Genomic DNA, 72,089 nt, shown 5'->3' with positions numbered 1-72,089 from the left:
CTCTACCCCTTCTTCCTCTCTCTCTCCCTCTTTTAGCTTACTTCTCCAAGAATATGACAGTTCACAACAGCTCTATGGGCTATCCTTCCAAATGCTCTGACCCCCTTCACAATGGCCCTCTCGCTGCTTATGTAGCAATCAAATTAGGGCTACCAAGCTCCTCCTAGAGTTCATTAGGGCAAAAGCCATGAACTTGCCTTGTTTTCAAGCTTTTTCCAATTTACCTTCATTCTCAGATTGGAATTTCTCCAAATATCTTGATTTTTGGAGTTTCCTTACTTTTCTTGAGCAAATTTAGGGATTAATATCTAGATATTTATGAGCAGATTCGTTGGCTTGACCTTCTAAACTTCCCTTAGGTTCACTAACGCTCCCCTTGGTCTAACAACATGAGTTAGCAGGGTGACTAACGCTCCTCTATGCTTGGTAACAAGATTTATAAAGCAGGTTGACAGTGTCTAGAGAGCATTAGTGTGGAGTCAAGGCCTGAAATGGTGGTCTTTGCTTCAGTCATCTTGTCTTTCACCTCTGAGTTGATGAGGAGGTCATTTTGTCCTATAACATTGTCCCTGAGGGATTGTGCAATTTCTGGGGTTAGCATATGACTATCTCCCAGAATTGCACAATTTCTCGGATGAGCTGTAGTACCAGGCTAGATTGTGTAGTTTTCTTAAGGAAGCCTGTTTGACTATTCTGCACAATTTTGGAGCTCAGCAGGCTTCCCAACAGTTTTTCCCAATTTCTAGGCTGAGAAGAGCTGGCTTCCTATCAGGTATTGTGCAATTTATAGGCTAAGCAGGTCACTGCCTCCTATAATTATGCAATTACTGGGTTGAGGCCCAGTGCTAGGTTAGGTTGCGCAGTTTTCTAAAGGAGGACTACCTGACTGTTCTGCACAATTCTGGAGCCCAACAAGTTTCCTAGCTGATTTGCGCAATTTTCAAAGGGAAGGCTAGTTCCCCTCCAGAACTACGCCTTTTTCTGGGGGAGTGTCTTAGCCAACAAATAGCCTAAGTCCAGAATACTGGCTTGCGGAAGGGAGACAAACACGCTGACATGCACAGGCCAGCAGGCCACTGAAACTCAGCTGAAGCCTAAGTACTTAACAGTGCAAGACATGGTGCTAAGGATGGTTGGTAAGGAGGCTCTAAAATGAAGCTAAGGTAAAATTTTGGAGGGTGGTTATAGTTGCTACAACACTTGGTGACACACTGGTAGAACTCCAACAATCTAAATGGACCTTATTCATGAAAAGCAAGTCTAACACCTCTGGAAGTATTGTTCAGTTCTTTGTTCATCTTAGTTTGCACATTTGCTTGATTATAAGATGTAGCACCTACCAAGATCTTGGTCGGTCAGCACACATTCCAAGCCAAGCCAACACAATTGTTTCGATTGGGGATGAGGGGTATATTGGTGCACAAGTCATATGGTCATCAGAGTTTTAGTTTCATCTCTGGTGTTGCTCTGCTGCTAGCAGGCTTGGACAGTACCCCAATGGAGTCACGCAGAAACACAAGCATCGCTCTGCTACTAGCGAGCCTGGTCAGTACATGTTATATAGAATTTATACCTACGGGTAAGTATATCTTCCCTGAGTGGGTAGTTAAACTTAGAACAACTGAAGTAAAGATGTTTAACCTTTTTCTACAATAAACAGATAAGATAAAATAACCTACTTGTGATCTTTTGCTTCCTTTGATCTCCTTTGAGTTGCTCCTGTTGCTCCCGCTCAAATTGAATTCGCTCAATTGGTACTTGCCGACATAAACAGAAGACGACTACAATCAAAGCATATGATCTATTTATTGTAAACAATGGAATCGACAACATTTGAACATACATTCATCCTAGATATAGACAAAAGTATTGGAAAAGGAACAAACAACTTTATTGATTGATAGAAGGAGAAGTTACACCCAAAGTCGTTTGATCTCGTGTCACTCATCCAGCTTAGTCCATGCCCTCATCACACCAATAGAAACATCAATCCAGCAGCATAACATTACTTTGACAATGATTTCAAGTTTATGTATCCAAGTTTCTGTGATCCATAATGAATTAGACAAAGTCTTTTGGTAGAAATCACATGAGAGAATTTTTTGGCCAACGCGTTTCGAACCAACAAGTGTGGTTCATCATCAGGACCAGATGAAGAGGCAGACCATGGCAAAGGCTTAAATAGAGAGAGATGTAGAGACATAATTTCAAGTAACGACTATATTTGAACAATAATGTTTAAATTATAATATTAATTTATTAATATGTTAAAAGCAAATATTATTAAGTAACGACTATATTAAACGGCTAGTTTTTGAAAAAAATATTTAAATAATGATATTATTTCATTAATTTATTAAAAATATTAATAGGTAACGGCTATATTAAATGGCTAGTTTTTGAAAAATAATATTTAAATTAATTTATTAAAACCAAATATTACTAGTTCTTGAAAAATAATATTTAAATAATGATATTAGTTTATTAAAATATTAATATGTAACAGCCATATTAAACGACTAGTTTTTGAAAAAAATATTTAAATAATGATATTATTTCATTAATTTATTAAAAATATTAATAGGTAACGGCTATATTAAATGACTAGTTTTTGAAAAATAATATCTAAATTAATTTATTAAAACCAAATATTACTAGTTCTTGAAAAATAATATTTAAATAATGATATTAGTTTATTAATTTATTAAAATATTAATATGTAACGGCTATATTAAACAGCTAGTTTTTGAAAAATAATATTTAAATTAATTTATTAAAACCATATTTTTTTGTTAGGTAAGCACCCATGGGGGATTTGAACTAGTGATCTATCGCAAGGAGTGCCTTAACAGTGCACCCATTCACTGTCAATCCAAAGCCTCATGGGCTATTAAAACCAAATATTAATAGTTTTTGAAAGATAATATTTAAACTGTTATATTAGTTTATTAATTTATTAAAAACAAATATTAATAAGTAACCACTATATTAAACATCTAGTTTTTAAAATAAATAAATAAATAATCAAAGTCAAACTTTAAAGGGGGGGGAGTCAAAAATTATAAAAACGAGTGAAGACCCTAATCAAGACAACATCATTTGATAAATAAAATAACTAATTGAAATAAGATAAAATAAATTAAAAATAATTAATGGAAAATTAAAAAAAATATACACAAGTCAAAATAAATAAATAAAAACATATATATATATATATATATATATATATATATATATATATATATATATATATATATATATATATATATATATATATATATATATATATATATATATATATATATATATAGATATAGATATAGATATCCAAAGAAAAAATAATCAATAAATAAAATGGGGTCAACAATAAAATATGGGGCTCAGGCCCATTAAACAAATAACAAAAATGCTAAAAGGAGTTAAGAACGAATAGGATGATAAAATACATAAAACACACGAAGGATCAAGAAAATAAACTCTAATGAAGAATAAATCAACAACAAATACTATAAAAAGGATGCCAATACCTATCTTAAAAAAAAAAATTAGGACGACAAGACAGGGACCCAACTTCTACTAATATTCTGACCATCATCTCTATTCAAATTATTGGGTTTTTTTTCAATTTCTAGGGCCTCCCTCAATTTACGATGATGGAAATGACTAACCTTAGCAACGACTTAGGCCTCCTCAATGAAGATGTGATGCTTAGATTTATCTCCATGTTTCGCCAAAGCAAAGGAGCGGGTCCTGTCATGCTTGATGTTAGCAACATGCTCACGAATCCTTTGATTAATCGAGCAACCAGTCTCACCAATGTAGGGAGTCCCACAAGAGCATGGGATAACGTAAACACCCTTCATATTCTTGGGGTCCGCTGGGTCTTTTATAGATCTAAGGAGCTCCAGATGGTATTTAAAGGCCGAAAGGTTAAAGCCACCTAATGCTTCCTTAGGATCCTTGCAATCTTGTCAGTGGTCCCTTGGATAAAAGGAAGATGAACACCATAAAATTGATCCTTGGTATCTTTCTTAGCATTAGGACCTTTTTTAGCTATGAGGAAAGCCTTAGTACATTGGTGTCTACTATACCCATTATTAAAGAAAACACTTAGGAGATGTGCTTTCTCTTCCTTGAGATGGTTCTCATCAGAAACTCTTAAAGCTCTAGTCACTAAGGTGTTGAGAACACCAAGCTTTTGAGCTGGGAAATGATGAGAATTAGCATGAAGATATTGTTCTGTATGAGTTTTCTTATGATATACCTGATGAGAGAAAGAGCCATTATCATTCCTTGAGAGGAGGACGTCAAGGAAGGGAATACTACCATTACATTCAAATTCCATGGTGAACTTTATAGAACTAGATTGATTGTTAAGATGGAGGAAAAACAGTTCCAACTTTTCTTTACCATGGGACCAGATGACACAAGTGTCATCCACAAACCTCTTCCACAACTTAGGCAAAAGACAAGAAGAGGCTAAGGCCTTTGATTCAAAATCCTCCATGAATAGATTAGCTACCACAGGGGAGAGGGGGGAACCCATGGTGACACCGCAAGTTTGCTCATATAATTCCCCATCGGATGAAAAGAAAGTAGAAGTAAGACAAATTATCATTATTTAAATATTTTTTTCAAAAACTAGCTGTTTAATATAGCCGTTACTTAATAATATTTGTTTTTAATATATTAATAAATTAATAGTATAATTTAAACATTATTTTTCAAATATAGTCGTTACATGAAATTATGTCTCTACATTGCTCTCTATTTAAGCCTTTGCCATGGTATGCCTCTTCATCTAGTCTTGATGATGAACCACACTTGTTGGTTTGAAATGCGTCGGCCAAAAAATTCTCTCATGTGACTTCTACCGAAAGACTTTGTTTAAATGATTTCAAGTCTCTAAACCAACAATATTTCTCTATAATCTCCAAGCTTCTTGGCTCTATGATGGGAGGCCAATTTATAGATGAATGCAAGTGGTTTTGTCATTAATATGGCATTGACTGGTTTTCCATAATTGGATGATTAGTTTCCATGTTCAAAGGGATGAGATGATTGAGGATTAGATGATCCAAGGCTATCCTAAGTCGAGCTCATCTTGATAGGATAGGAGCTGGGTTCCTTCTAGAAGGCTCTAGAAAGGAGGAATACATTTAGGATCCAATGAAAATTTCGAGGATTCTCGCCCAGCGCAAGCTTGAGTGGGCTTAGGTGTTTTACAACACAACCTTGAATGGGGCTACTTGCTCTGCAGAGCACTTACCCCTGACCAGGGGTGCGCTGGTGACCCAAGGAAGCACTTCAACAGGGTTTGAAGTTAGGAAACTCTCATGGATGAAAGCACTCAATGAGGTGGCATGTCTAGGGCATGTAGCAATTGAATTAGGGTTTGATAGACCCTATTTACACTGATCTGATCGTCGAGAGTGATGTGCCCAAATAGACCTGTAATAGCTGCCCCCTAAAGCATGAAGTCAAAAATGAAAATGTTGAGTGATATGCTTTATGATGTGAAGAGGAGGATCTAAAGCAAACGGTGACCTGCATCGATTACAATACATAATATCATGATATCTTTGAATTTTTCATGAATTGCCGAGGGAAGGCATACCCATGATCAACATATAAACTTTTCATTACATGTACATAAATCAAATAGTTGTCTACATATATAGACCCATGATAAGATGACGATCTGTGTAAAGCCATTGTATAGATGATTTAGTACTCTCCTGGTATCCCGAATGGATGAAACTAGATCTGGGGTCCTCTATCTCGTCCAATCGTTTGCTCAAGTACGAGTCTAACCATGTGAAAATGTGATCTGAAGTTGAACATGGGAAGGCACCGTCTGATTACCAGCCAATGATGTAAGCTATTAACAAACACAAGAGAAATAACCAATAATGATAATGGTTGTCAAGGTACTACAGTACATTCTACATGGTGTGAATAGATGTTTTGATGTCGAACACCATACAAAGTATTTTGGTCAGAGGCCTGTGATGTCAACCTGTCGCTGGAAGTGAGAAACTTGCCGTTGATGTATGCAAGCCTCAAGGTACTGGAAGGGTGATTCTAAGTTAAATTCCTGGATAATGTGCTGATGTCGACAAGAAGTGACTCATCGTAGGAGGGCTTTGATGTATCCCCCATCAACAAAATGAATGTAATGATTTTGAAGACAAAATGTGATTGAGGACTTAATGTTCAGGAATGGCGGTCATGAAAATGAAGGTTTATGAGTATTGCAAAGGATGAAGTTTACTGAGTGACTTCTCTTGAACATGTCGGTGACACTGAATGAATTGGCAGCATTGACTCAAAACCAAAGTGATGGATGTTGTGATAGACCATAGGTATGATAACCATCAAGTAGATAACCCAACCCAAATAATCACAGAGATGAAGTGAAAGTGTCATGTTCAAGAGCGACTTGCTACCATAAAGTGATTTATCCCTTTTCCCATTTTCCCCAGTCATTGCTAACCGGTACCTCTTTATTTTTTTAACAAGATTAAGGAGGATACAATATGCTTGATGTATAATTCTACCCTTTGGGTGAATCCATCACTATGTGATGTTTTAACGAGTCTAGCGAAGGTGAAACTCGATCTTGTCATGATGGACAAGTTTGTCACTATTTGATGCTTTAACGAGTTTAACGATAATGAGAACTTGGTCATTTTCATGTTTAGAGAGTTTGAAAAGGGACAAAAAGAAAACTCAAAAAGTTCTTTTTCATAAATTTGTCTCTCAAGTCCGAAAAAGTGTAAAATAATACAAGAGAGAACCTATTGAACATGTTCGATCAACGTATTCCTTTTTCGTAAGTAATCTATCTCAATTCGGAAAAGGGTTAAACTTATACTAAGTAGATGTCGTTTCCAATCCGTTTACGAGCTAAAAAGGAAAAGCACATGACAATATTTTCACATTTTGAGAGTCTGAAAAGTGCTGAAAGAGGACTCTATGGGGGTTCCTTTTTCGATGTTTAACAGAGCTCGAAAAAGAGATAAAAGTATGCTTTGTGGTCAAAAGTAAATTTTACAATCATGCACGTCAAATTCACTATGTTAGCTCTAAACCTGCTTAAAGAACCACCAAACGGATTAAACATACCTGTTTCATTGGTAAAAATAGGTAAAAACTATAGTTTATTCATTTAATGAACATGAAATAACCATGAAACAAGAATTTACCAAGTCATTTCACCATTTGACATTTACCATTCAGTTTTGTGCTTTGAACCAATTTTTTACCTCAAACTTCAGCAGCTGATTGCAGGAGATTCTGTGGATCATTATTCGTGTTGTCAGGACCAGGTAGGAGATCTACCTCTTCTCTTTCATTTAAGGTCATTCTTTTTCAATTTCAGGCAAAATTTTTAGGGTTTTGGGGTCCCTAGGTTAAATATATCATGCCTTAGGATCAACGCACCCTTATGCATCAAAAACTGCAAAGCAGAGCAGTCAAACAGAAGGGAAACTACTCTGCATCGCATTATCTAAAGATCAGGGGTGCATTGGGTGTAATTTAGAAATTTGATTCATCATTTCTACCCAAAATCTCTTCATTTTTTTGCATGAAATGGATCCTAACTAAGCCTATGGTGTGATTTTAGACTTTGATTGGATCAGAATGGCTATTACATGGTGTGAAAGAGAACATGAAGAACAGTATATGGTTTCCCTAAATGATCCTGGTATTGTTGAGGCCCTTAGAGATTGTGGGTTACTCAAATATTTCAGGTTATCCGAGATGAGGCAACAATTAGAACTATTGCAGTTCTTGGTTCATTCATGGGATCCAGGAGAACATGTTTTTCACACAGGGGACAAAGTGCTCCCTATATTGATTGATGATGTTTAATTTCTCATAGGATTGTCGAGACATGGTGCCCCCATTTATCTTTCAGGTTCTGCCCATGAGGGTGAATCAGTGAGGGACTAAATTCGATAATTCTGCTGTCCAGGTACACAGCCTATCAAATATGGAAAGACAAACATAGTGGATTTTCATGATATGCCCTTGCGAACACTCCTCTTTACTATCGCAAAGTTGGCAGGTAGTGTGACACTTCACGTCATGAATAGATCATACATGCAGTATGCGCTCGAGTGTCTCGAGCCAACTATGCTCAACTGGTGTGAGGTAGTGCTCTCTTTGATGAAAGGGCAGCTGACTAAAGTAAAAAGTGGTAAGACGAAATTTTTTGCTATGGATCGAACTTGATTGCTTTTACTTTGGACAGAATTCCATTGATGCAACCTCAGTATGTGACACTGAGTTTAGCTGGTCCTAGAGATACACAGATGCAGAGATGGGTAGAGTTGCTGGCTAGACATGTTGGTCAATCATCAATCTCATTTTATACCGCATTCTTCAGTTGGCTCCGTCGAAAACATATTGTCATAGAGGAGCATCCATATGCAAGGATGGATTTCCGCAGAGATCCAGATTTGAGATTACTAGTGGGTGCTCAATGGGGTGCTATAGGTAAATTGTTTTGACCATTTGTTTTTGATTTTTTGAGTTTTTACATGTTTCTGTGTTTTTTGATGTTTCCAAGACTAAACTAAAAATGTTCTCATGTATACAGATGTTGGCACTGTTCGACCGATGGGTCAATAGGAGGCAGGTGAACCAGTGGGGAGAAATGTCGGAAGAGCAGTTCTCCAAGATTTAGATCTGATTGAGACACTAGTGAAGTTGCAACATCATATAGAGGGGTTAACCCTTGGTATACTGGATGTTCAGATCGAGGAGTTACTGATGAGACTACAACGCCATACTATTCATGTACCTAGCCGTTGGATGAGGCTATTGCACATGATAGCTCAGGCAGTGACCTGCTATCATGAGGATCATTAGATCTACTTAAGAAGATTTACTGTATGCATTTTGAGGTTTTGAGGTCAGATGACCAACATGTCTTAGACAAATTTTTGTAAAAACTTTGAACATCTATCTATTTTACTTTCAGTTTTTTTGTATGGTTATGTGTAATCCTATTCAACTGTTGATGTGAATTGAAAATTTACTCTTTACATATGTCGTAAATTTCTATTTAACACGTAATTCCCTAAGAATTAGTCAATGGGTTAAAATTTATGGAAATGTGTTGATATTGAATGTAATCAAAATGTCTTTCCAAGAGACGAACTCTAAGGAATATACGATGAATAGTTGGATTTCAGACGGTATAAACATTCGTAAGTTGTAGTACGACAAGTTGTGAGTCTAGCCTAATGATGATTCGGTGAATGCCAAGTGAAATGACATCATAGAGGAGTTCGATCAATGCGCTATAATCAATGATATTATTCATAGAACGAATGATACAAATCCCTTGAAAACTCACTAACTTGCCACTTGGAGAGAATATGGCCCACGTTGCAAAGGATAGGTTTTGTGTACTACGACTAGCACCATTGGCATAACAAAAAAATGGTTCCAAAGATTCTGACATCTGCAACAAATGCAAAGCAGATTACTAACCACATAAAAACTCTAAAAGTCACACTGTGACACACACACGCAATTAAAGAATATATACAATGTTTTTACCACACACAATCAAGCATAGTAACGTTTAAGATACAACCTGTTTCGGGGCTGCAACAATGCAGTTCCATCATAATCAACCAAATCATAAGCGCCTTTTGCCAAAACACGCTTGACAATGTAGGGGCCCATCCATAGTGGTTCAAATTTTCATGTTCCTAATTTATCGGCTTCCTGATCATAAAGTAAGACCAGGTCTCCTTCTGAGAATATGCGAGGCTTGACATTGCAGTCATATTGCACCTTAATTCATTTCTTATGTGCTTCATTGGCCAATGCGGCTTCATAATGTGTTTCATCTAGATGGATGAGTTCTAAGAAACGTGCTTCCTCATCAGAAGTGTCAAGTAACAAGTCAATTGCAAGTTTTAGTGATGAAATCTCACATTGTATTGGCAAGATTGCCTCAAGACCATACACCAATTGGAAAGGTGTGAATCTAGTTGTGTTTCTTACCGAGGTTCGGTAAGCCCACAAAGCTAACTACAGGATCAAATGACAGTTTCATTTGTGAACTCCTATCATTCGTTGAAGCATTCGCTTAAGGACTTTGTTGATGCCTTCAACTTGTCCATTAGCCTGTGGATAATAAGGAGTACAACTATCATGTGAGAGTCCTAACTTGGTAGTTAATTCAATCATCATTTGATTGCGAAAATGCGAACCATGATCTCTAACTATAGCTTGTGGTACACCAAACCATGCAACCACATGGTTGAAGAAAAAAAGTGCAACTGTCTCACCATTGTTGTTTTAATGTAGGCATCGCCTCGGCCCATTTCGTAAAATAGTCAACGACGACAATAATATACCCATGCCCCCTGACCGAGTGAGGGTTACATGTCATAAAATCAATGCCACACTTTGCATATGGTCCAACAATGATGACAGGATGCAGTGGTGCAAGTGGTAATCTAGTTTTATGGTCAAAAATCTGGCATGCATGAAAACTTATGACAACAATAATGCAATCATTAAATATGGTATGCCAGAAGTAACCATCACGGGGAATTTTCTGTGCAGTATCATAACCAGATAAATGTCCACCACAAGCACCAGAATGACAATCATTTAGAACTTTCTTGGCTTCCTCATGTGTGAGGCACCTAGGAAAAATCGTATCGATACCACGAAGGTAAAGGGTGTCGCTAATGATCATATAATCTTTGGCTTGATATCAAATATGTCGCTATTGCAAGAGGGAGGTATCAGACCAGAAAGTTTGGGATTGAAGATAGATCAGTATATCTCCATACCAAGGGTCAGATGACGAGATCAGAAACATAGACTCATTTGGAATTGATAGTTCCGTTGTTGAGTCGATGGCAGTAGAGGGAAGGTCACAAAGAATCTCTGCAAAAACTAGAGATTTATTTGACTTGGATTTGATGAATTTCAAATCAAATTCTTGCAAAATGACGATCCATTTTGAATATTTCCCCCCCAACAATTGACGTGACAAGATGTATGTCATAGGGTTGCAATCCAAAATGACAGTGGTCTTTCGGAGCAGGATATAATGGCGAAATCTCTATACAGCTTGAACGGAAGCCAAAGCTATCTTCTCCACGTAAGAATACTTAACTTTCGTATCATTGAGATTACGACTCAAATAATAGATTGGATGTTCAATCCCATCTTCTTCTTGGACTAAAACCATAGAAATGGTTGTATCTATAGTGGCAAGATACAGGAAATAATCACTCTGATAATTAGGGGAATACGTTAATGACGCTCGAATCAGGGTATATTTGAGAGCATCAAAGGAAGCTTGCGAAACCTGGTCCCAATGGAAGGGAATTCCATTTTTCAAAAGACGAGTAAATCCTTTAGCCATTTCAGCATAGTTGGGAATGAATCTCCTTAGAAAGTTAGCCTTCCCTTGGAGTCTCTGTAACTGAAGTAAATTGGAACGTGCTGGAAGATCAAGAATTGCCTTAACCTTCAAGGGTTTGAGTCAAATTCCTTCTTTGGACACTACGAAACCAAGCAAATGACCAGAACCAGCACAAAACACAGATTTATGTGGATTAAGTCGAATTTTGTAGTGTCGGCACCATAAAAAGATGGCTCTCAAATGTTGCAGGTGATCAACCTGTTTCCGTGAATGAGTAGGTAAGTCATCTAGATAGGGTTGAACAATGTGTTTGATGTCATGGAAGGCATAATTCATTGCCCTCTGAAAAGTTTCCCCATCATTCTTCAAACCAAAAGGGAGTTTCCTATATGCGAATGTGCCCCAGGGACAAATAAAGGTAGTTTTAGATTGGTCTTCTCAGCAGATATTGATTTGATTATAGCTGGAAAAGCCATTCATAAATGAAAATATTTAAAATCCGGCACATTCATCAATTATTTGGTCAATAAAGGGAGTGGGATAGTTGTCTTTTGGAAAAGCATGATTAACATCCCTATAATCAACACAAACTCATATTGTTCCTTGTTTCTTCATGACAGGAACAATATTGGAAACCCAATCGGTAAGAGGAACGGGGTATATGAAACCAACATGCAAAATTTTTCAACTTCTTCTTTTATGGCATCAGCCTTCTTCGGATGAACATGATAGAGGTGCTATCGTACCGACTTGACATCAGGATACATTTTAATCTCGTGTTCAACTATACTAGAATCAATACCTAGAATTTCCTCATATGACCAATAAAATATATCGCGGAATTCACGAAAAAGAGCACGGTAAGTTTCAAGTTCCAATGGAGAACAAGATTTTCCAACATAGATGTTTTCCACAATTCTAGGTTTGGTCGAAATATCGATAGAAATGGTTTCTTCGATATTCGATAAGTTTTTTTTGGAGTTGACTATGTCTATAAATACATAATTTGAAAGGAAATCAATGATTGAAGGGCGATTTAGTTCATTTGGAATATCTTCTATGTGATCTAGAAGATGGGATCGATGATGATAATCTGTCCATGGTTCTTCTTCTATCATCATTGATTGGATGATTCCTTCATCAGTATAAAATGTACGTGAAAAAGGATTAGAGGAAGTACCATATTCTAACGAACGATCAACCCATACAATCAGTGATGATGGATTTGGATTTGTTTCACAAGCCAAAAAGATTGATTGCTATGCGAGCTTAATTGGGTTTAGCGGCATGGTTTCATTACGCATATCAACTTTAGAATTATTGGAAATCTTCCATGAGTCAGATGAAGTGGAAGATATCATGTTATAGGTCTCAACTTTTGCAACTTCCACCATTTGTGATGGTGACAATAGTAAAAAGGTGCCCATTAGGGAAGAATCTTTGAAGAGACATACTCCAATGTTTTGAAGAGATAGCAGAGTTCTGTGAACTAACGAAACGCTTCCAGTTTCCTGTGAACTAGAGGCGAAGAAGGTGAGTTTATCAATTACTGTGATTCAGCCTTTATGAGGGAAAGCAATCATATGAAAGTATGCCGAAACCACAACAACCATAGCGTAACCCCACGGTCTTCCTAGTAAAATATTGTAGTTAAGGGGTCCATCAACGACCTCAAATTCAATAGTTACAATTTTGCCCCCTAGTTCTATTTGCAGGTTACTTAAAATTCCACAAGGTGTATAAGTGCGACTATCAAAAGATTTTAATGTCGTAGGTGATCGTGACAAAGGTGGTGAGCCAAGTGTTTTCTAGCAATTCATTGACATGATACAAGTAGATGCACCTTCGTCAACAATGGTTTGGTGAATGAGGTGATTCAAAGCATTTACTTGGATCAAGAATTCTAACTGTGCTGGTAATTGTGGCGTATAACCCACATGGTTAAAAACTACGAGATTGGAATCCGTTGGATCAATTCCACCAATTGCTGACAATAAAGCATGATTTTGGGAGGGACAATTTTGAAGCACCTCAAGTGTCAACATAGCAGAAGGTGACTGAGCCAAATCTTCTACTATGTTATAATTTTGCGCTGCTCAAGCTCGAGGGTTGAATGTAGATTTATGAACAACTCCCTTAGGCAGTTTTATTGTTAACTATGGTGCAATGGGTGGTGGAATGAAGTCAGACGAAGTCGAAGTCAAAGTATTGGGTTGATCTATAGCCTGGTTATTCGATGACAATGGTGGATTACCATAATATTTACTTCATGTAGTCACCAAAACATCAGTCTTAGGCTTAGTGGCAAATAGCATAAGAACTTGTGAAGTGGAAGCATGATCCGTAGCAACCAAATGAGTCTCTAGGTTTGGAAAAGGGTCTGTCAACACAATGGATGTACTAGAAGTCTTAAGAAGTTTTGAGACTTCAAAGCGGTGGGGACAGTCTCACGTAAAGTGCTCCTCATTACAAATTAAACATGGGTAACGAGGTTTCCTAGCGGAGAAGAGGAATCAGATGATTTCTCTTGAGGGTGAGAATTTTGTTTCTTTTTGGTTTCCCCTTTTTCTTGCTTCTAGGTTGCTTTTCATTTTTACCTTTGTCAGATGACATGACATTTATTTCAGAAGCAAGTGTATTATCAGGTGTATTAGAGGTTTGATTTGAAATATCAAGTGTTTGACTAGATGGTCTACTTGCTGTTTCAGTGCTTGAAGAATCTATCACACCATCACCGGCATGAGAGTCCTTACTGGATGGAGGTGGAGGAACAGTAAAAGATGGTCTAGGTGCATTTGGAATCTTATCATAGAGCGTGCCAGACTGGATGTAAATCAAGTCTAAGTATTGGGCATGAGCAATTACTTGCTCTTCAGTAACAACTCCTCCTTTAGCCACATCCTCGGTGATAGATGGAAACAAGGATTTAATAAACCACTCGGCTAAAAGATGATCAGGAACAAAATTTTTTACCATTCAATGATGACGACGCCACTTATGAATATGATTAGAAATGTGAGTAGCAGTGGTCTGTTTAAAGTTGGTCAATAGTTCTATTCTAGTTTTATATTTGATGGGTAACTAGAAATGGGTTAAAAATGTAGTGGCTAAGGCTGTGAAGTTGTCAAATGAAGGTCATGGTAATTCGATATACCACTTTGCTTATGGACTAGTGAGCATTCACTGGAAAAGCGTAGTCTTCCTGAATCCTCATTTAGGGAGTTGGATGAACGCCATAAATGAAAAGTCATAACGTGATTGGATGGGTCTTCTCCAGGTTTTCCATTGAACTTAGGAATATCAGAAGGCAATTTGTGTGGAATCACTGACCACCACGCTGAATAAATAATGGGATCATTGGTAAGCCGATTTAAATATGGTAATTCAAGTGTTGCGACAAAAGGAAACTGTTAGTATAGGTTGGGTTGAGCGTAACCAGGGTAAGATGGAATTTCCTGGGCAATAGGCCTTTGCATACCAGCATAAGGAATCTACCACTGGTAGCCTTGATAGGGGTAGGTTTGTTGAGCATATCCAGTATAAGGTTGTTGTTGGGAACTAGGATAAATTTAAACCAGCATAGGCTTGTTGGCTAGAACCTGGGTAAGCTTGTTGTTGACCAAACCCAACATAGGAGTGTTGACCAAGTCTAGGATAAGTTTGGTACTATTGGAATTGCTGTTGTTGGTATTGTGGCTGCCATGGTTGTTTCCCACCAGTATAAGTTTGACCAGGTTGTGGATAAATTGGACCAGTATAAGTCTGAGTCATCCCAGTTAATGGTAAACTGGTCTGAGGTTGTTGGATTTCAGACACAAATGGTTGTTGTAAAATGGCTTGAGAAGACTAAGTCTGTAGACCTGAAACTTGAGGGTAAGAGGTGGAAGGATCAAATTCCAAAGGTTGAGATACAATCAACTGAGTTTGCGACTATGGTAAAGTCGTAACGATAGGTGTAGTAGGTATGGATGAAATAGGTTGTATTGGTTGTGATGAATACACAAGCCTTGGTTGAACAGGAATTGTAGGCTTCCATTGACAAACAGTCATTCCAAAATAAGTTGGACCTAAAGATGACGGTATACTGCCATATGGTGGCCCCCTAGAGTATGGAGAATAAGAAGATTGGGCATATTGTTCTCCATATGAAGGTAATCCAGTGTTAAGTGGATACATTAGATAGTAACCAAATGGACCAGCTTGATATTGACTTGATGGATCAAACTATTCAGTATCTGTAAGTGAAGAACCAGGTAAAATTAATGTGGATGACATGGGTGAAGACCATGGACTAGAAGAAACACCGGAGTGAGTTCCTGATAATGATTGGTAACCTAGTGGGATGGATGGACCACCATAAAGATGTGACTCAGGTGTTGTGGTAAACATTGAAGAAGTAGCGACAGTAGATTCTGTTGCAGCTGTAACCGATGATACAGTCTAAGATGTTGTTTAAGCCATAGTCAAATGACCTAATAAATGTCCTAATGAATCTATTGGAGTTTGAAAGCAAATAGGATCAAGAGGAGCAGTATAAGTTAACCAAGGAAAAGAAGGATAAAGATAAAGCCCTAGTCCAAAACAAGTTGGAGTTCTAGGTGAAGTTGCTTCTTCAAATTCCTCTTCGATAAAAATCAAACCGGGTGGAAGGATTTCACCGTTAGGTCCGTAATAAATTTTTGGTGTTTGACACTATGGTAAAGGAGAATTCTCAACAATTACGGATGTCTGAGGATAAACCAGTTGATCATCTTCCGATACGGGAACAACTTCTGGTTGTTCAACTTCAGGATCCAAGTGTTCTGGTAAAAGAACAACGGGTTCATGATTAATTTCTTGAAAAACTTCTGGTTGAGGATCAAATTCTTGTTGGAAAGCTTCAGTTACCATTTCACTAAGTTCAATTTCAGTGTCCTCAGGTAATTGTAAAGGTTCCACTTTAGTAACAGATAAACCAGTAATAGTAGGAGTAAGTAGAATCACAGTATGTACTAGTATAGGTGACTCTGGTAAATTAGATGAAGAACCAGAAGTTTGTGATGTACTGGACTTAGTTAAACGAGACCGCTTTCACTGACTAGGTGTAGCTTCAAGAGGTAAAGGAGGTTTACTCGCTGTAATACGCGAATGATGGGGTAAAGGTTGATTTTCTTCCATGATTTCTGATTGATTTTATTATAAAAATAAATAAACAAAAAGAGGTATACCGCCTTGGAGGAGCCAAGGACTTAACATACGTGTAGGTAATCTCCCCAAATGTTGTTTTTGGTGTATCAAAACATACAAGGCGGCTGACTCAGTTACCTATGGATGGATAGCAACTTAATGTAGTCCTCCCAAATATACCCTAAAGTACGTGGGGGCCCAATCCATGTTAGCGCTGTCTAATGCGAAACCGCACAGTGAGAGCATTCCCTTATACTTTTTGTACTATAACACTGCCCGATATACCTGAAAGTATGTGGACAAGCTACAATATACTTACGTACATGGAAAGAGGTATCACACTCAGAATGTATCACAGACCGTTAGTGACAACTGCTATGTTTAACGACGTTGGCACACGTCTCTAGCCTAGACCTCTAATTGTTATGCATTAAGTTACAATGCACCATTAGGTTAATTGGGATAAACTTTAGTTGACCTTGTTTAAAATTTGCCTTTCAGGTTCACCGCGTGATGTTTCTGAAACTCCTAGAAGGCAACTAAGATGGGAAACATTCTTTTCATTTGATTTAAACAATAAAATCCGTAATTAAAAGGGATAGAGCAATCAGAATATCTAAACAAAGAGCATAGAGCACATCCAATGAAACTTTCCCTATACCATTCCTACAAGCACACACAAACTTCTAAATGCATTATGCATGTTTTTCTTTTCATTCCTTTAATGTTTAGATGAACATAAAGAAACTAAATTCACAAATGATCAATCAATTATTTTCACAAGAAACGAAGACTTTACGACAGTTTCTTTTTCAAAGAAATGAAGACTTTATGGCAATTCTTTTTCAGAAAAGTAAAGACTAATCAATGTAAGCTAACTTTGGGATTGATTCGACAGTGATAAAGAAAACATAAAGAAACATTGAAAAAACAAAGCCAAAGTGGGAATGGAAAAGAACTGCTAATTTGGACTTCAGGGACAGAGAAACATTGACCATTTAGCAAACAAGATGTGAAACAATTTGGAAAAAATCAAGCAAAAAGATGGGTTTTTGGCTTGACAAGGACCAGCGTAGCCTTGAGTGGGAGACAGTGTGTTGCAGAGCACTGTCTCTAGGCTAAGGTTGCTCTGCAGCGCACTATGTCAAGAACAACAGTATGTTGATGCTAGAGAGCACTATCAACACACAAATAAGCACACATTTTGACCAAACAAGCTTCAAAATGACTGAATATAAGTAAATGAACTCAAGAAAAGTATATTGGTGCTGCTAAGACAAGGGATAACTACTAGGAACGATGGTCATTCCCCAGTGGAGTCGCCAATTTTTTATACAAAATTTATACCTATGGATAAGTATATCTTCCCTAAGTGGGTAGTTACACTTAGAACAACTGAAGTACTGATGTTTAACCTTTTCCTACAATAAACAGATAAGATAAAAGAACCTACTTGTGATCCTTCACTTCCTTTGATCTCCTTTGAGTTTCTCTCATCGCTCCCGCTCAAACTGAATTCGCTCAATTGGTACCTACCAACATAAACAAAAGATGACAACAATCAAAGCATATGATCTATTTATTGCAAACAAATGGAATCGACAACATTTGAACATACATTCATCCTAGATATAGACAAAAGTATTGGAAAAGGAACAAACAACTTTATTGATTGATAGAAGGAGAAGTTACACCAAATTTGGTTCGATCTCATGTCACTCATCTAGGTTAGTCCAAGGCCTCATCACACTAATGGAAACATCAATCTAGCAGCATTACATTACTTTGACAATGATTTCAAGTCTCTAAACCAACAATACTTCTCTATAATCTCCAAGCTCCTTGGCTCTATGATGGGAGGCCAATTTATAGATGAATGCAAGTGGTTTTGTCATTAATATGGCATTGAATGGTTTTCCATAATTGGATGATTAGTTTCCATGTTCAAAGGGATGAGAGGATAAAGAATTAGATGATCCAAGGCTATCTTAAGTCGAGCTCATCTTGATAGGATAGGAGCTGGGTTTCTTCTAGAAGGCTCTAGAAAGGAGGAATATACTCAGGATCCAATGAACATTTCGAGGATTCTCACCCAGCGTAGGCTTGAGTGGGCTTAGTTGTTCTGCAATGCAACCTAGAATGGGGCTACCTTCTCTATAGAGCACTTACCCCTGACCAGGGGTGCGCTGGTGACCCAAGGAAGCACTTCAGCAGGGTTTGAATTCAGGAAACTCTCATGGATGAAAGCACTCAATGAGGTGGCATGTTTAGGGCATGTAGCAGCTGAATGAGGGTTTGATAGATCCTATTTACATTGATCTGATCAGCGGGAGTGATGTGCCCAAATAGACCTTTAATAATACCTCGACGGAGTTACTTGCATCACCTCTTTGCATAGGAAGCCTTTCTCTTCTTTCGCCTTATTCATTTTCATTTTTTCGAAATTTTCACATTTTCATTTTTTTCATTTTCATTTTCATAACTGTACATAACACTTATTCATTTCAGATGTGAAGGAGTGATCCCAACTTATTGAGAGCAGAAGAGGTTTTACCTTCAGAGAAGAAGTTGGTATATACCTTTGACGTGCTTGCTAAGGTTTTCCACCTCACCTTACTCTCTTGACTGAGCTAACAAGGATTAACCCAAAAACAACTGACTAGATTAGGTGACACTAGTTAGCATGAAAGCATTGTGTTTTCACCAAGGTTCACTTCGAATAGTACGTATTTTCCATTGATCTATCATGGACTGAAGACAACAAGTTCTTCATACAGAGGTAGGATGACAAATAACCAAGTATTGATAATTGCACAAGTCCTCTTGTACTTTACCCAGCTTGTTCCAAGAGTCGCACACGGTCTCATGTGAAACTAACATACCGACGTAAACAACAAAACAAAGCAAAATCATAAGTAAATGTGTAAGCAAAGCGAGTAAGATAACAAGAAGGAAAACAAACAAACATTCAAACTAAGAAGCAAACATGCATGCAATCAAACAAACCAAAAGCAAACACTACTCCTACTCCTAAGCTAATGGTGCATGGGTCTTCTTATGTAAAGTGATACTTCCAATGCAGCCATCGGCGCATTGGTCGACCCATGTTGGTGAAGGCATGGTTCGCGAATAGCACAACAGTGCGAACCAACAAACATGAAAGATATAACAATGAAGACAAACACACTCCAGGCTTAAGTGTGTCCATAGAAAAGAAGTGAGTGAAAGCACATGACATGTACTTTGTGGAATTGCCATGGTGCTATGCTATACTATGTGCAGATGTTAAGCATAAACATTCTCATGACTGTGACATGCAAGAAAATGTGAGAAAGGTAGACCACTTATGTTGCACAAGTATGCTTTCTGTGTAAGATTCCTCCAACACATGAGCGATGTGATCATGTAGTTCTAGTGGAGGAAGAGAAATATAAGTGTTAGATTGATATTTAGTGCATACAGATGAGTGATGAGGAGCCTTGGGTGTTTGAAAAATTTCCTGATCAGAAGTGAAACCAACCTCAGGACAGCGAGGGCCTGATAGAACCATCAGCTCGGGCTAAAGTGCCTTGACAGTTTGTGGGGTTTCAACTTCGTTGACAGATAGATCATCATAGACCAGTGTCTTAGACAGATTAACAATGATTGAATCAACATTGTGTTCGGATGATGAAGTAGAGATATCACGAAAACCAAGATCAGAAAATTCAGGATGTTTGTTTGCATCCTCATGATTTGATGAATCACACAGAGGGGTAGATGATAAGCAAGAATGTTCACCCTTTTCATTTCCAGAAAAATCAGTTGAAGGCTCAAGTGGATTTTCAAGGAATGATTTGTCCTCTTCGTTGTCAGATGATGGAGTGACATCTAGTATGTTCTACGAATGATCAACAATGGGTGCATCCGTAGACAGAGATACACATGAAAAATTAGGGATGGAAGAATCACCAAATATGTTAGGAAAACACAGAGAAGGCTCAGATAGAAGGGAGTCATCCTTCACCGAGGATATATGCTCAAGCTCCCAATCATACTCTTCATGAATGATGGCGCAGGTTGGTTGTGCAACACCAACTCCGTCATTGGCTTGATCCTTGTTCACAATAGGTGTAGAGTCCGGAACGGAAGAACACAAGACAATTGAATCCGGAGGATCATCAAAATACAAAGACGGAGGTTGAGGTACAAAATACATGTGAAAACCCATGGGATTAGCAACCAAGTCTGTGCACGAATGGATCGAAGTGATGTTGGGAGGATGTGACAGCTGAACATTCGTGCGTGCATGTTCTCCCACATCGCTCTGTGGTGGTGGAGCTATTTGATGGGGGGACGATGGACAGTCACTTGTGACAATGACCATGTCCATCTGTGATTGTGCAGCTCCATCACTGAAGTACGCTGAGTGGGCTTGGGCTTGAAATTATTCTTAGGGTTGATAGTTTTGGTAAGACAATATTTAAATCTGTCCATGAGATATTGGAATTTCATCTGAATTTTTGGAGCTTGAAACTGCAATACACTGAAGCGGTCCCAAAATTCAATAAGCAATTCCTGCAGGGTCTTTCATTATTTTAACATTTTTTGGTCAAGAGGTTCTGGATCAAAATTATGGAAAGTATATTCGATGAGATCACAAAATTTCTCAAGTGAGTGTACGTTTCCAGGTGGCAGACTCCAACACCACCATATTGGGGATTCACGAAGTGTGTATGCAAGTAGCAGACTGGCCTCTTTTGCATAGAACTCATTTGCAAGGAATGCATAGAAGTCTTCTAAGTAATCAGGCCAGGCTAATTTGCCTTCACCATCATATTTGAATTTGGAAAAGATATCAACAAACACCCTCATGATGTTGAGAGGTTTGGCATGCGAAAAAATCTCGGAGGGATGAGCTTGATAGTATCCATGATAGATGTACAAAGATTCAAAACAGATTGTGAGGACTCAGCTTGTCATCTAGCCCTCCTTTTAGTGCCAGAAATTGCACCAAAAATGTTGACTGTACTCGACCCGCCAACATGTCAAGGGATCTCCCCAGTAAGAAGTCCCAACTAGACCTTAGACCATTTGGTGTAGGAGTCCCAGCAGTGGGTCATACGTATCACCTTGACCACGGTTGCATGCAAAAGCAAGTAAGATGTCCTTGTTGGTAGCAAGGGTGTGACATGCACAACAAGCCAAAGAAGGTGCATGAATGGTTCTAACACATGGAAATTGAGGTGAGTGCGCCCCTTGGAAACCTGTGGAAGCACGTGGCTTGGGAGGGAACACACGAGTGAAGATGCATCACAAACTAGAAAGCAAGTAAGCTAAAAATCCAAAGTGATGGTTAAACCAACAACACATCTCAGTAAGATTCATACATACTTATACAGAAAGAGTCCATACAAGCATGCGTAAGCAAATAGACACATATATCATTAAAGTAACCAAGATAACTGAAATACAATAACAACATATGCATGAAACGCGCTGGCTATGTTATATTAAAAGTGAAAGTTCCAATCATACAGTACAACCATGACCAATCACTAGTCCTGGTAGTGGAACGTTACAATCACTGCCTCCTACTCCTGCAAAGAGATGTACTAGCTCTGCACTGTGGAGAAGCCAAGGCTCGTTACAATACTCTCCAAGCTTTCTCTAAGATACTCCTATCAGAAGCTTGGCTGACCAAAAGCCTCTACAATGAGTTATGAGGTACTATAAATAAAAAAGGGTGGGGAGACCCTTAACATTCACCTTTGTGACTGTTCACCTACCCTCATGACTCTTCAACTACTCTATGACTGTTACATTCAACTATCGACACTTGGACTTCCACTTTACAAGATGTTACATACAATCTGCACATGTACCCATGTGAGACAAAATGGCTCGAGCAAGCCATGCAAGACATCACTAAGACTCGGACAACTATGGGAAGACCAGCTCTTTGACATCCTCATGATGGTCGATGATGGCGGACTGATGCCAAGTTTGGTCGTCTGTGCGATCAAAGGTGACATCTTGCTAAAAGCGAACTCTTGCCTCCGTTCCATCTGGGTACACTGATATGGCTCCTCTATCCAACTCATCTGATAACATGTGTATCATCATCTTGAGTGCAACTGGACCAACAACATACTGATTCATAGTGTCTGTGTTGATCTCCAAGTGTGTGCTGGTGACCATGTGCATCAAATTGTCGAAATGCATGTTCATCTCCAATCATACTTGCTTCTTGTCTTCGCCTTGGTGAGTGTGTCAAATGGGTGGGACCGCATGCGTGCGCAAAATGACATCCATGCTCTTGAACACCCTTGCATGCAATCAATAGCACTACTCACCCTGTCTGCTCCATGCTAGCTGTTGGATGGGTCCATAACCTGTATGGGTGCAGTTTCTTTAGTTTGTGAATGTTGTGCCTCATGCTGTACCTTTTCCCGCTGCAACTCCTTCTCTCGTCTGTGCAACTCCTATTCTTCCTTGAGTTGCCACTTCAGCACTTGTAGCTCCTTCTCTATTGCTCTCTCTGCCTTCGCACGATCCTCTTGTTGGAAATAATACTGAGAGGGGGGTGAATCAGTATTATCAAATTCTTTTCAATATATCTTCCTTATTTATATTCTTCAAATATTGATCATTACTTTGTATGTCAGTATCATAAAATAATGAGCATGAACAAGAAAAACAGATAGTCACACCAAAGAACACTAGATATAAGGTGGAAACCCAATGTGGGTGAAAACCACCTACTGCAATATGTCTCTATCTTCTTTCAATTAGAAACTCCTTTTACAATGATTTTGTACTGGTGAAGTCCTTTACCAGTACGCAGGCTACAACCTGCAGAGTGCTACAACTCTCTCTCATTTTCCAGTCTCTCCTGGAAGGGAGCTACAACCCCCTACTTCTTTTCTTTCAAGGACCACTTTTCATAAATTTTCAAACTGGATCTAAGAATATCAAATAATCATCAAGACATGAAAATTACCCAAACTCCTTATATAATCAACCAAGAATCACCCAACTTCTCAGAATGCTGTAAACAGAAAGATAGTACCAAAAATATAAACCCAGAACTCCGTAGCAAGAGATAAAAGATAACCAATAAATGTTTCAAGACAAGTCTGCAGTTTTTCCTTATCTAGACTGCGTGACTCCGCACCCCGCCTTCTGTTTTCCTGCGTATCCAAGCAGAGCTCCATCTACTTCGTTGCATATCCCCGCAACTCGCCTTTCACCTGACTGCGAACCTTAGCTGTACCAACGCACCTGCTTCTTCTATCGCGCCGTGTACTTCTATGTATATCCGCAACTTCTCCTTCTATGCGCCACATATCTCTGACCTTGCTCCACACTGCTTCTTCTGGCTCGCTGCGCACCTACGCACTGTACCCTCTGTTATGCCACGTACCTTTACTGCATCTCCGAACTGTGCCTTCGATCGCGCTGCGATCCCATGCACTGTGTCTTTCCGTGGGCCGCGTACCACCGCACTGAACCTTTCACCGGGCTGTGATCCTCCGCACCTGAACCGTGAAATACCTGCGGACCTTTGATTTGAACCGAATTAAAAAACCTCCGAAGAACCACTGACAGTCAGATGCCCAGATTTGATCATGCGCCCGAGAGATCACACTTCATAGATTCACTTTTAACTTCACTTTTATATAGATCAAGCCTTTTAAACCGATAAACCAATATTTCAGATCTTAAGATATTCAATTTGCAAAGATACATTAGCCAAGTGATCTCCTTCCCTATTTATAGTCAAGCCCTTATTCACACCATGGGACAAAACCATCAATAACCAATACAAGGGATCAAACTGGGGCTAAATTAGATCCTATACCACGGCCCAAAACCATAGAATCAAGAACGGCGGGCTAAATACCACGGGCCAAACATAAGAAACCCCACGTGAGTGCACTTCTCTGCCTTGAAGTGAGTGAACTGGGGGTCCGCACCTCATGAACGGGTAACCTGCGGGTATGAACGCACTTCCTGGCCGGCGTACCTACGGGTCCGCACCTTTTGAACCATTCACCTGCGTGCCTCTTAATTTCCAACATTTTGAGAGCCTGAACAGAGCATTGCCACTTGAGTGAGTTGCCATCAAGTACAACACCTGTAACATAGAGCCATACCAGAATCATAATGCCAACACCTCTTGTCGCGCTGTCACCTCATAGCCTCAATCTCCAAAGCTGCTTTCATCACAAGTGGATCTACTTGAACTTGCAACTTTGCTCCGCCTCTATGCTTTGAACAACCTTCCTCCTTCATTTTTCGTACCCTAGTATGCTACCTTCTACTGCTGTTGATGGTGATGTTCGTTGTGATGCTGCTGCCATTTCATCTTGATATCCTTTTCCATGAACAATTTGATGTCTTCATAGACACTTGATCGACTGCATCCTCAGTTGTGCTCTCAATGGTGTCTTTGACTCTGCTCTCTTGGAAAGCATTATACCTGTGCTCCTGAGAGGCAGACAAACACCTGTGATACCTAGAGACATAGAAGCACTCATGGAAAGAAATCTATCAGTTGAAAACAAAAAAAAACTAGAGGATTGACATGCAACATACTTGTGTGACTGTTTGTGAAGATTGCACAATTGTCACAGGGAGGATGGGAGATTGACTGCCAAAACTACGCAAGGCGTAGTCCAGGCTGTCGGGAGGCTGACTGATTGTTGAAACTATGCAATGCATAGTCCAACCTGTCCTATTGAGGACTCAAACTATGCAATGCACAATTTCAGTCAGAAGTGACATGTAAAGCAACAAATTGCATTGTGCAGTTTCTGGGGCTAGCAAGGCACTACCTCCTAAAATTATGCAATGCAAGCCTAGAGGTCAGTGCGAGGCTAGATTTATGCAATTTTTGCAGTAGGTAGAGCCTTCACTTCTAGAAATGAGCAATGCTAGCCGGGCAAGGCAAGGTTCGGGCCAATACAGCCTAGATCCACCAACGGGCGATTAAAATCATGAGAAGTCTGAATGCATGGTGATACTGAGTGTAAACAAGAGTGAATGATCATGCATGTAAACAATAAGTGCAAGATTCAGAAAATGCGAAAGCATGCATGTGTGTGAAGCAGGTCGCCAAAATGACGATCGTCGGTGAAAAAACAATGTTATGCATGTGACAACAGTGAGATGAAAATGAAAACTATAATTGTGCTTCTACAAGCTAACATACATCAAAACGACAACAAGGGCTCATTGAAATCAATCAGAAAACACTTACACAAAGCGAAACACAAAAATCGACAGAAACGAAGTGCAAGACATGAGAAGCAGACTTACCCTAAAACAACTTAGCTAAAAGTGCCAAAGACTCCTGGATATGATATGGGATGTCAGAGCTACAAGATCTATGTGAGGAGTGAGCTCTGCAATGTCCGATTCATAAATTTTGATAGGATCGAGGTGATGATGCGCATGCCACAAATCTAGGAAAGAGTGACACTTGGCGAGAGGCTTCTAAAATGATCTTTGCATGTAACCTATAGCTGCTAAAAATAGGTCCCTGAATCCAAGGATTCCTTTTGCATGCTTCCTTTTTCCATTTCAGGAAAAGAAGCCCATGCATGCAAATCAGTTGTTTCTGTCTCGAAGGGAAACAGTCAACCCTAAAGGCACATGCATCGGTCTGCAATCCTCAGATGAAAATTTAGGTAGTTTTTGGGTTGAGCTGGGCTGGTTGTCCCTGAGGGATTGTGTAATTTCTGGGGTCAGTAGACGACTGTCTACCATAATTCCATAATTTCTGGTCTGAGTTGTAGTATCGGGCTAGATTGCGTAGTTTTCTCAGGGAAGCCTATTTGACTGTTCTGCACAATTTTGGAGCTCATCAGGTTGCCCAACAGTTTTGCGCAATTTCTAGGCTGAGTAGAGCTAGTTTCTTGTTAGGCATTGTGCAATTTCTGGGTTGCGCGGAGCTAGCTACTTGTCAAGCAATGTGCAATTTTTGGGCTCAGTAGGTCACTGCCTCCTAGAATTGTGCAATTTCTTGGCTGAGGCCCAGTGATGGTTAGATTGCGTAGTTGTTTGAAGGAGGACTACCTGACTATTCTGGGCAATTCTGGAGCCCAACAGGCTGCCCAACTGATTTGTGCAATTTTTGAGGGAAGGCTGGTTCCCCTCTAGAATTGCACAATTTTATGGGGGAGTGTCTCAGCCAACAAATAGCCTAAGTCTAGACCTATGGGAGGAAGACAAACAAGCTGACATGCACAAGCCGGCAGGCCATTGAAACTCAGTTGAAGCTTGAGTACTTGATAGTGCAAGACATGGTGCTAAGGATAGTTTGTAGGGAGGATCCAAAACAAAGTTAAGGAAAAAATTTGGAGGGTGGTTGTAGCCGCTACAACACAACCATACGTTTTAATATGCCTCTAAGAGTTCTAGAATGTTCATTGTCATCCACATATTCCAAAGTCTTATTGTAGTAATTTAGCTTGATCGATGTGCTTCTAACTAATCCATGCCAATCAAGACATCATATGAGCCTAAGGGAAATACATTCAGTGGTGCCTACATGTTTATCCCATTCAATTTGATCAAGCATGCTTCCATTAACTTAGTCACCTTTCTCTCTATCCCTGTAACTACCTCAACCAACCATGATTTCTTATGCTTATTTTTCCGAAGGACACATGCATCAACAACTTGGGGCACAACATAACTAAGGTTAGATCTACGGTCACTAAAAATAGAAATAGGTCTTTAAGAAATTATACTTTCTGCTTTAATCACTGATGCCTGGTGGCATGCTTATCAGTTTTCCATAGTCACATAAATTTGAGGCATTGATTGTGCTACATCATTAACAATGGTAGCTTCTTGTGAATGATACATCCTCTTACTACCATTTTTCCTATGGGGATAGTCTTGGAGTAGATTCTCTTCTCCACAACCTCGATGCTTTAAGGGTCCTTTTTTTATTCCTTGTCTTTTCTTCCATGGTTTTTGTTGCCTTATTACCACTTTGCATGGGGTAGTTTTTCTAGAATTTACTTTTGGCTAAGTAAGTAAGTTGTGTACCTTCTTTTATAGTCTTGTGTTGTTGTGATTTGAATCTCTTCTCCTTCAAGCTAGTTTTTTATTTCTTCTTCTATGGATTTTGTAGCTCTAGTCAACATGATTGATTACTCATAACAATACTTTCCCTTTCTTATCGTATCATCAAGAGTATTGAGCTCATCAAACTCTATCCCATCCTAGTAGGACTAAGGCAACCCACTGAGAAAACACTGAATTCATTTTTTCATCTTTAATATATGGCATGTAACATAGTAGTTCTAGAAATCTGTTTGCATAACCTCTATAGTCAATTGTTCCAACTTCAAGTCACAGAACTCCCTGATATTCCCATCATAATATATTTCATACGATTACTTTCTGGTTAAGTATTTATCGAATTATCTCCAATTGATGTTCCTCTCCTTAATTCCTCTTACATTCCTGAGGTCTTACCACCATATGGAAGCCCTTCCACTCATGTTGAATATATCCATGCTAACTTTCATGTTCCTTGAATAGTTGTGTACAAAGAATCATTTGTTTAGTCCCAATAACCATGCTTCTACCTGTTCTCCTTTCTTGATTTCATCATCAAAAGTAGGTGGCCTTGCTTACTTAAACTCTTATTCTAGTATATTTTTTGAATGTTTTTTCTTCTTCTTCTTCTTCTTATGTGAGGAGAATTAGTACTTGAAATTTAATCTGAACTAATTTTCCTTTCACTAGAAGAATTCGTGGATGATTTATCACTAGATGTACTTGAATTTTTGTTTCTAGGCCTTCTTTTAGATTCATTCCCCTATATTTCCAGTAATGGGCCCATGCTTATGGATCTTTGACGACCTTTTCACTTTTCAAAAGGGATTTCTCTCTACATTGCTAAAAGTTGGTATTTGATGCATTTTCTTTTGTAATTCATAGATACTTTGCAACAATACAACATTTAATTCCACTTGTCTTTCATGTTCCCTGATTAATATTTTGTGGTCTTCCCTACAAATTCGAAGGCTTGTTTTTAGGCTTATCATAATTTGTGCTAGATTCAAAGGTGTTTTCACATTCCTCCTTTCTTCAGATCCTTTATATTTGGCATGTGAAGTTTCTTCCTGAGGGAATTGTACTATCTTGTAATTACTACAACTTTACTTGCATTATTGGAACCTAATTATATCTTCTCTTTAGTGCTATATGGAAAGTGATTCAATTATTAGTTATAAGTCATCATTATAACAATATCAATAACATATTTTAATATTTAATATGAATTTTAGCCCCTAACAAGTCAATCTTGTAACTCTGATATGATACCACTTGTATCATACCCAATCCCTTATGTACTATATTGAGGGTATGGGGCAAAAAATTTATCTTTTTTATTCAACTCAAAATTGTGTTTTGAGATCCCCATCAGCTTCTACTCGTTAAGAGATTTTAGGCAATATGCATTTTATTAAAAATGGAGTATGGATCAAAGAGATATGATCATTTGAATATTTTCACCCTTGGCACTAAGAATTAATGACTTAATATATTTAAACTCATAAAATCATATTGATTAATAATAACAATGACAATCAAATGCATTTAATTAACTCTATAATTAATTTGATAAATTACCCAACATGCACAATTTCTAAAGTTCCAATGTTTCATGGGCCATTGGTGAAATCTAAAACTTATCCATGTACACATTTCATTATTGAATCTCCTAATTCTTTGTTGACTCTGATGAGTTCTTTAGCCATTGAATAAATTTGATGGATCACCAAAATAGAACCCAAAATATTACCTCCATAGGCTATGGAGTCAAAATTTTGTTGACCCTTATGAGCTCATCAACTAAATGTGACGGGTTACCAAAGTGAAACCCAAACCTTTTTTTTGATGTGTCATTGGCTAAATTTGATGGGTTACCAAAGTGAAACCCAAAATATTTTACAATGGAGTCAAACTTTTTATTGATCCCCAAGTGAGCTCATAGGCCTGTGGCAAAATCTAACATTTTTACTTAGTATAAAGAGCCTTACAAGTTCTCCTCATGTACTATAGAGTAGATTTTAATCTTTGCAAAAAGTCTAAGAGGTTTTGCATTAGACATTAGAATGATTATAACTTAATTAATTTATGAAGCATGCTCCACATGAAGCTCCAAAAACCTATTGCTTGGAAATTTCCTTCATCTTCATACAAGAGAAATTCATGAATGTAAGTGACTATATGCATGTAAATATTCTCTTATATTTCATACATTAAAGAAAATCTCTCTCCTAGAAACTAATATAGTTCAAGCTTCAATTTCAATCCTAGTAATAAGGAAACTTACGACATTCTTAATACTTAGTAAATAAACATAATTACCAAGAGTTACTACCCACCATAATCTAAAATCCTTACACCAAAATAGGTGTGAATCTATAAATGAGCATACCAGTCACTACTCACCAAAATTTATGTATTTATTATAAATATGTAAGAGTAATAAGGTGTAAAGATGCAAAGTTACCTATTACTGAACATCAAAATTTATGCACTTATTTGCATAAAATTAGGTAGAAGGATTATATAATTAATTTCTCTACTTAAGATATTTAAATATTCCAAACGGATTCCAAACCATAGTTCTTTTAATCTTGGATTAATATACATTAAATCAAACATAACCTTAGATCTCTGCATGAATAAACATATATGCACCACAACCATATGCATACATTTTCACTAAAAAAATTTAACATTACAACTTTCCCTCTCCTATGGTATTGACCAATTTTATCAAGCCTCCATTACATATACTATCCATTGGTATACAGTAATGATTTGGGTCATGCATTAACATATGTTTACCCTAGCTATGCACTTACACTTCTATGTGTTTGAATCAAATTTATAGCATGTGAGGCTTACTACTCATACAAGATCAATGGTTTAAATTATACCAAACTCAGATCTTACCCATGTAATTGTGGAAATAGGGGAAGAAACAAATAACATACATATACACCTTCGAATCACCATACTACATTTTTATTACAATTTAACATATGTAACACATTATAAATTTCAAGTAAGGGAAAACATACACTCTTCACCTATAATTTTACTAACAAAAATTTTGAGAGAAAATTAACAATAATCATTGGAATTAGAGGCAACTGGAAACTGATTTGGGAAGGAATATTTTCCACCCAACTGTAGGCACAACTTCACCAATTCTCTCTATAGTTGGCCACCCCCTACCTAGGCTATGATACCACAAAGGAATAATATCAAGTTAGAGAAAATTAAGATGGGAAAAGGAAACTCACATTCACAAGAAAAAAAACATTAGAGAACTCTTCTACTTACTGAGCCTGGGATCTCAACAAATTTCAAATTTGTTTAAGCTAGTAGCATAATAATATAGAAATCCTTTCACTACTTTATACTCCATCAGTTATTTCCTTTCCCATTTCTCACCATATTGGTCCAAGATGCATCAATTAGCAACCCCCACCGCTTGGCTAAGTTCCAAATCTCTTTAGTGAGTGATGGTTATGAAAATTTCATTTTTGGAGAGCTCAAAACATATCAAGATTTTTCTAGTATGTGATTGACACTTTTCTAGGCATATTTGGGCACCCAAAATTCTATATAAACACTCAAAACCACCACTCAACCTCCGTAAATGTGGTAGGTGGTTACTTCAACTGCCCATTGCTTAATTAAATGAATTATGGGCTAGTGGGAAAAGAAGGTAATTAAATTTCAAATTCAAATTTTGGCATAGATCACTAGTTGGGTTTCTTTTGGTGAAGCACTATTAATTTCATGTAACCCCCTCACCATTTCCCACTCGTGGTATCATAGTATGTGTTAGTACTCACATTCTTAGTTGGTTGCTCGACAATTTTTTTAATTATCAATAATAATTACATATACTTCATTTTAAAATGTTTTAGTGTGGTTCATCACCTAGATTGCATTTAAATTTCGTTATAAGCAATAATGAGATAATTAGTTATAGTAATCCTAGGTCAAAATGGGGTTGTTACAAGTTCCAATCCAAGGAGCAAAGATTGTCCAAGGATTGATAGTAGCATAAGAGGTTAGCATCACTAATGAAGTGGATAATATGGTGATGCCAACATCAAAGGAAACCCTAATCCAATTGGTGTTTTCAACTTTCCAACATAAGATTCCCTTTTTAGCAATGTGTCAATGTTCATGCATGGAGATCAATGACTTTAGGGGGTTCTTTGAAATTCCACGGAAATTGACAAAGAAGACAACTACAATACTAATGGAGATAATTGATTTTGGCATTCATTATCTTTGTTTAATATTGTGTAAAGTCACAATAATATCCCATTGATGATTGTTATCAACATTGAGTTGGATTGGATCTAAACAAGAACAATTAGGTATGACATGTGCTCTATGATGATTATCACTAGGAAGGTTCGGGTTATGGATGATGAAGGAGACTAGATTGTTAGAGTTAAGAGCCTCATGCCATCATGGCTATTCTCCATCCTACATTCAAGTAAAAGCGTAAGGCAAGCACACCATCTGTAAGGTTAAGGAAAATCATTACTATAAAATAAAAAGAAATAATATATTAAAAAATAAAACTCTAATGATACCTATTATCCAATGTAAAAAAGAGGATGAGAAATGATCTTGGAGGGTAGTTGAAGGGTTGGGGATGCTTTGTAACGTTCTCAACCCTTCACCAGGCAACAATACCACACCTACTGCTTAATTTTGTATAAATTCATTGCGGAAGTGAGAAAAACTCTAACCCTGCCATGGCTACTCCCATACTTGGAAGTTTCCAGTTAGCATGAATGTAGTGCTAAATGCCATTAATGTAATGTTCATGCATATGTATTATGTCAATATATATGCATAAGAGAAATAAAAAGGTAGTTTAAAACAATTATGTATAGATATCTGAAACTATGGTTTCAACATAGATTCAATATACAACAAAACACATAAATATAAATCAATACACATGAACATAGGCCCTTATCTTATAAAAGAAAGTCAATTGGTTGGTGGCTCTCCACATTCCACCCAACCCTAGATTACGTTCATAAATCTCAACCATAGGTCACCCCCAAGCCGAGAATGCAACTCCATAAGAAAAAGTTTGAACACCAAACATTAAATAATAGATATTGGCCAAGTCACAAACCATAGTAGCCTCAGTTTCCAACAACAAGTTCATGTTCCCCTGAATTGCACCCAAGTGTCACAAATCGAGTTCCTCGACAGTTCTCGCCTTCTAGGGTGCCTTACATCCAGCTAGGAATAATCTCAATCTACAACCCAGGAGCTCTACTACTCTCTGGGTGTCCATATGCCCTACCAACCAAACCAAATAACCCCCAGTTAGTTCTAGAGTCCAAGACTATGTCTCATTGAATATCTCCAAACGAAGTTCCACCAAAACTCCATGGTCACCAAGTTCTCGGAGCCATGAAGGCTCAAAAAGTAGGATTCATCCAATTGGGTGTGATTTGATAAATAATCACACCTCAATTAGTTCCGAAGTCCAACCCCAGAACTTCCTAACTAAACCAACCATCCAACCATGAATAATTGAACGACTGAATGACTCCCCTCACATGGAAAAAATCACCTTTTTATATGCATGGCTTTATTTTTTCATGTTACACCCTCCAAAATCATGTGGGCCACAGGTTCCTTTTCACAAAAACACCACACAACTATTTCCGTTGTCCATGGAGTTGTGTCCCCCGTATTATTTATTGCGGAGTGGGTTCCATAGCTATTTTTTATTTTGTTAATATATGTATATGTATAATATTTACATCACAAATGAATTTATGGGCTCTCATCTACTTAAGCACACTAGCCCCAAAACAAGTATACATATATATTCTTGGGCACACAGGCCCGCAAAATAACTCTAGCTCACCAACCTAATATCATATACATTCGTATTTACATTAATACAAACAGGCAGGGGTATTACATCCCCCCCCATTTTATGCATGATCCTTAGTGCATCGTATATATAGCATATTAGTAAAAGAGATGAGGGTATTCCTCCCTCATTACATCTTCCTTCTCACAATTTGCATCCTTAGGACCGAGCATGGTCCACTACACCTTTACCATACCGATGGATCAATTCCATAGAACTTTGACCATCCTGCCCAAAATCTACATAGGTTGGACCCAAAAGTCTCCCTCAGGCTGTACTTAAATCATATGCTAATCAATTGCATGATTAGTATTGGGAAAATACTTTTTAAGAAAATAAACATGAAATACATCATGAACATGCAAAGATGTAGGCAATGCAAACCTATATGAAACAGGAATGACCCTCTTTAGGATCTCAAAAGGCCCACAATATCTCACTGTTATCTTGGCAAAAATTCCCAATTTCACTGAGCTCTTCTTTGCCTTCACTTTTAGGAATACATGGTCCCTGACATTAAATTTCTCTATTTGTCCCGTTCTTGTCCACATAAATTTTCTTCCTATCCGGTGAAGCTTTCAAATTCTACTTTATTTTCACTACCTACTCTTCCATATCCCTGAGCAATTCTAGAACAACGATAGTCCTTTCGACTAGATTACTCCAACTCATCGGAGTATTAGACCTCCTATCATAGAAGGATTCAAACAAGCTCTTCTACAATGATCCCTGATACCTGTTGTTATACCCAAACTCTACAAAATTTAGGTAGCTTTCCCAGCATGGCTTGTCTATCACATACATTTGAAACATATTCTCAAAACATCTACTTGACTTGCTCTATTTGTCCATCATACTTTGGATGATATGTTGTACTAAAATTCAAATAAGTACCCATTCCCTTAAATAATCCCATCCAAAAATTAGATGTAAACTTCCCATCCATGTTTCAAATAATTACTCTAGGCACTCCATGAAGCCTAGCAATTTCCTGCATCTAGATTTCAGCTCTATTAGCTTCCTTATATACTAACTTTATTGGAATTAAATGGGCGGCTTTGGTGAGTTTATCCACCACTACCATTATAAAGTCACACCCTTTCATTATTCTGGGAAAATTGGTAATAAAGTCAATCGATACCACGTCCCATTTCCACTCAGGAATGGGGATTAGCTGTAGAAAGCTAGTTGGGTGCTTACTCAGCCTTAACTCTCTGACATTCTAAGCATCAAACTATGTAATTACCCACTTCTCTTTTTAAAACTGGCCAAAAATATTGTTTTTTAATTGTTGTAAGAGTTTTTTGGTAACCTAGGTGACCAACATATGGTACCCTATTCATTTCCTTTAAACTTAATTCCTTCACCTCCTTACATTCGACACATAAATTCGGCCCTTTTACGAAATAATTTCATCTTTACCCATCTCATTATCCTTGTACTTTGGCTTACACCAGCCTAGATTTATATTAAATCCAAATCTAGCACTGAGAGGGATCAAATCTCTTTTCACTCTAAAAGAGATTTCCACCTCAAGGGATTTGATCCCTCTCAGTGCTTGGTAGATCCAAAGTTAAGATGGATCTACGCTGGTAATTTTTTTTAATTAATAAAATACAAATAACTACTTTTATTTATATATTTTAAAATAATTTATTACAACTTTAATTTCTTTTTTTTTCAAAAAAATGATAACACTGATTAGAACTCATTTGTTAATGGGTAAAAACAATTGTCATTTGTTATTGCTCTTGGTAATTTAAACTAACTCATTAGTAACCACATCATCTAAAATAATCTATTAATAATTTACAAAAAGCAGAATTTCACCCTTAAAAATTAACTTATCTGTTTGTTTCCTAAAAAAATACTATTAAATAATTTGAAAGATTTCTATAAATTCAAAATATATTTTTTAATTAATTACACCTAAGGTGTCCCTTTTTGAAATTGGTCAGGGTAGACATTCTTCTACTCTTTTCATCTCCATTAGACATTTTTCTGTTTGCTGTTTTGCCCATTAAGTGACATATGTTCAACGAGGTGAGTAATTTTAGAAGAAATTGGTTGGTGACATTTCGTGAAGATGAAATTTGGCCGCGTCATCTCCCACTCAGCTCACCCGTAGATTCTTAGCTCGTCTGTGGGGCCATTAAAAAAAAAATGTGACAATGGGCTGAAGAAGCACCTTGCTTTCAGTTATCACTACCTCGAATCTACTAACCTTAGGGAAGAATCCAAAGGGCGACCTAACGCTCTTCCAAAATTCATCTCTTGTTTTGCAAGAGTGTGAGGAAATGGGGTAGTGTTTGCCTGCTACACAAGTGACATGGGGAGTGTTTACCTGCACTGTGTAGCATGAGACAAGAGTAAGGACTTGTGATGTAGCGGCAGGAGTTGTAGAGACTATTTTGGGAGAAGAGGAAGCAACATAGCAACAACAACCTGGAGAAGGCACAATAGTCATGCCAAATGGACAAATCTTAGACGACCAACGTAAAAATTTGTGGAGGAGTACAAATGTTCTGAACATAGGCACACCATTGAATTGGAAGCCAAGTCTTTACGTTTCTCTCGACTCCTTCTCACCATGACCGTCTATTTTGCAGAGTATATCTTTCTAGCCTCTGACAAGAGGGCATACCCGATGTTGGAAGAATCACCGCACCTCTATGGAATTCGTAATTTCCACCCTGGGGATCCTAGTTACTAGTTTGGAACGTTTACCAACACCTGCGGGTTTTGGTGTAATAGAAAACCTCTTCATGGTATCAGAGCCTGGACCCAGGTTCGATTCCCCCGAGTTGCGTTTGAGGGGGGGTGTTGGAAGAATCATTGCACCTCTATGGAATCTATAATTTCCACCCTGGGGATCCTAGTTACTGGTTTGGAACGTTTACCAACACCTGCGGGTTTTGGTGTAACGGGAAAACTCTTCACCTGACGACCTCCATTGTCTGAAATTTGGACTATGTGAACGCCATGTGCTTCAAATATCACGGCTCTTGGGACTCTTCTACCATCGGAGCTCATGCGAACCTATATGATCCTTCATTCAACATCAACACCAACTTTGGAATTGGATTGTGGCTCCATGATGGGGTCCCCCCAACAAAGTTTTCATGGGAATGCCTCTCTATGGGCGTTCTTGGATACTGATAAGCCTAAACAAGATATATATTGGAGCCCTCACCATGGCTTCTAGTCCCAAGCTAACCTTGGGCAATGAAACATGAGTGATGTTTTTTTCTAAGATTAGAAACTTCATAAGACAAATAAAGCAACAAAGGTCTTTAACAAGAAAACCATGTCCGCCTACGCATACTCCTCAGACCCAATCTGGGTTGGTTACAATAACATGGCCGCAAAGGTTTCATTCGATAAAAAGAAGCTTCTATTGGGTTATTTCTTCTGGAGTCTCCATCAAGATGAAACTAGATGCTTTCCACTCAAGGTAAATCAATTGTTTCTTGGTTAAAACCGAATACAATTTGAGATTAGATATATAAAGACAATTACACATGGATGACTACTTATCAGGGAAACAATGAGAAACTCTAAGTGGCTGGATGGGAAAGAAAGACTGAAATCTGGATGGATAAGAATGTGAGTAGGAGATTATTAATGTTTAATTAAAATCCTCATCATCTTCACATTTGTATTGTATTCAAAATTATTTTCTTCATTTATTTTCCTGTTAATAAGGACCCTCACAACATACCCACCTTAAAAAAAATCCTGCCTAAACACTGCAATATTCCGAGAATGGTCCACTCTTTGGTTAGATAGCACATACACATTTTTTGGTTTGCTAGTGCAAAATATGAAGTGTCTCGGACCTCTCTAGAATCTCTTCAATTTACTACTACTCTCTGTCCATCAACACACATCTAACAAATTGATATGTTAAAGCAGTGCACTATTTTCTTTTATAAGATCACGAGATGGCTTATCCTGGGGTTCAGTTCCCTTGATTCGGTCTAGAGAGTTGTTCATGGTAGTCCTATGTTAATTGCTTAGTTTAATGCATTTCTATTATGAATTTTCTAATATAACATTGTTGTTGTTTTTTTTTCTTCACCTTATATTATTTTTTAGTCTTAGTTTTGGGATTTTTTTTATTCTTTTAATGGGTTCCTTTGCTACATGCACTGTGTATCTTGTTATATTTTTTTTCCTATTGACCTCTTTTCCTCTTCTTATATTTTTTTCCTATTGAGCTCTTTTCCTCTTCTGTAGACATAAAAAAAAGTTCAAAATTTGTTTCTCATGACACTTGGTAGTAGGTACAATGAACAACTATATCCATTATTATGCTTAGCCTTGTTTGATACTTCAATGTAGACTTCTTTCTTGCTACACTGTAATGTGCAATCTAGGTTTGATGTTTGTGGTTCTTGTGCTTGCTTGTTTTATTTTTGGGATTGACAAAATGCTATATTTTTTAGTCTCAATGGTTTTCCCAACACCATGCCTTTTTTTTTTAATGGATCATTCAATCCTATAGGTCGTTGTCCTCTTCATAATTCAATCTTGTATCTGCTTTTGTTGGATGCTTGTAGTTGTATTTTCTATCTTTAGCTTCTCCAACACTCTCATAAGAGTGTCCTCTATTGCTCTTTTGTGAAAGTGTGACTCTGTGAGGACAAGCATTGATGTTATTGTCCAACTATGTTGTGAAATTATTCTTCTTTGTGTATATCCCAAAGAAAATGTGCCTAATGTCTTAGATAAAGTCTGCATTATGAATATCTGAAATTCACCCCAATCTAAATGTATCCCCATGCTATAGACTAGTGGAAATGACTATTGCACTAATAGATCCAGACTATAAATTGAAACAACAACATATCTTAAATAGAAACATTATTGTGAGATCAACAATCATACATGAGAGACACATTACATAAGTGCTCTTGAGTGTTTATTCTCCCCCTAAAGGTTGTTTTAAACACTATCTACAGGAGGCCTGTTCATCTAATTTCTCTTCAGGTAGATGCTATGTCATATGGTACCATTTGAAATGGTTACTGCAAACCTATGGGCCCAACACGCTTTCTTTGTAGGATATTGCACTATTAGAGACGAACGAAGAATGTAATTTTTACAATGCTTGAAAAATGATCAAAAATTTCAGTATGTATATGGTAGAGTGATTGTTCCCTATGAGCCCAACATGCATTCTTTGTAGGATACTGCACTATCAGACCAACAAAGAATGTAATTTTTACCCAAGGTAAAAATTTCAATGCTTGAAAAATGATCTAAAATTTCAGTATGTATATGGTAGAGTGTTTGTTCCTTATTGGCATATAGGACTGGATTACCAATTCTTTTTTTCTGATAATGGGAGAAAGATGTTTTTTAGCATGAGTGGCTATAATTTTTCAAATATATTAGCATAAGAACAAAGAGAGTACTTATTTGAATGTGGGTTGATGCATTTATAATGGAAAAATTGATCATAATCAATTTTGTTTTATTGTTTGCAATGAGTAATTCCTGAATGGTTGTACCAAGTAGAAGGCGAACAAGATGATTGTTTAGTTTATTTGTAGAAGGAGGTGCACTTGCATTGAACTTCTACGAGAAGGCCTACCCCAATTTTTTTTATAGTGCATTATAAAATGTAGCTGGTAACAAATTCCATTTCTAGACAACAATTTTCCCTCCAACGTTTTACTCTCCAAGTTAAATTCTTGGGCAAAGACGCTCTCTACCATTCATGGAGATTTGTCACAACACTTGTTGTTTATATCATTGTGATGAAATTTGTTATTCATCACATTTTGATATCATAACATTGCAATGTCGTTTTTTATTCATCACATTGTGACAACATTCACTGTTCATCACATTGCAAAGTCATTTGTTGTTCATCACATGGGTGATGAATTTGTTGTTTGTCACATTACGACATCATTTTTTTGTCCAATTTCCATATCATTTATTGTTCATCATACTGTGACATTATTTGTTGTTCATCATGTTGGAACAATAAAATCGTTAAAAAATCTACATTTAAAGTTAAACAGGGTGTAAGATTTTTTTTGTTTTTGTTTTTTTATTACAAATGTTGTGTGCATGTAAAGTTTTAGTAAAAATGAATAATTGTTTGTCATTGTTATGTTTAATGTAATTAAATTTATTTAGTTATTTTTAATTTATAAATAAAAATTTATGATTATTTGTGTTATTAATTTTTTTTTTTTTTGAAATTATGCAGCTGATTTCGAATTATAAAATTAATTATGAGATTATTTTTGGCTCTATTCTTGGGGAGATGATCTTTCTAAATCTTCTACTCCTTCGGTGTATCTTTGCACCTTTTGGGGCGATTGCTAGTAATAATTATAACGAAACCAATATCCCCTTTTATCATTAAAATGATCTCCTCACCCCTCTCATTTCATCAACTAAAATGAATCTCCAAAACACACACAACTACTTTTATTTATATTTTAAAAGTAATTTAATACAACTTTAATTTCTCTCTATTTTTTTTAAGAAGGTGGTAAAACCTATCATAACTCATTTGTTATTTTATTATTATTTGTAATATAAACTAACTCATCATTAGTATTTGAAGAAAACCACTTCGGCTAAAATAATTTATTATTAATTTATAAAAATAGACTCACTCTTAAAGATTTAACTTATTTACTTGTTTACGTTGAACATTTACTCTTAACAAATTAAAAAAAATATGAAATATTTATATAAAATTAAAACATATTTTTTTAATTATAACAAAACCAATATCCCCTTTCATTGTTAAAACAAACTCCTCAACCTTCTCATTTCATCAACTAAAACAAATCTCGAAATGATTACCGAACTTTTAATTTTCTCAACGAAAATGAATATTTAACTTATAAACTAAAAAAGCCAAAAATAAAATTAAGAAAAGAAAATAACACAAGATAACAAATTAATAGCAATTTTTATCTACCAAAAACACTGTGAAATATCAACATAATGTAAATAATAATGGGAATACAAAGAATGGAAAAACCCTAATAAGTGTTGCATACGATCCTCTACAAAAAATTATTGAGCTCTTTCTGCATGTAAATAATGGGGTTTTTGCTAATATTGAGTACCAAAGGCTCCTATTAGTCGACATTCAACAATTTGAAATGCCTTTTATGCTTATTGCTCCCTATTAAATAAAAACTTTGCGACCAAATAATTTAAGTGGTAAATTCAACCAATTTTTCATTAAAAATGCCAAACTAATGAACTTCACAAAATTAAACATAAATAAAACGAACAGATGAATAAACCTGGAGTTTTCACCTTTTATTGTTTTGATTTTCATTATTCTTCGACTTCATTGTTTAACCATGGAACATCAGCAATGAATGACCATTATAACTATGAATATGATTCTATTATTGTTCGGATCCAATGTTTAACCATGGAACATTAGCCATAAATGACTATTATAATGCGTGGGGATATAACAGATAGATACCACTCAAATCCCTAAGAAGTCATGTTTTCAAATAGCCTACATTAGAGAAGAATACCATGGGAAAAACCATCAGTTAAAAATACTATGGTAAAATCCATGGGTGAATACAATGACTCCTTTTTTTTTTAATTTATTTTTTATTTTTTATCTCAGACTTTTATGATCCATAATGATTGTTTGAAACCAACTTTCCATTCATCACATAGAATTATTTGCTGGTCAATGTTTCGAACTTACTAATGAGGTTCATCTTCAGGCTAAGGTGAAAAAACCAATCAATCAATAGGATTAAATAACATCGAGATGCATCAAGTTCCAGAATTAGTCGTTAGGATTCTAATATTATTTAATGAAAACTAACCTTAACGACTAGTTTTTGGTTAAAACAAAGAGAAGGGAAAAAAATATTTATTAATTTTTTTAAATTTCTATTATTATAATAGCATAAAATATAGGAGATAAAAAAGAATGATAAAAAATATATAATAAAAATAAAATAAAATAAGAAATAGAAATTATATATATATATATATATCTATATATATATATATATATATATATATATATATATATATATATATATATATATATATATATATTAAAAATAAAAATAAAAATAAGAAAATAAATAATCACAAAGGAAGGGCAGGAACCCAACTCTTACTTAATTTCCAACCATCGTTCCTATTGAGATTTTTGGCATGTTTCTCAATTTCAATGGTCTCTCTCAAATTCTTATGGTGGAAATGATCAATCCTTACAATGAACTTGTTATCCTCAATGTAGACATGGTGTTTAGTTTTCTCCACATGTTCAACAATAGATGAGGATCAGGAACGATTATGTTTGATGTTTGTGCTCCATTAACCTGAGAATTCAAGAACATGCGGTAGGCATCAGGCATAATCGTTCCCACTCCTCAACTATTGCTGAACATGGGGAGAAAACTAAGCACCATGTCTGCATTGAGGATTCCAAAGTCATTGCGAGAATTGATCATTTCCACCATAAGAGGTTGAGAGAGGCCATTGAAATTGAGAAGCAGGCCAAAAATCTAAATAAAGACAATGGTTGGAAATTAAGGATGAGTTAGGTTCTTGCCATTCCTTTGTGATTATTTATTTTGGATTTTGATTATATATATATATATATATATATATATATATATATATATATATATATATATATATATATATCTATATATATATTTCTATTTCTTATTTTATTTTTAGTTTTATATTTTTTATCATTCTTTTTTATCTCCTATATTTTTATGTTATTATAATAATAGAAAATAAAAAAATATTTTTGTTTTTTTAACCATATTAATAATTATTATTTAATAATTAATAATATTTTAGGAATTCATAATTTAAGAATTAAGAATTAATTTAAATTAGTGCTAATTTAATATTTTATTACATATTATAATTTCTTATATAAAACTAGTTGTTAATGTTAGTTTTGATTAAATATTATTAATAATAAATAATAATTTAAGAATTAATAATTTAATAAATAAGAATTAATTTAAATTATTTAATAATTTCTTACATATTGATTAAATTAGTTATAATTTCTTAACCAAAAATTAGTCGTTAAGGTTAGTTTTGATTAAATAATATTAGAATCTAACGACTAATTTTGGAACTTGACGCATCTCATTATTATTTAATCCTATTGATTGATCGGTTTTTTCACCTTGGTCCTGAAGATGAGCCTCATTAGGAGGTTCAAAACTTCAACCAACAAATAATTCTATGTGATTAATTCGAAAGTCAGTTTCAAAGAGACTCAATTTTTTTCAACATATCACTATCTTTATTTTTATTATCTTATTTGTATTTTTTAAAGGTAATTTTATTAAAAAAAATAAAAATATTATATTATATTTTAAAATAAAAATATTATGTTTTAAAATATTATATTCAAAATCTAGAATCCAAAAACTGTCAACCATAAATTAACTATTTTATTTGAATTATTATTATTATTATTATTATTATTATTATTATTATTTTGATGTCATTTTACAAAGTCAAAATGCTAAATATGACTATACAGGATAGGATAGGACAAGACATGACATAAATGAATATTGAGCTTATAAACTAAAAAAACCAAAAGTAAAATTAAAAAAGAAAAGAAGGAAGAAATTAATATCAATTTTAATGAATCAACCACCTCAACTAGAAACACAGTGAAATATCGACCAAATGTAAATAATAATGGGAATACAAAGAACATGAAAACCCTCAAAAGTGTTGCACATGATCCTCTACAACACATTATTGACTTATTGTTCTATTGACTTATTGTTGTGTGTCAACAATGGGGTCTTCGCTATTATTGAGTTCCAAAGGCTCTGACCGGTCGATCTTTAGCACTTTGAAATGCCTTTTATGCTTATTCCTTTTATGCTCATCGCTCCCTATTAAATAAAACCTTTGCAACCAAATAATTTAAGCAATAAATTCAACCAATTTTTATTATTAAAAATGCCGAAAAATGTATTTCACAAAATTAAGCATAAATCAAGTGAACATATGAAGATGCCTAGAGTTTTCAGTTTTATTGTTTTGATTCCGATTATTTGTGGGCTTCAATGTTTAACCACAAAACACCACCGGGGAACAACCATTATAACTATGACCCTAATTCTCTTATTGTTTCAGATTTAATGTTTAACCATGGAACAACAACCAAAAAAGACTATTATAATGTGTGGGGATATAGCAGATAGATACCACTCAAAGCCCTAACCAAATCTATTTATTTGGAGAAACTGAAAATTCATGTTTTTAAAAAGCCTACATTAGGGAAGAATACCATGGGAAAAACCATAAGTTAAGAATACTATGTTAAAATCTATGGGTGAATACAATGGATCTAAAATTTATTTTTGCTTTAGGCCAACAGCTCGAGACTTGAGGCCAGGCTCAGCAGCATGGCTGATGAAGTGCGCAATTACAATGCCATCTCCTTTCATCACACAAAAAGAGAGGGTAATAAGATAGCAGATCTTCTTGCTAATATTGGGGTAGAATCAGACCAGCCCTTCCTTGAGGGCAACCTGGACATCATTCCTAGCAACCAACGCAAACAGGAATGTGAGAGTCTCATCCACAGGGACAACGAAGCCCCGGATGCGGGTGTTGGAGTGTCGAGGAGGGGCGAGCCACATGCCCAGCATGTGCCGCCCCGTGTTAACTCCACGGCTCCTCGGAGGAGGCCGTCAATTGGCAATTAAACTCCCCTTCTGCGCAAAGCTGCAGTTAATGCAATTGATGGCTGAGGGGAGAGGTAGATGGAGGAGTAGAGTGCAGTTATTGAGCGCCTGCAACGAGGGAATGAAGCAGCATATGAGGAGCTCGATGGGTCGAGCAAGGAATATTGGTTTGCTGAGAGTTGGTGGGTGCAGAAGCAAAATTTAAATCTCAGTCTCAATTCTGTTTGGTCTACGCTGGCAGTTGACACTTGTGTCTCTGTCGTGCTTAAATCTGTCCGGTATATGGTTCAGTCGATCTTAGCAGCAAGCCCCTGCGTGGGCAGTCATGTGTCTGGTCTATACAATGTTGTTCCTCAGGGATTCTGATAGATTGTGCCATTGTTTTGAGAAGTCGGTCCGGTGCTGCCCCTGTGTGGGAGCTTTTGTTGTCATGAGAAGTTCTGAGAAGTTGTGGCGATGCTGCCCCTGCGAGGGAGCTTTTCGGTCTACAGTCAAGGTTCCCAGGGTGCTATTGTAGGCCCTGGAAGGCATGTCTTTCTGTGTGTAAAGTTCTCTTGTACATATAATATAAAAGTTTAGCTAGTTTTTACCGAGAAAAAAAAAAACATATTCCTATCATTATTTTTATTATTTTATTTGTATTGTTTACATGTAATTTTTTTGAACAAAAAATATTATTATATTTTAAAATAAAAATATTATATTCAAAATCTAGAATCCAAAAACCATCAATGGTAAATTAACTATTTTACTTTAATTATAATTTTATTTTTATTTTTATGCAATTTGACCAAGTCAAAATATTAAATAGAACATGATAGGATAGGACAAGAAAATACATTACAACATCTATACCATACTGGGCTCGAGAGTGCCTCTTGGGGCAATTACTTTGTTGCAGGTTACTTGTAGTTTCCACATACTTCTAGTTTGAATTTTCAGCCTCTATAATTTTGTTCATTAAATCAGCCCTGCAACTACTTATTGCAATAGCATGCATGATGTGCACTCTCTGACTAAGTGCATCAACTACCCTATTATCTTTTCCCTTAATATACTTAATTTCAAAGTCATACTCAAACAACAATTCTAGCCATAGAATTTGACAGGCATTTAAATTTGGCTACTAAAATAAATGTCTTAAACCATAATGATCAATTTGAAATTGAAGCTTTCTGACCATGAGGTAATGCCTCCACATTTTGAGTGTGAATTAAAGCTGCTTGGTCCATTTCACGGGAAACATAATTCCTCTCCTACTCTTTTAATTTTCTGGACTAATAGTAGATTGCTTTCCCGTTCTGCATGAGCACTCCTCTCGGTCCTTCTCTACATGCATCTATGCATACGAGATAATCCTCATTTGGATATGCTAATTTTAATATTGGAGCTCTGGTCAACAAATCCTTTAAACATTGAAAGGCTTCTTCACACCTAGGTGTCCATTTGAATTTTACACCCTTTCTCAGCAATGAAGTAATAGGATGTACAATCCTAGAAAAACCTTCAATAAATCTCCTGTAATAGCTAGCTAGGCCTATAAAATACCTCAACTATGTTACATTTTTAGGTGTTTTCTATTCTTTGATGGCCTTAATTTTCTCCAGGTCCACAAATATTCCATTTTCTAATATAATGTGACCCAAGTAATGTATTTGCCTTTGGTAAAACACACATTTAATTAGCTTAGCATACAACTGTTGCTCCCTGAGTACCTGTAGAACCAACCTTAAATTTTTCTCGCACTCCTCTTTTGATTTAGAATATACCAAAATATCATCTAGAAAAAACAAATACAAATTTTCCATATGTTCTCTAAACACACCATTCATCAAGTCCATAAAAACTCCTAGTGCATTGGCCAATCCAAAAGGCACCACCATGAACTCGTAATTCCCATATCGAGTTAAAAAAGAAATATTATTGATATCTTCTTCTTTAATCCATAGCTGGTGATATCCTGATCTCAAATTGATTTTAGAAAATATTTTAGCTCCCTGGAGTTGATCAAATAAATCATCTATCCTCGGAAATGGGTATTTATTTTTAATAGTAACTTTATTTAATTTTCAGAAATCCACACACATCCATAATGTACCACCTTTATTTTTAACAAAAAAAACTAGAGCACCCCATGGTGATACACTAGGACGTATATATCCATTCTTTAATAATTCTTCTAGTTGCATTTGCAATTCCTTGAGTTTTGGAGTACGCATTTTGTAAGGTGCTTTAGACACTAAAATAGCTCTCGACACTTGTTGTAGTAGCAACAACCACCTTCCAAAATTTTTCCTATGCTTCAATTTTGGAGCCTTCCTTCTAAACCACAACAACTCATCTTGCACTAATCTAGGTATCCATGCTTTGACTGATACTTATCCTTTTCATCTTCGGTTGTGTTTGCTCACTTAGTTGATTTTCTAACCCACAAGCCGATCTCCTAACTTGGTCCCACAACAGTTCTGGTCTTGCCTCAGAAAACTGCACTATACTTGAGGGAAACTGGCCTTATTGTTGGGAATTGTTCAGTCCTAACTGCTAGTGAGCCTTGAGCTGTGGAAATGAAAAGTTATGGAGGGGCAGCTTGACACTGAGCTCAGAAACTGCACAAACTTCACTCTACTCAGAAACTGCGCAGTGCATGAGCATGAGAGTTGTCTAGTCCTTCCCATAACTACGCAGTCTTTCTGGGAAATGCGTGGAAGTTTTCCCAAAAATAAAAAAGAAGAAAAAATAAAAAAGCATCCCTAAAAATAGGGATCTATTTTTAGTAACCCAAAGGAGGCATTTGTATTATTTTTAGAAATTTCTGCCAAGTGTCACTTTTTCCTTGATTTTAGGCATGTGCATCATAAACCTTAACTTGGCCAAATATACTTAACCTACGCTGCTAGATAGGGAAAATTTTAGGGGCTAATATTCATAGATGAGTTAATTTTCCATGCTTTTTCCAAAACAAAGATTTGACAATCCCTAATTTTCTCTAAAAATGATTCGCCCAAATTTTATAGGATAAAATTCTTTTACCTTAACAATCGCCAAAATTTAATAGAAGACTATCTAAAATCATTAGAAATTTGAATATTTTTACAAAAATATCACCAAACATTTTATATTTTTCATATTCAGGACTAGTAAGTTTCGCCAAGGTTTCTAAATCTGAAGACACATTTCCATCCTTGAAATTTTCCTTACTGCTTGAACTCATTTTCATACTCGATCTTGGAGCTCTAGCATTCCCAAGGAGATCAAGGAACCTTCAGTGTGATCATCGTCGCTTTTTTGGGTGAGTTTTACTTTTCTCGTCTTTTGCCGCTTTTTCTGTCGCTTTTTATGTTTAGCTTGTGTGAGTGTTGTTTCACTTCTTTCTTTGCATGACCGCTGGGTTTTAACTTGTTTTAGCTTGTAGAAGTGTTGTTTCAAGTTATAGATTGCCTTTCTCAAGTGTCGCATGTGTTTTCTTGTTTTTGTATCAACGGTTTCTGTTGCGAAGACTCTCCTCACATGCTTTGTTTTCCCTCAGTCTAATCAATTCCTACACTTGTTTCACATGCATGCATCAACTCTTAGTCAGATCTGCACTCAACATCACACCATCCTTCATATATTCTTATTTTTCACACTCCCCTTGGGCAGATCTGGGTCCCCTTGCCCAGATCTCACTGTGCACAACTAGCTCTGCGCAATCTGGAGACTCAAGCCTTTGGCTTGGCTTCTAGAATTGCACATAGCCTAGCCTAGGCTAGCTCCAACTATGCACTACACAGTTCCAAGAGCCAGTCTCCCAGCTTGGCCACTGATACTGCGCAATGCACAGTCTCTCCCAGGCCTTAGCCCAGACTGAACTGTGCATTACACAATTCCAATCATCAATCTCCCACATTGATTGTTGGGACTACACAATGTGCAGTTCCCATAGTTAGTCAGTCACCTCTCTTAGTCAAAACTGCACAATCCTTCCCATCATGAGCTCGACTAGCTGCTTGATCTTTACTTGAAGTTGATTTTATTTTAGCTGACATTTTCTTGCCATGAGTGTCCTCTCTGTCCCACAGGTACAACAGTTGTTGAGCATCTCTCTAGCAGTTATAGTTAACATGGAATCCAAGAGAGCTTTGTCAAAGGAAATCGCTGAGAGTAGTACTGGGGAATCAGTTGAGTAGATATCAGTTGATCTACCAGTATATGCAGATACTCAGTTGTTCATTGAGAAACACTGACATGGCAGCAGATCAAAGACACTCCTGTAGAGGAATTCAAGGTAGACTTGGATGATCGACAAGTTTATCTTAGCATCCAACGGTTAGGATTATACAAGGTTGCATGCAGGTACCCCACCTTCTCATGTGTAGACATGGTTAGCTGGATTGTCTCACATACAGATGAACAGACTATGACATTGAGTAGTACCAGCAAGAGAGAGCTTGCCACCTTCATGTATCACTTTCTCGAGATGGTGCATGGACTCACTCTTCTATTCCATACATATCTATGTGAACATGAGAGACATTGTCAAGTGCTAGGTTAAAGAGTTGTCAAAGTTTAGACAGACACCTAGTCATGTTTACAAGACAAAGTCCCTCAGGAAGTCTTACCTATTCTTGATCATATTTTCTTGCATAATATATGGTCAAGAGAACACAAAAACCTTTCCTGAAGAGTGGGTAGTCTTACTGGACTAGTTGGTGAATGATGGGAGGCCATTCAACTGGTCGAATCTATTGGCTCATTAGTTGAAGTCCCATATGGCTAAGGCTCATAATCTGCTCAAGAATGAACAAGAAAGGTTGTATATGTTCTCATATTTACTGGATGCAATTTGTGCCCAACAATAATTCACTGGCATGAGTTGGACATGGACACCCCAAGGGACTGCCATCAACATATATTTCAAGTTTCTTTCCAACTACAACTATCGAGGAGTGATGGCAAGGCTAACTGACCATTTTATCATCCTGTTATACAAGCTTATCTTTGAGTAGGATCCACATTGAATGTCCCGAGAAGGAATGGAGGTGATAGTAAACATTGCATATTGGTATGCCTCACCAGGTGGCACCTTCATTAGAGGGTTTGGTGGAGAGAAGCCTCCACATGTTCTACCAAGGTATGCCACTAACAAACTAATTATGCAAGAAGTTTCATACCACCTCACTACAGGGTTATTAACAGGATTGCATAGGAACAAGAAATTGCCATGGCCCACTCTTCCTTTGCGGATCAGGTTATACGAGATTAAGAGCTTGAAAGATGTAGATGTTGATGCTAAAGACATAATGAAATTTGAGTTCAACACCAAAGACTTTAATCCATATGATTTGCATGGTATTTGTAAGGACCACCGTACATGAGTGTACTTTCCATGGATCCACATGACATTTCATTGGCCAAAGGAGGATCCTTGGAGGTAATGCTACAATGCCTTCAAACTCAATGAGTCAGTCGGTTTAGCAAGAAATTGGAAGGATGCTATGGAGATAGCAGAAAGTCTGGAAGAAACAACAACAATAGCAAAAGGCATAAATATAGTGTAGGACAAGGGAAAAAGGAAGATTTTTGAGAATCTAGAGGGAGAGAAAAGCTGCAAAATGAGGGCAGATCCTATCCTGGAGAAGGTAGCTTTGGTAGCGGAAGTAAAGAGGGAGCAACAGATGAAGAGAGTAGAGCGAAGGAAGAGAGAAAAGTAGAGGCTGCAGGAAGCAGAACTGAAGCTGTAGGATAAGGAGAAGAAGTTGAAGGAAGAACATGTGTTTAGGAGGAGAGAAACAAAAGAGAAATAGAAGTAGGAAGAAGAAAAAAGGCAAAGGCTTGATGACAGAGAAAACAACCCCGATACAGGTTGATTAGCCAGAACAACCAGCAGCTCAGGAAGAGGGGGAATAGATGCAGGATTGGGAACTTGTTCAACATATTGAGAAATTGATTCAAGTGATAGACATGGAGTTGGAACAGGAGCCACAGAATGAAGACACTAAACTAATGCCAAGAGCACAACATTTAATCTCTCAGTCTCCACCACCTCCAATATTGGAACTAGCCTCGAGCGAGCAAGGAGATGTTGTTCTCCTTGATGATGATACAATCATGGATGTGTAAAATCTATCCTTTGATGAGTTGCAAAAGAAGAATGTACAGGCACGGAGGAAGCAATTTCCATATGATCACACATCACCTGCATTCATCAAGGAAAGGGTGATAGTGTTAGACACCAAGAATAATCCAACCTCCCTTGATGAAGCTAGCTTCGCCTCTGTAGGAGAAACAAGCTCAAATGTTAAGTACCTAACGACCAAGAATGAGAAATTGACAAAGAAATTGTAGGCTGCTAGACAAGAGGAAAAAAAACTTCGAGCATCAGTGCATAATCCCGTTTCTGTATTAGGGGAGATGAAGACAACGATACTTGCTGCAGTATCAACACTTGGTGATACCATGCGGAAGCTCTATGAAGTATTTGTCACCATGCATAAAACAATTGTCCCTGTGTGTGGCTTACAACAATGGAGTAAAGAGTTTGTTCAAACTCTAAAGAACATACATGCTTCCATCACCCATGTACAAGAGTGGACAATGCGGTACAAAGGGGCCCCGCTTGACTTAGAGAAGAAGATGAAGCTAGAGGAAGAGTTGGAGAAAGTGAAGGTCCGAATGTTGATCCAGAACTATGAGTAACTCGCCTCATTCATCGGCAGCATACATGCCTCATATATATGGTTATACAATAGTTTGGATGTCATGGTGAGAATGCACAAGATCCCATTAATCGGTTCCCTCACCAATGCTAAACCCAAGAACCAAGTCTGGATGGAGATCGATGAGTACTTGGAGCAACTAAGACGAGAGGCCACCAAAGAAGACTTGGAACTAAGCGCACACAACATGCAGAAGTACATCGGTGACCCTGTCATGGTCAAGGCCATGCTACTCATGCTTCAAAACGAGTTGGATACAAGTTCGAAGACCATATACCCGGATGGCATGGAGGCAAGAGTCTGTTTCCAGAAAGACACCATCAAACAGTTTAGGGACACCATCGCACAATAGCAAGCTTGGCACTTCCCCAAAAATTCAGAATCATAATGTTTTTTCTTGTTAGGCTGTCTCTAGCCTATTTTGTCTTACGTGGGTACATGTGGAAAATGTAATATTATTGTAAATATGTTGTAAGTCAATATTAGATATTGAAAAGTCATTATGTAATGTAATGTGCTATTTCATGAGGAAGTTTAAGAGTCATGAGGGAAGTCAAAGAGTTAGAAAGGGGAATGTTAAGGGTCACCCCATCCTTTGTTATAAATAGAACCTCATAACTCATAGAAAGGGATTTTGGGGAGCCAAGCTTTTGGCTAGGTTTAGGCTTAGAAAAGGCTTGGGAGTATTGTGAAGAGCCTTAGCTTCTCCATAGCGTAGAGAAAGTATACTTATTTGGAGGAGCAGGTGTTCTTGACTGTAATGTTCCACTATTGGGGCTAGTGGTCATCAATGGTGTATGTATGGATGGAACTTTCACTTATAATAATAAAATCAGGGCCAACACAATTTCATTCATATGTTGTTAATATAGTAGGACTATTTTTGTTGTATTGGCAATGTATGTTGTTTAACTTACGCATTTGTTTATGAATTACTTTGTATGCATTTGTACAAATCTTGTTGAATGTGTGTTGTTGGATTAACTCATCACTTTAACTTTTCGACTATTCTACATTTTAGCTTGTGATGTCATTTTGCTTGTGTGTTCCCTTCAAGTTGCATACTATTATAGGATTTTAAGGGGCGCACTTCATTTTCCCCTCCATGTGTTAGAACCTTCATGCATCACACTTGACTCTCTGTAGGGTCAAACACTTGCTCCCACCCAAGGTTATCATACTTACCTTTGTGCGCTACCGCGACCAAGGAATTACAATATCACCCACTGTTGGGACTCCTACTCCAAACAGTGTGAGGGCTAGTTGGGACTTCATATCCCGAATGTTAGCGAGTCCAACAATGTCAAAATTTCTATGCTAGAAGGAGGGCCAGATGACAAGTTGAGCCCTTGAAGTCTGTTTTGAATTTCTGCACATATTTCACGACTTCTGTCCAAATCAAAACCTTGACATATTTTTCTAACTCTGCACATTTTGAAGTGTCGGTGAGCATTTTAGATGACTTGTCCAAATATAAGTTTAATTGCGGGGGTGGAATAACCTTGCTCAGGCACACAATTGCTTTTGTTGGCTTCTGTGACAGGCATGCTGCCCATATGATGATGCTTTTTGTGGGTTGTTTGCTTCCACGTTCGATGGGCACGTAAAGAAATGACGTCACACATTGCCCGCAACCTCTATACACTCTTTTGACCAGTTTTTCAGAGAATTATGTTGTGATTTCATTCTTTATGACCGTAAAGCCTTTAATAGAATAATTTTAAAATTGTGAAAATCATCTGGCAAATCTCTTCAAAATTTTCACGATCGTTTTATTCACTGCTATTTTGAATTTCCTGAAGATGAAGTTGACTGGGAATTTTGGATGAAAGATTTCAATATCTTGTTCATGTTTATGAAAATCATTTGAGTTAGAATCTTTCAAACCTCTGCCAACATACCTTGGTGTTAGTGCTTCTAAATCTGAGACAGACAAGGTTGCTGTCCCAAGTGACCCTCTACCCCTTCGCATCAAACAACTCTAGCTCTGTAGGTCAAGATGGGAGAATTTGAGAATCCACCTGTTGATTTATCACCATCTCCTCCTACCTCACCTGCTAAGGATTTCTGCACAGATTTTTATTGTAACTTTGATGGGTGTGTTGAAGTGCTATCTCCTCATCCTCCATCCTTCAATCCCTTTGATCCTCTAGATTTTGGTTTGATGTGTTCATCTATCTTGGACCTCACATGTAATGTTCACAAGGATCAAGTTTTGGAAATAGTTGGTGTTGAACAAAAAACCTACGATATCATTTTTTATGAGTATATGTGGGAATCTGAACAAGAACCTGGGGTGTAGGATGACCTCCTTCTGTCTGAACCTTGTCCGCCTTATCCTGACATCTTCCACAATTCTGTCATTTCTGTTCCATCTTGTGAAAATTCATTTCCGAATGGTTCTATTTCTGATCATTCGCAGAACATGTGGAATGTCAAATTTTCATTTCAACGTGGAGAGGACATATTTATCTTCCTTGATCCTCCTGTTGAAAATAGCAACAAGAAATGCTAAATATAGAAGTGCTAAAAATAGCATTGCTATAAATAGCATTTCGGAATACATTCCAATTTTAGTTATTCCATGAACTAAAATTGAGAATTAAAATTCGAATTTGATCTTAGCAGCTATTTGAAAAATAATTAATTAATTCATCTTGAGTTAATTAGTTGGATAAAATCAAACATGAAGTCTATGTGAAGACATGCAACAATTTTCCCTTTGATTGAGGAAGTTATCCCTTAATTAAAGTGATCAGGATGAGTTGTACTTTGAGTTGTAATTAGTTAGCTTAGTTAACTGAGTTAAGTCCAGTTAGATTAGTTCCAACAGTTTCTGGAACTGATTGTGAGTTCAGTTTGGTACCTAGACAGTGGAGCTTCATTCCACATGACCGAAAAGAAGAGTCTATTCGGTACCTTGGAGGAGAAGGACCTCCAGATGTGCATAGATTTGGGTGATGATGGAAAGTACCATGTTTTAGGTGAAGGTATGGTTGTGTTTCAGAGGGAGCATGGAGCTCCTCTCACCTTGACTGATGTAAAGTATCTGCCTGGTCTGAAGAAGAAACTTGTGTCCGTCACTATGTTGGAAGACAAAGGCTATGATGTAGTCTTTAGTAAAGGAAAGGCATTCCTAAGGCATATCGGCACTGGGCAGATCAAGAGGATTGGGATTTGAGTTAAGAATCTCTACAAGCTGGAGGTAGATGACTATGCTGCATTGAGTTCCAAAGCAGAGTTGGTGCAAAGCCAAGATGTTGGAGAGCTATGGCATAGAAGATTGCGCCACTTGCACCATGGGGCCTTGAAGATCATGCAATAGATTTATACCAGACTTCCCGAGGGAAAATTGGAGCAAGTGGATGCATGCAAAGGTTGTACCTTGGGTAAGTATGAAAAATCTTCCTTTTAGAATCGAGACAGTAGAGCTGGAGCAATCTTGGAGCGAGTTCATATAGATGTGTGTGGACCATTATCTACAGCCTCCGTCGCTAAACAAAGGTACTATGTTATTTTTATTGATGATTTTTCTCATAGATGTTGGATCTACTTCATGTAGAATAAGGATCAAACCTTCTCAAGGTTTTTTGAGTTCAAAGCCTTGGTTGAGAAAGAATTTGGAAAGAAAATAAGAGCCTTGCGAAGTGAGAATGGTGGAGAGTATACCTCTCAATAGTTTAAGGATTTCTGTGTAGCAGAAGGAATTAAACGGGAGTTGACGACACCCCATAACCCACAGAAGAATGGGTTGGCCAAAAGGAAGGACAGATTGATCATGGGAGTAGCTTAGGTGATGCTACATGACCAAAGCCTACCACCTCATTTGTGGGTTGAGGCATGCAATAAAGCAATATACTTGCAGAATATAACTCTGCATCGTATATTGGGGATGAAGACACCAGTGGAGGCCTTTTCTAAGAAGAGACCAGATGTGAGTCACCTCAGGATCTTTGGATCATCGGTTTATTTCCATGTGACGAAAGATGCCTGGAAGAAGCTAGATGCAACAGCTGAGTTGGGGATACTTGTGGGGTACAATGATACACCCCACAAATATCGAGTGTTCTTGCCTACCAGTCAAAGGACAATGGTACACAGAGATCTGAAGTTTGACGAGTAGAAGGCCATGCGAGTTTACCTTGAGAGGGAGCTCAACTTGCATGCAGAGGAGGAACTTTTGGTTCTTGAGGAGGAGGAGCCTCAGACTGATGCTGAGCAGCCGCATGCAGAGGATCTAGGAGTGGAGACATCTACTCATGCAGAGTCTTCCAGAGATGGGTGGAAATGCTCAAGGGAAGTTGACAGATTGGTGATGGATTCTAGAGAGAATGTGGGACAGCCATCCTCTCAGCGTAGACGGAGGAGATCACCCGAGCGGTACATTGGTTACATGGCCCTGGTTGGGGAGTGTGTAGAGACTGAACCATCTTCCTTCGAGGAAGAAGTGTAGCAACCAGTCTGGGTTGATGCTATGGTGGAGGAGTATGACTCCATCATTCAAAACAGTGTTTGGGATGTTGTCCCAAGACCGGAGGACAAGTCAGTGGTGAGTTCCTGATGGCTTTACAAGGTAAAGCAAGCAGTTGATGGCAGTGTGGAGAAACATAAGGCAAGGTTTGTTGCCCATGGTTTCTCACAGGTCGAGGGGATCAACTATGATGAGACCTTTGCTCCTGTAGCAAGGTACTCATCTATTAGATCGATGTTGGCACTATCAGCTCAGATGAGTTGGAATATCCATTAAATGGATGTGAAGACTGCTTTCCTCAACGGTAAGATTGAGGAAGAGGTGTACATTGAGTAGCCAGAAGGATTTGAGACCTTCGATTGTGAGTCGCATGCGTGCCGACTCAAGAGAGCTTTGTACGCACTGAAGCAAGCACCTTGTGCTTGGTACACCAGGATCGAAAACTATTTCACTGGGTTGGGCTTCACAAAGAGTGAAGCAGATGCAAACCTTTACCACATCATGGTAGAAGGTAAGCCATTGATCATTGTTCTTTATGTTGATGATTTGATATTGACAGGTGATGATCAGTTGATCAAGTCTTGCAAGGAGGACCTTGCAAGAGAGTTCGAGATGAAAGACATGGGTCTTATGCACTACTTTCTAGGCATGGAAGTGTGGCAGAAGGATGGGGAAGTGTTTGTGTCTCAAGGCAAGTATGCCAATGAGATACTCAGGTGATTCCACATGGAGAAGTGCAAGCCCATGCAGACTCCTCTAGCAGATAACTAGAGGAACGAGGATGCTACTTCAGGTGGGGTAGTAGCTGCTACTATTTATCGAAAACTTGTGGGTTCATTGATGTATTTAGTGAACACACGACCAGATTTGTGCTTTGTAGTGAACCAGCTGAGTCAAGCTACGGTTCAGCCTACCAAGCTATTTTGGAAGGCAGCGAAGCATGTGCTGAGATACCTCAGAGGCACATCTCAGTATGGATTATGGTACAGACAGACAGAGGGAGTGATGCTTCAGGGCTTCACAGATGTAGATTGGGCTAGGAGTCCATTAGATCAGATGAGAACTTCAGGAGGAATTTTCAACCTTGGTTCAGCTGTAGTTTTCTTGGTCAGGTACACTTAGCTCAGCAGAGGCTGAATACATGGCTGCCAGTCAGGCAGCATGTGAGGCCATTTGGATGTGGAAAATTCTAGTTGGATTGTTTGGTCAGAGGATGGATCCAACTGTGATTTATTGCGATAATCAGATTTGTATCAAACTCTCTAAGAATCCAGTGTTTCATGACAGGTCCAAGCACATCGCCATTTGGTATCATCATCTTCGAGATTGTGTGGTGAAGAGGATCATGTTGTTGCTGTATGTTTCAACCAAGGAATAGGATGCAGATATTTTGACTAAGGCATTGTTAAAATGCAAGTTCAAGTTCCATAGAGACAGGATTGGGGTGATAGATAATCCCTTTCTTGTTGAGAGGGAGTGTTGAAAATAGCAATAAGAAATGCTAAATATAGAAGTGCTAAATATAGCATTGCTATAAATAGCACTTTGGGATACATTCCAATTTTAGTTAGTCCCTGAACTAAAATTGAGAATTAAAATTCGAATTTGATCTTAGCGGTTGTTTGAAAAATAATTAATTAATTCATATTGAGTTAGTTAGTTGGAGAAAATCAAACATGAAGTCTATGTGAAGACATGCAACAATTTTCCCTTTGATTGAGGAAGTTATCCCTTAATTAAAGTGATCAGGATGATTTGTACTTTGAGTTGTAATTAGTTAGCTCAGTTAACTGAGTTAAGTCCAGTTAGATTAGTTCCAACAGTTTGTGGAACTAATTGTGAGTTCAATTAGTTAATGCATGCATGCATGCATGTAACTATTGTACTTCAGATAATTGAATATTCTCTCATAAATAACTCATGCATGTCAGCTCAGTTAGAGACCCAGTTGAGATCAGAGGATGGGACAATGTACTATCAGTTGCAGGAATATTCCATTGAGGATATCTCTTACATGCAGAAGGAATTCATTCCTTGGAGATTGCGTAATTACTTCTGAGTTTGGTGAGTTGTGTGAGAGGTGAATTCACACAAGTGGTAGCCAGAGGACCAAGGAGAAATTGCGCAAGGAAATAGGAGGCTTGGAGGACTGGAGGAAGGCATATGTTGTGTCTATTCAGTCTATGAGCAACATTGAGGGATTGTACTGAGAGCTGGATAGCTTGCGAGCTAAAGCTTTGTGTAATCCAGAGATATTTCCACTTGTATGATAATACATATATCAGGATTTTTAGCTGAGGCTTTCCCCAGAGTATTCTTCTGTGTTCATGTGTGATTTATTTCTCATTCTCTGTTATATGTGTTCTATTTAATCTTGCTCAAAATCGATTAAGCTTCTGCAAGTTTTTTTGTAGAAGTAGTTCAAGTATTTTGCTTTAGTATATTGCATTATCAGGTGATCTACAGTGGGAAATTCTATACCTCCCAATCTCTTATCTTACCTTTTCAGAAACATAGAGGGTGAAATTTCTCATTTTTCATCATCCCCTTTTTATGATTTGTTAGATCATGAGGATGCCTCTATCCATCATCTTGAACTTTTTGATCGTGGTTGTCATGATCTTTTCATTCATTCATCCAATCACGATTATGATTTGTCTACTGTTGATGTTTCTAAGCCACTAGTCTTTGATGATCCATATTCTAATGAATTAGAAATTCCTCAAGATGTCGAGGCACTTCAGCCTGAGCTAATGGTTATGTCAAGTTCTCGTAACCTTGAGGTCAGTTCCACTTCAGATCAGAAATATGTTGAATCTGTCCAGGCTCCTCATCACTCTGTGTTGAAAATCAATCTATCTTACCATTTTTGCATCCTCCACTAGAATCACATGATCATATTGCTCAAGCATTGGAGGAGTCATATGTAGCAAGCATTGTTGCAAAACAAAAGTTTTCTTCTTTCTTTATGTTTGCTCATTTTTCAAGTTTGAAGGTGTGTACATGCTTGTCTTTTGCTCAAAATGTGTTAGGACACCATGATACATCTGTAGAGTGCCTTTCACATGATTATCATTTTTACTTTGCTGAAGATGAATTCAAGCTTTGAATTTATTGGCTTTCATTGTTTTATCTTTCTTTTCAGTTGGTTTTCTTGCATATATTTCTTGTCGATCATGCTCTTGCCTTCATGGGCCAACCAATGCACCGATTTCTACATTGGAAATACACTTTACGTGAGTTGGCCTATGTCTTTCTTAGGTTAGGAGTAGGCATATTTTCAATTTTCTTGTTTGTTTTTTGATTTTCTTACTTTGTCTTGCTTCTTTCCTTTGTTTGTTTGCCTTTGCACCCGTAGGTTAGTTTTCGCATGAAACAGGGTTTGGCTTCTTAAACAAGCAGGGTGAAATCCAAGAGGAAGTTGTACAACTATCAAAACTTGGTTATCTATCTATTTCCTCTCTTTGTGTGGGTCTTGCATTTCTTCTAGTCAATGATACCCTGATGGAAAATCCATTCCTTCTAGAGAGAGTCATAGTGAACTCACGATGATTGCACTCTTAACTAGTACCACCTACTCTAATTGGTTTTCTATTTTTAGTTAACCCTTGTCAACTATGTTAAGTAGAGTAAGGAGAGGGGGAAACCATTAACAAGTATGTCATAGGTATATATAAATATCCCTCACTGAAGGGAAAAACTCTTCTTCTCTCAATAAGTTGGGATCCCTCTTCCGCCTTATGAAATAAATAAGTGCCTATGCTAGGGTAGTATCCAAGATCACTGGCAGTGGAGAAATTCTTGTGTTCCTGAAGTGACTCTGCCAAGGCACTGTCCAGGCCTAGTAGTAGCGGAGCAACACCAGAGATGAAACTAAAACTCTGACAGTCTATTTTACATGTGCATCTATATACCCCTCATGCCTCTCTATGGGCGTTCTTGGATACTGATAAGCCTAAACAAAATAGAGATTGGAGCCCTCACCATGGATTTTGGTCCTAAGCTAACCTTGAGCAATGAAACATGAGTGATGTTTTTTCTGAGGTCAGAAACTTCATAAGACAAAATAAAGCAACAAAGGTCTTTAACAAGAAAACCATGTCCACCTATGCATACTCCTCAGACCCAATCTGGGTTGGTTACAATAACAAACATTCCATGGCCGCAAAGGTTTTGTTCGATAAAAAGAAGCATTTGTTGGGTTATTTCTTCTGGAGTCTCCGTCAAGATGAAACTGGATGCTTTCCACTCAAGGTAAATCAATTGTTGCTTGGTTAAAACCGAATACAATTTGAGATTAGATATATAAAGACAATTACACATGGACGACTACTTATTAGGGAAACAATGAGAAACTCCAAGTGGCTAGATTGTAAAGACAGACTAAAATCTGGATGGATAAGAATGTGAGTAAGAGATTATTAATGTTTAATTAAAACCCTCATCATCTTCACATTTGTATTGTATTCAAATTTATTTTCTTCATTTATTTTCTTGTTAATGAGGGCCCTCACAACATACCCACCTTTAAAAAAATCCTGCCTAAACACTGCAATATTCCAGGAATGGTCCACTCTTTGGTTAGATAACAAGAGCACATTTTTTGGTTTTCCAGTGCAAAATATGAAGTGTCTCGGAGCTCTCTAGAATCTTTTCAATTTACTACTACTCTCTGTCCATCAACACACATCTAACAAATTGTTATGTTAAAGCAGTGCACTATTTTCTTTTATAAGATCATGGGATGGCTTATCCCAGGGTTCAATTCCCTTGATTCGGTCTAGGGCATTGTTCATTGTAGTGCCATGTTAATTGGTTATCTTAATGCATTTCTATTATGAATTTTCTACTATAACATTGTTGTTGTTTTTTTTTTTCCTCCTGACCCTATACTTGATGTTTTTTTTTTTTTATAGTCTTAGTTTTGGGATGTTTTATGGGTTCCTTTGCTACATGCATTGTGTATGCTATTATATTTTTTTTTTCCTATTGACCTCTTTTCCTCTTCTGTAGACATAAAAAAAGGTTCAAAATTTGTTTGTTATGGTATTTGGTAGTAGGTACAATGAACAACTATATCCATTATTATGTATTATGTTTAGCCTTGTTTGATACCTCAATGTAGGCTTGTTTTTTGCTACACTACAATGTGCAAGCCAAGTTTGTTGTTTGTGGTTCTTGTACTTGTTTGATTTATTTTTGCGATTGAAAAAATGATATATCTGTTAGTCTCAATGGTTTTCCCAACACTACACCTTTTGTTTTGAATGGATCATTCAATCCTATAGGGTTTTGTCCTCTTCATAATTCAATCTTATATATGCTTTTTTTGGATGCTCGTAGTTGTATTTTCTATCTTTAGCTTCTCCAAAACTCTCGCAAGAGTGTCCTCCAGGGATTCTTTCTCTCGTTGTTTTTCTTTTGTGAAAGTGTTATTCTGTGAGGACAAGTATTGATGATATTGTCCAACCATGTTTTGCAATTATTCTTCTTTATGTATATCCCAAAGAAAATGTGCCTAATGTCTTGGAAAAAGTCTGCATTATTAATATATGAAATTCACGCCAATCTAAATGTATCCCCATGCTATAGGCTGGTGGAAATGATTATTGCACTAATAGATCCAGACTATAAACTGAAACACCAACATATTTTAATTAGAAACATTATTGTGAAGTAAACAATCATACACGAGAGATACATTAAATAGGTGCTCTTGAGTGTTTATTATCCCCCTAAAGGTTGTTTTAAATATTGTCTGCAAGAGGCATGTTCATTTGATTTCTCTCTGGGTAGATGCTATGTCATATGGTACCATTTGAAATGGCTATTGCAAACCTATGAGCCCAACATGCTTTCTTTGTAGGATACTACACTATTATAGACCAACGAAGAATGTAATTTTTACAATGCTTGAAAAATGATCTAAAATTTTATTATGTATATGGTAGAGTGTTTGTTCCCTATGAGCCCAACATGCATTCTTTGTATTCTTTGTAGGATACTGCACTATCAGAGACCAACAAAGAATGTAATTTTTACCCAACGTAAAAATTTCAATGCTTGAAAAATGATCTAAAATTTCAGTATGTATATGGTAGAGTGTTTGTTCCTTATTGGCATATATGATTGGATTACTGATTTTTTTTTTTGATATTGGGAGAAAGATGTTTTTCAGCATGAGTGGCTTGTGGCTATATTTTTCCAAATATATTAACATCAAAACAAAGAGGGTACTTCTTTGAATGTGGGTTGATTCATTTATAATGGAAAAAGTAATCATAATATTTTTTTTTTTATTGTTTTCAATGAGTAATTCCTGAATGGTTGTACCATGTAGAAGGTGAATAAGATGATTTTTTAGTTTATTTGCAAAAGAAGGTGCACTTGCACTGAACTTCTACGACAAGGCCCACCCCAAAATTTTTATAGTGCATTAGAAAATGTAGTTGGTAACAAATTCCATTTCTAGACAACAATTTTGCCCTAGAACGTTTTACCCTGTAAGTTAAATTCTTGGGAAAAGAGGCTCTCTACCGTTCATGGAGATTTGTCACAACACTTGTTGTTTATCTCATTGTGATGACATTTTCTGTTCTTCACATTTTGATGTTATACCATTGCAAGGTTGTTTGTTATTCATCACATTGTGACAACATTCATTGTTCATCACATTGCAAAGTCATTTGTTGTTCATCACATGGGTGATGGATTTGTTGTTTGTCACATTACAACATCATTTTTTTGGTCCAATTGCCATATCATTTATTGTTCATCACATTGTGACATTATTTGTTGTTCATCATGTTGGGACAATAAAATAGTTAAAAAATCTATATTTAAAATTAAACAGGGTGTAAGATTTTCAGTTTTTATTTTTTATTTTTTTATTACAAATTTTGTGTTAATGTAAAGTTTGAGTAAAAATGAATATTTGTTTGTCATCGTTATGTTGAATGTAATTAAATCTGTTTAGTTATTTTTATTTTATAAATAAAAATTTATGATTATTTGTGTTATTAAAAGTTTTTTTTTTGAAATTATGTAGCTGATTTTGAATTAAAAAATTTAATTGTGAGCTTAATTTTGGCTCTATTGTTGGGGAGATGATCTTTCCAAATCTTGTATTCCTTCGGTGTATCTTTGCACCTTTTGGGACAATTGCTAGTAATAATTATAACGAAACCAATATCCCCTTTTATCATTAAAATGATCTCCTCACCCCTCTCATTTCATCAACTAAAATGAATATCCAAAACACAAACAACTACTTTTATTTATATTTTAAAAGAAATTTAGTACAATTTAATTTCTCTCTCCTTTTAAGAAGGTGGTAAAACCTATCATAACTCATTTGTTATTTTATTATTATTTGTATAGTAACTCATCATTATTATTCTAAGAAAACCACATAAGCTAAAATAATTTATTATTAATTTATAAAAATAGACTTTCACTCTTAAAGATTTAACTTATTTACTTGTTGACATTGAACATTTACTCTTAACAAATTAAAAATAATATGAAATCTTTCTATAAAATTAAAATATATTTTTTAACTATAACGAAATCAATATCCCCTTTCATTGTTAAAACAACCTCCTCAACCTTCTCATTTCATCAACTAAAATAAATCTCGAAATGATTGTCGAACTTTTAATTTTCTCAATGAAAATGAATATTGAACTTAGAAACTAAAATATCCAAAAAGAAAATTAAGAAAAGAAAATAACACAAGATAACAAATTAATAGAAATTTTTATCTACCAGAAACACAGTGAAATATCCGCAGAATGTAAATAATAATGGGAATACAAAGAATGGAAAAACCCTAATAAGTGTTACATACAATCCTCTACAACAAATTATTGAGCTCTTTCTGCATGTAAATAATGGGTTTTTCACTAATATTGAGTTCCAAAGGCTCATATCAGTCGATATTCAACAATTTGAAATGCCTTTTATGCTTATTGCTACCTATTAAGTAAAACCTTTGTGACCAAGTAATTTAAGTGGTAAATTCAACCAATTTTTCATTAAAAATTCCAAACTAATGAACTTCACAAAATTAAACATAAATCAAGTGAACAGATGAAGATACCTAGAGTTTTCACCTTTTATTGTTTTGATTCTGATTATTCTTCGACTTCAATGTTTAACCATGGAACATCAGTGAGGAACGACCATTATAAATATGAATATGATTCTATTATTGTTCAGATTCAATGTTTGACCATGGAACATTAGCCATAAATGGCTATTATAATGTGTGGGGATATAGCTGATAGATACCAGTATGTTTTCAAATAGGCTACATTAGAGAAGAATACCATGGGAAAAACCATTAGTTAAAAATACTATGGTAAAATCCATGGGTGAATACAATGAGTCATTTTTTTTTTTTGATCTCAAACTTTTGTGATCCATAATGATTGTTTGAAACCGACTTTCCATTAATCACATAGAATTATTTTTTGGTTGACGTTTCGAGCTTACTAATGAGATTCATCTTCAGGACCAAGGTGAAAAACCGATCAATCAATTGGATTAAATAACATCGAGATGCATCAAGTTCCAAAATTAGCCGTTAGGATTCTAATATTATTTAATAAAAAATAACCTTAACAACTAGTTTTTAGTTGAAAGAAAGAAAAAAAGGAAAGAGAAGGGAACACACACACAGACATGCAATTTCTATTATTATAATAGCATAAAACATAGAAGATAAAAATAATGATAAAAGATATATAAAAAAATAAAAATAAAATAAACTAAGAAATAGAATTTTATATATATATATCTATATATATATATATATATATATATATATATATATATATATATATATATATATATAAATAATAAAAATTAAAATTAAAATAAGAAAATAAATAATCACAAAGGAAGGGCAAGAACCCAACTCTTAATTTCCAACCATCTTTCCTATTGAAATTTTTGGCCCGCTTCTCAATTTCAATGGCCTCTCTCAAATTCCTATGGTGGAAATGATGAATCCTCACAATGACATTGGAATCCTCAGTGTAGATATGGTGTTTAGTTTTCTCCACATGTTCAACAATAGATGAGGAGAGGGAATGATTATGTCTGATGTATGTGCTCCATTAACCCGAGAATTCAAGAACATGCAACAGACATCAGACATAATCATTCTTGCTCCTCAGCTATTGTTGAACATGGGGGGAAAACTAAGCACCATGTTTGCATTGAGGATTCCAACGTCATTGCGAGAATTGATCATTTCCACCATAAGAGTTGAGAGAGGCCATTGAAATTGAGTGGCAGGCCAAAAATCTCAATAAGAACAATGGTTGGAAATTAAGTATGAGTTAGATTCCTGTCATTCCTTTGTGATTATATATATATATATATATATATATATATATATATATATATATATATATATAGATATATTAATTTCTATTTCTTATTTTATTTTGTGTTTATTTTTATTTTTATATTTATTTTTATCATTCTTTTTTATCTCCTATATTTTTATGCTATTATAATAATAAAAAATAAAAAAATAAAAAACATTTTGGTTCCTTTTTTTGAACCATATTAATCATAATTATTCAATAATTAATAATATTTTAGGAATTCATGATTTAAGAATTAATAATTAATTTAAATTAGTGCTATTTTAATAATTTCTTACATATTGACTGAATTAGTTATAATTTCTTATATAAAACTAATCGTTAATGTTAGTTTTGATTAAATATTATTAATAAGAAATAATAATTAATTTAAATTATTTAATAATTTCTTACACATTGACTAAATTAGTTATATTTTCTTAACCAAAAACTAGTCGTTAAGGTTAGTTTTGATTAAATAATATTATAATCTAACGGATAATTTTGGAACTTGATGCATCTTACTCTTATTTATTCCTATTGATTGATTGGTTTTTTCACCTTGGTCCTTAAGATGAACCTCATTAGTAGGTTCGAAACTTTGACCAACGAAAAATTCTATGTGATTAATTTGAAAGTTTCAAACAAACTCAATTTTTTTCCAACATATCACTATCTTTATTTTTATTATCTTATTTATATTTTTAAAGGTAATTTTATTAAAAAAATAAAAATATTATATTATATTTTAAAATAAAAATATTATTTTTTAAAATATTATATTCAAAATCTAGAATCCAAAAACCGTCACTGTAAATTAACTATTTTACTTGAATTATTATTTTATTTTATTTATTTTTATTTTTGATGTAATTTTACAAATTCAAAATGCTAAATATGAAAGAACAGGATAGGACAGGGCAAGATAGGACAAGACAGGACAAGACATGACATAAATGAATATTGAACTTATAAACTAAAAAACCAAAAAGAAAATTAAAAAAAAGAAAATAAGGAAGAAATTAATATCAATTTTAATGAATCAACCACCTCGACCAGAAACAGAGTGAAATATCAACCAAATGTAAATAATAATGGGAATACAAAGAACATGAAAACCCTAAAAAGTGTTTCACATGATCCTCTATAACACATTATTGACCTATTGTTGTGTGCCAACAATGGGGTTTTCGCTATTATTGAGTTCCAAAGGCTCAGACCGGTCGAACCTTAGCACTTTGAAATGCCTTTTATGCTTATTCATTTTACGTTTATCGCTCCCTATTAAATAAAACCTTTACAACCAAATAATTTAAGTGGTAAATTCGACCAATTTTTTTATTAAAAATGCTGAAAAATGTACTTCACAAAATTAAGCATAAATGAAGTGAACATATGAAGATACCTAGAGTTTTCGCTTCTTAGTTTTGATTCTGATTATTTGTGGGCTTCAATGTTTAACCATGGAACACCATGGGGGAACGACCATTATAAATATGACCATAATTCTCTTATTGTTTCAGATTTAATGTTTAACCATGGAACAACAACTGAAAATGACTATTATAATGTGTGGGGATATAGCAGATAGATACCACTCAAAGCCCTAACCAAATCCTTTTATTTGGAGAAACTAAAAATTCATGTTTTTAAATAGCCTACATTAGAGAAGAATACAATGGGGAAAACCATCGGTTAACAATACTACATTAAAATCTATGGGTGAATATAATGGATCTAAATTTTATTTTTCCTTTATTTTAACATATCCCTATCATTATTTTTATTATTTTATTTGTATTGTTTACATGTAATTTTTTTGAAAAAAAAAATATTATATTTTAAAATAAAATATTATATTCAAAATCTAGAATCCAAAAACTGCCAGCGATAAATTAACTATTTTACTTTAATTATTATTTTTTTATAACTATAATTTTATTTATATTTTTATGCAATTTGACCAAGTAAAAATATTAAATAGGACATGATAGGACAAGACATGACAAGACAAGACATTACAACATCTATACCATACTGGTCTGGATAGTGCCTCTTGGCGCAATTACTTTGTTGTAGGTTACTTTTAATTTGCACATATTGTTGGTTTGAATTTTTAGCCTCTATAATTTTGCTCATTAAATCAGTTGTGGAACTACTTATTGTCGTAGCATGCATGATGTGCACTCTCTAACTAAGTGCATCAACTGCCCTATTTTCTTTTCCCTTAATATACTTAATTTCAAAGTCATACTCAACCAACAATTCTAGCTATATAATTTGACAAGCATTTAAATTTGGCTACTCAAATAAATGTCTTAACCCATAATGATCAATTTGCAATTGAAACTTTCTAACCATGAGGTAATGCCTCCACATTTTGAGTGTGAATTAAAGCTGCCAGGTCCAAATAATTGGAAACATAATTCTTCTCCTACTCTTTTAATTTTCTGGACTCGTAGTAGATTGCTTTTGCATTTTGCATGAGCATTCCTCCTAGTCCTTCTCTTCACGCATATGTGCATATGATATAATCCTCATTTGGATATGATATTTTTAATATTGGAGCTCTGGTCAAAAAATCCTTTAAACATTGAAAGACTTCTTCACACCTAGGTGACCATTTGAATTTTACACCCTTTCTCAGCAATGAAGTAATAGGATGTACAATCCTAGAAAAACCTTCAATAAATCTCCTGTAATAGATAGCTAAGCATATAAAAGAGCTCATCTATGTTACATTTTTAGGTGTTTTCCATTCTTTGATGGCCTTAATTTTCTCCGAGTCCACAAATATTCCATTTTCTAAGATAATGTGACCTAAGTAATGTATCTTCCTTTGGTAAAACACACATTTAATCAGCTTAGCATATAACTGATGCTCCCTGAGTACATGTAGAACCAACGTTAAATGTTTCTCGCACTCCTCTTTTGATTTAGAATATACCAAAATATCATCTAGAAAAGAAATTACAAACTTTCCAGATGTTCTTTGAACACGCCATTCATCAAGTCCATAAAAACTCCTAGTGCATTGGCCATCCAAAAGGCAAAACCATGAACTCGTAATGCCCATATCGAGTTCAAAAAGCAATCTTATTGATACCTTCTTCTTTAATTCATAGCTGGTGATATCTTGATCTTAAATTGATTTTAGAAAATATTTTCACTCCCATAGAGCTGATCGAATAAATCATCTATCCTCAGAAATGGGTATTTATTTTTAATAGTAACTTTATTTAAGTTTGGAAAATCCACACACACCCACAATGTACCATCTTTATTTTTAACAAAAAAACTAGAGCACCCCATGGTGATACACTGGGACATATATATCCCTTATTTAATAATTCTTCCAGTTGCATTTGCAATTCCTTGAGTTTTGGAGTATGCATTTTGTAAGGTGCTTTAGACACCAGAATAACTCTCGGCACCTGTTGTAGCAGCTACAACCACCCTCCAAATTTTTTCCTATGCTTCAATTTTGGAGCCTTCCTTCTAAACCACAACAACTCATCTTGCACTGATCTAGGTATCCATGCTTTGACTGAGACTTATCCTTTTCATCTTGGCTTGTGTTTGCTCACTTAGTTTATTTTCTAACCCACAAGTTGATCTCCTGACTTGGTCCCACAATAGTTTTGGGCTTGCCTCAGAAAACTGCATAATTCTTGAGGGAAACTGGCCTTGTTGTTGGGAATTGCACAGTCCTAACTGCTAGTGAGCCTTTGAGCTATGGAATCCAAAGTTATGGAGGGGAAGCCCAACACTGAGCCCAAAAACTGTGCAGACTTCATTGTGCTTAGAAAATGTGTAGTGCATGAGCCTGAGAGTTGTCCAGTCCTTTCCAAAACTACACAATCTTTCTGGGAAATGCATGGCAGTTTTCCCAAAAAAGCAAAAAAAGAAAAAAGAAAAAATCATCCCTAAAACATAGGGATCTATTTTTAGTAACCTAAAGGAGGCACTTGTGTTATTTTTAGAAACTACTCCCAAGTGTCGGCTTTTCCTTGATTTTAGGCATGTGTGTCATAAACCTTAACTTGGGAAAATATATTTAATCTACGTTGCTAGATAGGGAAAATTTGAGGGGCTAATATTCATAGATGAGATAATTTTCCATGCTTTTTCCAAAACAAGAATTCGACAATCCCTAATTTTCTCTAAAAATGATTCGCCCAAATTTTATAGGATTAAATTGTTTTACCTTAAAAATCGCCAAAATTTTATAGAAGACTATATAAAATCATTAGAAATTTGAATATTTTTACAAAAATATCACCAAATATTTTATATTTTGCATATTCGGGACTAATAAGTTTCGCCACGGTTTCTAAATTTGAAGGTAAATTTCCATCCTTAAAATTTTCCTTGCTTCTATAACTCATTTTTATACTCGATCTTGGAACTCTAGCATTCTTGAGGAGATAAAGGAACCTTTGGTGCGATCATTGTCACTTTTTTGGGTGAGTTTTACTTTTCTCATCTTTTGCCGCTTGTTTTGTTGCTTTTTGATGTTTAGCTTGTGTGAGTGTTGTTTCACTTCTTTCTTTGCATGACTATTTGTGTTTTAACTTGTTTTAGCTTGTAGAAGTGTTGTTTCAAGTTATAGATTGCCTTTCACAAGTGTCGCCTGTGTTTTCCCGTTTTTGCACCAACGGTTGCCGTTGCGATGACTCTCCTCACATGCTTCATTTTCCCTTAGTCTAATCAATTCATACACTTGTTCATAGGCAAGCATCAATTGTTAGTTAGATCTTCACTCAACATCACACCATGCTTCAGATCTTCTTGCTTTTCACACTCCCCTTGGGAAGATCTGGGTCGCCTTGCCCAGATCTCACTGTGCACAACTAGCTCTGTGCAATCTGGAGACTCAAGCCTCTGGCTTGGATTTTTAAATTGCACAAAGCATAGCTTGGGATGACTCCAACTACACACTACATAGTTCCAGGAGCCAGTCTCCTAGCTTGGCCACTGAGACTGCACAATGCGCAATCTCTCCCAGGCCTTGGCCCAGACTGAACTGCGCATTACACAGTTCCAATCATCAAGCTCCCACACTGATTGTTGGGACTGCGCAATGCGTAGTTCCCATAGTTAGTCAGTCACCTCTGTTAGTAAAAACTGCACAATCCTTCCCATCATGAGCACGACTTACTTCTTGATATTTACTTGAAGTTGTTTTGCTTTTAGCAGACATTTTCTTGCAATGAGTTTGCTCTCTGTCCCACAGGTACAATAGTTGTTGAACATTTCTCTAGAAGTTACAGTTAGCATGGCATCCAAGAGAGTTGCATCAAAGGAAACCGCTGAGAGCAGTATTCGGGAATTAGTTGAGTAGATATCAGTTGATCCACCAGTATATGTAGATACTTAGTTGTTCATTGAGAGGGGAATAACATTGACATGGTAGCAGATCAAAGACACTTTTGCAGAGGACTTCAAGGCAGACTTGGATGATCGACGAGTTTATCTTAGCATCCAGCGGTTAGGATTATACAAGGTTGCATGTAGATACGCCACCTCCCCATGTGCGAACATTGTTAGCTAGATTGTCTCACATACAGATGAGCATATTATGACATTACGCAGTACCAACGGGAGAGAACTTGCCAACTTTAGGGTAGAGAACTTTCAGTAGATGTGTCACTTTCCCGAGCTGGTGAAGCTCATGGACTCAGTCTTCTATGCCACCCATATCTTCAAGATGATGGAGTGAACTAGAGAGCCTTCAATGAGAGCTTATAATATTCTTCCTTCAACCCTTCCTTGTGTCCTTTAGAAAATGATGTCATTCAATGGATGTCTTCCACTTATGCTAACAATGATGATCTTCAAGCTACCTTATTCTCACCTTAGCTCTGATACCATGTTGGATAATCTAATATGGGAGCTATTTAAACAATTCTCCTTATCCTTGATAAAAGCTTTTGAACTTATGTTAGCTTATTATTATTCTTAGTTATATTTTTTTCATCAAACAATTACCAAGACCATAAAATATGAAGATCATAAAAAAAATGGACACAAAATATAGGCTCCAAGCGAGGGGAAAAACCAGAAATAATATATTCTCTTCTTATAGAATTAGATCAAATGAAAAATCCAAAACCCAAACTTCAAGACTAAGACCTCCTCCAAGCACCAAGTCATCCCTCCAAAAATATATTTAAAACAACTCAAATATCAACGAAGTCAACAAAGGTAAAACCTCCTCCAATCTTCTCCAAATCATAGTTTCAACCCTCTATGTAAGGTATAAAATTTAGACTTGAAACTTTGACCCCTAGAAGACTACAAATACCCTAGCTTTCTCACATGTGTTAGCATAAATGTGTACACAAGTCAAAAGTTTGGTTTCTTCTTGAGATTCTCCTTTTTCCTTGTTCTTCACTCTTCTTCTTCTTGCTTCTTGTTTCACATTGAATGTGTGTGTTGATGAGGTCAAAGTTCCTTATATCTATCTATATAGATATATATATATATATCTATATCTATATATCTATCTATCTATCTATCTATATATATATATATATATATATATATATATATAGATATATATATATATATATATATATATATATATATATATATATATATATATATATATATATATATATATAGATATGAGGTCGAATTAGGCCTCTTCTATGCGACTTCCTCTGACATGGCTGACTTCCTCTTAGAGGTTACAAATGACCTTCTAGACATAAAAATAATATCTTTTACATTTTACAACTTTCCAAAATGGCTCTTATACAAATGATAATGACTCTCTTGACTCATGAAAAATTTATTTTTGACATGACAAACCTTGGAAGAATAAAATATATGATTGACCTAATTGACCAATAAAATGGAGCATGAAACCCATGCTTGAAAATAATATGTTTCTTTCTTATTTTCCTTGTTACTTAAGATTTACAAAATGAAATGAGTACAATTACAATTATGAAGACCTAAACTAGTTACATTTTCCAATAATTTTAACCAGAGCATTTCACTTTGGACATGTATCTATCTCCATGTGGCTGATTATTGTTATTGTTGTATTTTTTATGAGGTTGAAATATTCTAAATCTTCAAAACTTCTTTAGCAAAATCTTGATACTTTTCATTATTTATTTCAGCGTCATCCTTGGCTTTCAATCTTGTTTCTTCTAGAACACATAAAGCCCATAATTCATCGAATGATGGAATATCTTTTCTTGAATAGATTATAGTCACAAAACTATTCCAATTTCGAGGTAGAGGATTGAGTATGCAAGTATTTCATTGAGAGTTAGATATGAATTCTCCAAATC

At 36.2% G+C, this 72,089-nt stretch overlaps 1 pseudogene; it reads left to right on the top strand.

The window, feature by feature from the left end:
• The first annotated feature begins 16,104 nt into the window (after nt 1-16,104).
• LOC149221098 (class V chitinase CHIT5-like) lies at nt 16,105-44,260 on the top strand (annotated as a pseudogene).
• The last annotated feature ends 27,829 nt before the right edge of the window (nt 44,261-72,089 follow it).

The sequence above is a fragment of the Pinus tabuliformis genome, chromosome Q, assembly GCF_031772625.1.
Source record: "Pinus tabuliformis cultivar Carrire ecotype Pingquan chromosome Q, CPIR1, whole genome shotgun sequence".
Taxonomy (NCBI): Eukaryota; Viridiplantae; Streptophyta; class Pinopsida; order Pinales; family Pinaceae; genus Pinus; species Pinus tabuliformis.
This window is presented reverse-complemented; position numbering and strand designations above follow the sequence as displayed.